The following is a 71899-nucleotide window of genomic DNA, read 5'->3' on the forward strand; positions in this document are numbered from 1 at the left end:
AAGCCATTGAAGCAGCTCCAACATAACGTATATGCCAGGTGAGCCATAAAGAATCTATATAGGGTCATAATAATCATGAAGGTAAAGTGGTGGATGTGAGAGGGATCTACAGTATCAGTGGCACATGGAAGGAATAAAGATGTAACAGGAATTGAGCTCCAGGTCCAAAGAAAAAATGTAGTGGCTATAACTGGGGGTGGTGATAGTGTAAATGTTGGCTGGAAGAATCCAAGCATCAACCGGGGAAATATCTGATATCTGGGTGGTAAAAGTGAATCAGTATTGCTCTCCTTCTACCATCAAGGTCTTAACCTCCAGTTCCTCTAATGGAGTTGCTCAGAGGCCCATGGTTAAAACCCATGAAAAGGTAATTCTATGACTTCCTTGTAAATATGTAATTTGTGGTCTTATGGGCATATAAAAGCATCTAAAAACTACATTCCAATTTGGAAATATATCAATCTTCACATTAATCTCTTTTCCTGACACTGGCTATAAATTAGGAGGAGCTGTACAAGGAAATAGCTGATCAGACAGCAATATTTTACCAATAATAATTTACTATAATTAGGTGCTTGAGATGGAGCACCTAAATTAGAGCTGACTCTGTGTGTTTGTCAGTGCTGGTGGAGTCTGTGGATGCATCTGTGAGGATCTACTCACAGGATTAGCCCCATTGAGATGCTAGATGCTGTTAAGATTGGATGTGCAAGCTTGTGTACATTTACTGTCGCTCTATCCCATTCTTTAATGCACAGCCCCAAGCACCTAAAAAGCAATAGTGCACTTGTTCACTTGTTATTTACAGTGGCGAGCTAATAGCTTTGAGTACAAATCAGGCGTCCTGGATAATGTTGTGTGTGTATGTGTTGCATGTCTGAAGTGCAGGTCTTCACCGTGACATATTTTTAAAGAGAGCAGAGCGGTAGAGTTCATGCACTCCCTTGTTTATATTCCTCAGCCTGACCTGGAGGTTGTTTATGGTTATATAGTGCACAAGTTGTTCTATTCAGTTGGCAGTTGGAACATCTCTGGGGAAAGCCACTGAACTCTACTATTTTAATTTTTTCTACTATTTTAATTATATCCATCTATTTTACAGGAGAGACGTTTCATTAAACATGTCCTATTAAGCCTACATGATAGTTTAGCTAATTAATTCACCTAACGCTACTTGAATGGCACTGCTGTAATGTGTGGGCAGAACCAAAATGTATCATACTAACTTAGGTTAACGTATAGTCAGTCAGTGTCAGTTATTGTAAAGTAGCATACCAGGGTTTGGGCTACTATTTTCATAATGCTTGTAATATGAGTGAGAAGACCATGGCTATGTTCTGTGAAGGTATGCTTGCTACTATGTATCACAGATATGTTCAGAAATGTAGATTTAGTTTTGGTCAACTGCCACATGTTGCCATGGTAACCATATCATATAGGCCTACAGTATATCACCACACTAACAACAATGCATGAATGCAATGCGTCACCCATCGACATACAGCAGCTACATAAACAGAAATAAACCTTTGTGCAGAGGTCCAACTAGGAAGCACACACAAATCAAACAGGTAGCCGACAGCTCAGATTATAGGACATAAATATTACAACAGCAAGTGACATGCATGGCAATCTTAATTCTGCATTGGATGGTATACTGGAGATGCATTTTAATTTCAAGTGTAAGTGTAATCCAGCTAAATCATATCTAGACACAATCTGGATACAAGATACATTAATTAATGTATGCCATGTGTAAATGGGGCCATAGTTGCACACAATGCAACTGGTAACGCCTTATTTAACATATCCCATTAGGTGGATGCTTTTACCCAAAGCACCTTAATTGCATACATTTATAGCATGTCGATACCCTGTGGGAAGTACACATCTACTTGGAAGTGTTAACCCTGGCAGTGTTAGAGGTATTTTGTACTCATTAAGCTATGAAGGACCACAGTCTCTTTGCAAGCAGCTATAACCTTCTCCTAGATATTATATTTTATTTGTTTTTTGGTGTGACTATTATAACTGTTTCTTGGGGTTTTGCCAGCCGGTTTCCCTGGGTAGAGAATGTGGAACAGTTTTATTTGTGTGGCCACTTAGCCGTCCACAGAGGATCATCCACGACAGAACACACTGCATCTGCCTGATGTTATCTACACATGCAGAGAGAAAGTGTGAGAGAGAGAGAGCTACTGATGCATTGCAGATAAACTGCAGATCCTAGTGTAACCCCTCCCTTCTCCTCTCCCATGGCCTCCTTCCCCCCCTCCACCCTTCTTGTTTTTTGTTTTTTTCTTACCGCTTTACATGACATCATCACCGCCTCCCCACCACCCACCAACATCACCCCATACAGCCTGTCACACCCTGCTTTCCTATCCCCCTGAGCTCCTTAACCTTACACTTCTCACCCATCCATCTTAGGAACCACCAGAGCCTTGACCTTCTTTGCAAACTACAGCAGTTTGAAGTCTGTAGCTCCATAATTATCTTACCTTTCATCCCCATAACGAAGGACTAACAAAGGACTCCATCAGTCATGACAACCCTCCTCCCAACAATCTCTTCTGCCTGTGCTGCGTTGATGTTGATACTGATGTATGTTGTCTATTACCTTATGTAATGTGTTTGCACTTGCTGGCTAAATAAACTGTGCGACAAATGTCCTAAAAGAACCAATAAATCTTTAGTATTCATTCATTCATTCATTCATTCATTCATATGAACCTCAGTGTCTAATGATAATGCTTGCCATAATCAATCAACATAGGTCCTACACCAACTTTATGCTTCTCACAGACATTAATTTGACGATGAATTTAAATACAATGAGAGAACAATTACATTTTGCACTTTACATTACATCTCAGGCTCTTAGATGACACTCTTATCAGAGTGAATTGCAATGAGCACAACAGTAGAGTAAGATAAAAATTCCTAGATTGTCAACTTTACAAGCAATATTTCCCAATAGGCAGGATATGATGTAGCTATCCCCTGTGCTATTTGGGGGAGAACCTATGTAGAAACAGTTTGGATGTTAGAGGCAAAAGGGTGAGAGCTGGTATGGCATCGGGGTTATGAAGTGCATAGCTCCCATCACAATGTTGTTTTATTGAATTAGGAACACAACACCTCCAGAAAGCTCAACAGTAAGTTGTGGCGTCCCAGAACCACGAATATCCACAGCTGCTCTCCACACTTAACTATAGGGACTGTAGTCTCTACGCTCCCTCTCAGTCTATTGATTTACAGGTTCAATGTCATGTGTTGTACAGTATATTTTATTCTCACCCCAAGAGATAACCCACTTATAGATTTTCTGGGCCAGTACTGCATCAGCATAGCGCTGAAAACCTTAGGGAGAAACTGCCAATCAATGTATAGCAAAAACTGAACGGGAGCTGAACAAGCAATAATCCAGATCCTCCACTGTCCAGGCACTGCAGCGCACACACATTCACAAACACATGCACACACTGATACAAATGGGGAAAAGTATTTCATGTAAAAAATGTTTATTTTTATTTTGATACTTTGGATATATTTGAACTTTCAGACCAATAAAGCATACTGTAATACAAAAAACCCTGAAGATTTCCACATCAAAAATTACATATTTATTCCAACCATATTTATTCCTTGAAGTTTATCATTCACCAAAATATAGATGATCCAATATTATATCATTTTGTCATTTTGTTAACCAAGGACTTACATTACTTACTATACTTTAAAATGAAGTATAATTTATTTAAATTACGTGTTATCATTTTTCTAATAGTTGATGTCTGCTTTTGGAACATAACTCTTCAAACTGAAAACTCCAAATCACTCAGGTCTAGTGGAGTATCAGGACATTGTTACCAGACTTAGTACCGATGGGGTTTATGTACTAAAGCCTGTGAAGCCTCAGTGACAACCGAGCTGCCTAACTGAGGGGAAAATATGTCCAGATGTAGCAGATGGATTCTAGTGTTGTAGAGGCCAGAAAAACAATAATGTTATCACGGTGAACAAGAGAAGATATGGTGACTGGGAGGGTGGGAGCCAGACAGCGTGATGGAGGGAGAGACAGAGGGGAAGGTGGGGAGGGAGACAGGGAGAAGGACAGAACAAGCCAGAGGAGAGAAAGTATGAGTTGTGAAGAGATGGGAGAGAGAAATAGGATGGTGATAGTAAGAAGGATAATGAGGAAGTAGCAGAGAGGAGGGACAGAAAATGACAAGTTGTCAAGTGATTTTAACTTGTTTCCAGACCTATCAAGCTTTTTTCATTATATTTTTTGTCAAATTATCTCACTGCACTAGCAGATCATTTTACTGTTTTCAATAAATTTCACTTGGTACATGACAATATAACAATCAATCAAAAAAATCATAATAAAACAATGAAGAAAGTCTTGAAACAAGAAACTTTCTCCAAGACAGTTTCACTTTTACCAAATAAATGTCCTGAAACGAGTTACATTATCCTGAAAAAAAGTAAAAATTTGTTGACACCCGTAAAATTGTCTGCCAGTGCAGTAAGATGATTTCACACAAAAAAATCCCTAACATTATGCTTGATAAGTGACATAAGATATGTCAGTTTTTGCAGTGAAGAAAGAAAGAAAGAAAGAAAGAAAGAAAGAAAGAAAGAAAGAAGGAGAAAGAGAGGGAAAGACAAACCCACTGACAAGAGAGCAACAGTGAGACGGAGAGAGACGGGATTGGAGGGTACAGCGGGGCGGTGAGATGACGGCAGAGACGGAGAGGGCAAAGGGGACGGCCGCTCCAGCTGGTGTCTTGAACAACTCGTTAGTTATGGCTGTGTGTGTCAGCGGAGTCTGTCTGGCCATCTGCATCAGCCCATAGCTGTCCTGCACGTCTGTCTCAGCCTGCCCCGGCTGTGGTTCCTCACACACATTCAGTCACATGCACACAAACACACACACACACACACACACACACACACAGGTCAGGCCTAAAAAAACACTGGGCAATGCAGCATATTCCTGCTATCTGAGTATCTTGTAACTCACCTGGTAAACAGAAGGTCTCCATGGGTCTTTGTAGTGTTGAGGAAGAAATGGAAAACGAAGCAACATTCCTTTATGCTCACATGTAACCTTTGACCCATATTTACACCTTAAGTGCCTAAAACTCATGAATACTGAATCTGCTTCACCATTATAAGAATAAACTCTAAAGTAACATTTTTTTCTCACAGAACTGTGAGCTTGGAATGTGCAAATGACCAAATCTCATAGATAATATTAACCAAGTGGCCTTGACAAAATAATAACTTGTCACCTCTTATTATGCATTTCTTTAAAGTGTTACAACTGTGATTACCATTGGTAGTTCAGTCTTGTTCATATGACCTTCTACTTTTTGACCAATAGCTTTATTATATTATATCTGTGTTAACATAATCATGAATATTCAACACTATAAAACTGTTAAAATCATCCAGATTTGGAGTTCCTTGGCTCCCAACCTGCAGATTGAATAAGCCTGTCAAACTGCCACTCTCTTGAGACAGCTACATTAAAAACCCATGTCTTTTCCACTTCAACTAACACCCAGTGATTGCATATGTGTGTGTGTGTGTGTGTGTGTGTGTGTGAACTCCATGTCTGATGTTTAGTGATCACAGTTTAGATGCCACCGGTGACATGGACCATTAATTTTCTGGCCACACACACACACACACACACACACACACACACACACACACACACACAGACAAACACACACACACACACACACACACACACACACACACCCATACATTGTCAGCTTGTGAGGCCCTGACGCAGCAATGGACTGTGCATCGTCAGTGTAAATCTTTATTACGTGTCCGCGTTCTCTGTCCCTTTCGTTCTCAATGTCATTCTTCCTTTCCACTGGGTTATGATATTCTCTCTTCCTCCTCATGAATAAATTATGAACAGGAGTATAACTGGCATCCATGTTAGTTGCATGACACAGCACAGTCTTAATATTAAATGGGAGGAAAGACATACACTCCCAAGGACATTACAAGACCCTATTGGCATGTAGAGACACCTGTAATATTATTATCTGCCCTTGTGTATTTTATTGCCCGTATCTAATTAATGTCCTGAATTTTAACTGCTGCAAACCAATTAACTATCTTATACCATTTAATGGTGTTTTCAGTTCTTTGTAAGCATGTTCTTTTTATTGCACTTATTGCACTTATGATCTTAGCTGTTGCAAATCAATTGAAGAGTTCATTTCCAAACCACTATTTATACCTGAGGTTCATCATTCAATATTTCTAAAATATGGAGGATCATTTTGCGAAACGTGTATAAGGTACCTAATCATTTTTTTAATAGTAGTTGTATGTTTTTTTTTTCTTCAAAAAGTTGGTATGTTATTTCGCAATGAAACATTTGAAGTCCCATCTGAGATTACTAGAAAAACCATGTTGGGCTGAACTGTACAGAAAGTATTGGATTAATGCTGGATCAATTACTGCCCATTATAATTCATTCTATTTTCCGCAAGGCTGCAATTACATTCAGTTGACTTTGTATTATGTATTACATTTTGGTTATATCATTTTCCTCCTTGTTGAATTTTGTTATCCATATATTTTCTTCTCTTCTTTGTATTTTATCATATTTTTCATATGTGCAAGTAACTAAACAAGTATATACATTTTAAACTCTGATTAAATAAACTAGTTATGATGCAGTATGTGTTTGTTCAATAAAAGTGGGCTTGCTTGGACTCCATTCCTTAACATCTTGTACTATTCTACGCCCTATTAGCTCCAGTCATGTGGGGATCAATCACAGCGATATATGTATTGATTATCTGTAGGCTATATCCAACAACCTCATCTCTGCTCCTCCACCGCTCTTCCTCAGGCCTCATGTGAAATGGTCTTAAGATCTTTCTTTGAGCGGATAGTCATGAATCAACTCATGATGTGTGTGTGGGGAGGGGGGTCACTGAAGTAAAACTAATATTACCTCTGCTATGATAGGATGGGATCATATCTTATTATCTCATATGTCTGTATCATCCACATGGGCGTGCTACACCCTGTGAGGAGTCTGCAGAGCGGCCCATTAGTCAGAGCTGGAGGACGTCATTGGAGGAGTTCTGCTGGGCTCCATAGACTTAGAACCTATAGAAAAGGCTGCATAGATAGATAGATAGATAGATAGATAGATAGATAGATAGATAGATAGATAGACAACCAACCGCCACCCAACAATGTATCAACTGAATGAGAGGTCATGCTGTCCTTTTAATGTGTGTGTCAGCATGTACAGTACTGTCAGTGTGTCTCTGCACCAGTGTCGCCTATAAAGAGTCCTGTATACCTTGAATGAGAAATACCCATTCTATATGTTGTAGTTCTGTGGACTGGGCTCTGCAGGTTGCAGGCTGGGGCTGGGACTGGGGCTGGGACTGGGATGGGCTTGGCTGCTCCTCGCCTCGTTGCTAGAGAGCCTGTTTCTGCTGCAGTGCCACTTGAAAGCACTCCAAGCCTTCTGCAGTGCGCTGGAGCCCAGAACTGAAGTTGAATGATTCCCCTGTTTTACCCCCCCCCCCCCCCCCCACCCCCCTCCACACACACACACACACCTCCCACCCCACTCCACCCTTTACATCACACCACCAACGCCCGCCTAGGGCATCCAAAAGCACCTTGAGGTTGTGAGTGAATAGCCCTATGTACCTGCAGGAAAATTTACACGTCTGAAATCCTGCAGGCAGCAGGAGGGCAGAGAGAGAGAGAGAGACTATCGCTGGCACCGGTCAAGGGCATTGTAAAGTCAGCAAGCAAGGAGACTGTGGTTGCGGCTGCGAGACACAAGTGTAATCATTTAAGATACATTTTAGTGCTTAAAACAGGCAGACACATGCACGCACACATACACATACACCAACAGGAGGAGAGAGTCATTGTGATGCTCCCTCTGTCTCCCTCTCTCTCTCTCTCTCTCTCTCTCTCTCTCTCTCTCTCTCTCTCTCTCGCTGCCTCTCTCTCTCTCCCTCTCTCTCTCTCCCCCCTCTCCCTCTTTCTCTCTGTCTGCCTCTCTGTCCCTGGAGCAATCTAAAATTGGCCATGCTTGATGCATTAGCCCCGCTTGGCTAACTGTTGCAGTGGAAAAACAATGAGGGAGACAACGCAATACAGACAGGTGATTAATGGCAAATGTCTAATTCAGTCTTGGAAAGAGAAATAACTTATTTTTTCCTGTCATGCCTGAGTTATAACGAGGGCTTTCAAAAGGTGACTGGCACCTCAGGATCCGTTCTGAGATATTCAATTAAATTCTTATTGATTTACATTTTGCAGGAAATTACATTTCAGGGCACAAAAATAGCCTCTCAACTGGCACAAATAATCACCAGAATCAGATTCAGAATCATTTGATTCAACAAATGCAATAAACATACAGGAATTTATCTTGGTCAATCACTATGTGCATTGAGGCAGCAGGACACACAGTATGGCTGCAGCTGTAGAGGTGGGTAATGATGACTTTCACAGAATTAAGCAATACCTATATTTGGCAGAATGGATCCCAAAATAACACTTTGGAAGACGTTTTTGGTGCATTACCTGCAACAGCTGCGTGTAACCATTTTGCATTGACCTGTGTGACCTGAGATTAGAGTGAAGCATCAAGATTGATAGGAGATCAATAGCCTCTCGGTGGGGCCTAGCCAACCAGACTGGTAGGCCACACTGCATCTTAAGTCTTCAGGGGAAACATCTCAGTAAAGGGATGGATGACATGTCAACGCACAAATCCCATGTGGCCTTGCACCAGGCACAATGAAAAGACTATACATATAGCCACACAGATGCTCCTCCTCAAAGAAAGTGTGTGTGCGTGTGTGTGTGGTGTACAAATGCTACCACTATACGCAGTAATATATAATCCACACCTTTTTTTTTAATATGCATGTATCAAAGTGTAAATGAGAAGTGGTAGTGCTCTCATATGCAGAATTCAACACTTTCCCTCTTATAAGAGATTATAACAGAAACGGTGGTCAAGTCTCAGTGTATTAGCACTCTGCAGGTTAAAAACATAATTACTCTCTTCATAAACATGGCTGATTATTAGTTTTCAGGATGGGTAAACTAGTTAATTTCGCATTGAAAAGATTAGCTCCTAAATGTTGAAATTCTGCAGAATTTTGTTAGACCCTTAACATTTGAACCTTATTGGGTGTCAATAAAACCTTTAATATTTCACCTTTATTGGGTGTCAATAACCAAATCTAAAAGGCACAAAGGACTAAAATGACTTCAGTTTCTTGACATGCAGTATATAGCACACTGTGCAGTGAGATGTTGAATCCACCAGCCCGAAGGACATCTTTCTTCATTAGCTTCTAGTGGGAGAGAGACAAAATAATAAGATGCATTTCTGAGACAAAGATCACTCCTCGCTCAAAGGCACCTTCTCTGTCTGAGGGCTCAGAGATAAATGAATGGGAGAGCAGATTTCTATTCCAAAACAATAAACATTTAACATTCCATATATCTAAAATATAGAGCATCCATCTATAAAAATGTTTTGCTATCAATCATTTTGTAAGAGTACTAGGTGTTACATTTATCAAACGGTGGATTCATCATCATTCATTCATTCATTTTGTAACTTTTGTAAATTCAGTTGCTAAGTGCTTCCTCAAGATCACCAAACCCCCAAATGATCCAGTGAGGACACCAGTGAAAACTCCCATAAATACTGAGTCACAATAAAAAGCCTTTGGGCTGATCGGGTTGTTTTAAAAAAGTATATAAGGATACTTATAGGATACTTATACTGCTGGATACTGGCTTATCCAGTATTTAAAAAATACTTGATATAAAATGAGGAAAAGGCTAGTTTGCTATTTATACAGCACACATACACACACACACACACACACACACATTTGCGAGGAGCTAGCTATTTTCACTGCAAACATAATTTCTTTTTTCATCTATGTGTAGAGTGGCTGATAATAGAAATTAAAAATGAATGTCTCAAATTCTAAAGAAAAAACTAAAAGGAAGAGGAAGAGTTTCTCCACTTTTTTTTCTCCACTGTGAGATATATTCTACCTTATTACAATACTGTATGCATTTACTGCCCTGAGACAGTAACTAACATTGGAAATAGTTGGGCGTGTCTTTATCTGCAATGACAGCAAAGGAGTTGTGAGACTACAATGCATTTTGTAGGCCTAATCAATACTCTACTTCTCTGGAGCTAAAATAAGGCCAACAGTCGTTGCCACTAGGCTGAATTGGCTTATATATGGGGACTAAACACAAAACGAGCTGTGGGTCACTTGGGGTAATCCCTTTGATTTGAGGGATATTTTAAACAAATACAGGAAACTGTGATCGTGTTCAAGTTCTTACATTCATAGCTCACTAAAATAAACTGTGAAGAAACTTCTGTCATTTTGTCGCACAGCATGAAGAGTTTTGGAACCGGCTGACTTGTTCACTGGTCGCTGTCCGTGGTCCAGAGGAGAGAAGCCGGCAGGGTGCAGGCTGCATGGTGGCGCGCTGTCCGTGGTCCTGAAACGGATGGCTAAGGATGAATGAGAAGAGAAAGAAATAAGTCATGTTGAATTTAAGTTAAGGTTGATTAATAATGTCCATCATGTCAAATTAATACTTTTATTTATACATTCGTTCATTTATAATCTGATGTATTTTGTACATCATCCAACGTTTCCTTGTCACTGCATGTGAGATATTTGCTGTCCTCCTACCATGTGTGTAAGTTATTCATATCTCTGCACCAATCTCACCAAAACAAATCTCCACATTTTTATTGAAAAAACTGTTTATGGTTTTTATTTTGATTTTCATTCTAATGTTTAGCGTGTTTCAATCTACCTGGATACAACAGTCCATAAAGTTTAAACATGAGCCTAATGACACACTGAGTAGCTATGGGCTGTCTGGCCAAGATGTAAACTCTGTAACATGCTGTAATGAAAATTACACCTTTTATTTGATTTATTTAGTTTTTTTGTTTTTTTTTTTCTGTCAGAGTCCATTTTGCCTTTAAACCGGCCACCCACGTAGCTCCTCCAGCCCACGTGGTTTGCGTTGAACGGGACAACGGACCATTGGCAGAGCGCCTGAGGGGAATGCGCCCTCCCCTCCCTTCGATCAATGGGCCAGCAAAACTGCTTCTACTTGCCTTGTTAGCGATAGAGCCTCAGATATATAAAGGACAGGCAGTCGAGTCTCAGTCGCCGTGAGAGCCATACACCCCACACCTGCACACATCACACACATAACACACACACTCACATACACTCACACACTCGCCACACGCCTCCACCTCCCGCACCGTCCCCCTCCATTTACACGCACACCCGTCAGTAGTCTGACCGGATGAGTTACCCGGTGGACACGATAGGGAGCCCCTTTAGGAGAGTCATGGATGGTAGAACGACCAGCTACGGCTACAGCCGCTCCAGCGGCACCCCCTCCAGCGGCTTCCGCTCTCAGTCCTGGTCCAGGGCAAGCCCCGGCTCCACGATGACCACATCCTACAAGAGGAGCGTGAATGTGCCCGTCTCCCGAGCCTACAGCTCCACGGTGCTCAGCTCCGCCGACAGCGTTGATTATAATCAAACCTCCATCCTGAACGGAGACTACAAGCGCTCCAACGAGAAAGAGCAACTCCAAGGGCTCAACGACCGCTTTGCCGGTTACATTGACAAGGTGCACTACCTAGAGCAGCAGAACAAGCAGATCGAGTCGGAGATCCAGGCACTGCGGCAGAAGCAGGTGTCGCGGTCCCAGCTGGGCGACCTCTATGACCAGGAGCTGCAGGAGCTGCGCTCCATGCTGGAGCAAATCCACCATGACAAGGCGCAGATTCAGCTCGATACCGACCACATCGAGGAGGATATCCAGCGGCTTAGGGACCGCTTTGACGAGGAAGCCCGCATCCGGGAGGAGACAGAGGCCATAATCCGTGTCCTGAAGAAGGACATGAGCGACTCGGAGTTGGTGAAGTCTGAGTTGGAGAAGAAAGTTCAGTCACTACAGGATGAAATTGCCTTCATCCGCAACAACCATGAGGAGGAGGTGAGCGACCTCATCGCCCAAGTTCAGGAGTCTCAGGTGACCATGGAGAGGAAAGACTTCCAGAAGACAGACATCACCGAGGCTCTCCGGGAGATCCGCTCAGAGCTGGAGGGTCACTCCAACCAGAACCTGCAGCAGGTGGAAAACTGGTTCATGTGCCGCTATGCCAAGCTCACCGAGGCTGCGGAGCAGAACAAGGACGCCATCAAGTCCGCCCGTGATGAGATATCCGACTACCGTCGCCAGCTGCAGTCCAAGACAGTGGAGTTGGAGTCCGTCCGCGGGACAAGGGACTCGCTGGAGAGGCAGCTGAATGACATCGAGGACCGCCACAACAGCGACCTGGCCAGTCTGCAGGTAGGAAAACAGCTCTGAAACAGCCATACAAACGGGTCTAATTGTGAATCTTAACTTTTTATCCCGTGCGTAAAGAGTTATAAACATATCGTCTGAGTAGATTACTTTATACAGTAGTTTTGTCTTCTTCAAGTTACAAAGTAGAATAACGTGGGCTTGTGTTGTAATCACAATAAAATATTCTGCAGTTGCAGTTGAGTTGCTTCATATTGTCATTTTTTGTATATTTAGCGACAAAGCATGTCTCATTTGATGGACTAAATAAAATAGCAAACCTGCATAATGGCAGTAACACGAAAAAAAAAATCCTATATCTGGGATGCAGGCCTGTGTTAAAACAATTTCTGCTGCGTAATGATGTGTATGTGCGCATTACTGGGCTTACAAATATTACTCAGTGCTGACATCTTTCGGCCAGAGTGACTTGTAGCGTTACAAGCTTGTGAGATTTAGAAAAGTCAGGAAATAGTTAAAGGAAAACGCTGCAGCAGACTATTCTCTCTCTCTCTCCCTCCCTCTCTCTTTCTCTCTCTCTCTCTCTGTTTCTTGCTGAGTCAGAGGCACGGGTCGATGCCTTCATTGGCTCCGTCCTTGCATCACACCACTGAGATTTAGTGGGTGTCTATTGAAGAGGTGTGGGGGCTGCCCTTGAAACAGCAGCATTCACCATCTCTAGAATACTGTATTGCGTCAGAATATATTAGAGCAACAGACCACGGCCCTGTGCAGCAGCACAGAGTTTTGATAAATGAAGGATAAGTGAACATGGATTATTTTTCATTCTTATTCAGTAGTTCAAATGAGAATACAATGTTTTGGCAGTCACTGCAAAATTGTTGCTATGAGACTACCTATAATCTATCAAGTGAGACATACAGTATAATTACTTCACAGAGGGCAATATATTGACTTTGAAGATGCCCTCATTGTGAACCAGAAAAAGAAAATGTAACTTTAGCCTGGCCCTTATACTTAATAACCCTTCCTTTTCATCTTGCAGTATTCCCCTGTTCACTATCTTGTCTCTGCTTGGTGTTTCCTCAGGAGACGATTCACCAGCTGGATAATGAGCTCAAGAGCACCAAGTGGGAGATGGCACGCCATCTGCGCGAGTACCAGGACCTGCTCAATGTCAAGATGGCCTTGGACATTGAGATTGCTGCATACAGGTATACTGAGACTGTGCACTATGCAGCTGCCTTTCTAAAATGGATGCTTATTCCACTGTTTTAACTGTGTTTATGAGATTGAATTATATGAATCTGACCAGACTTATACTTAACATTTCAAACACAGTTTAGAGCAAACTTTTACAGTCTTGACAAAACTTATTCTCTACAAAACATTGAATTCAATATAGCAGGAGTAAAATTGAAATGTGTAATTTGTGCATTTGTTGTCCCACCAGGAAACTCCTAGAGGGAGAGGAAACCCACTTCAGCACTTTCCCTTATCGCCAGGCCGTCACCTCCTCCAAGATCTCCAAGTCTAAATCAGACACTCCCAAGCTGAAGGTGCAGCACAAGTTTGTGGAGGAGATCATTGAGGAGACAAGGGTGGAGGATGAGAAAACTGACATGGATGAGGCCCTGGCAGAGATAGCACAAGAGCTGTCCGCCAAACTAGGAGAGGGAGGGGATGAGGGAGAGGATGAGGGAGAGGAAGAAGAGGGAGTAGAGGGTGGAGAGGGAGATGATGCAGAGGGTGAGGGCGAAGAGGGCGAGGGAGAGGAGGAGGAAGCCGTATCCGCCACTGAAGCCAAAGTTAGCTCTAGTGCACCTGCTGAGGAAGAGGAGGAAGATGAAAAGGGGGGCGATGAGGAAGAAGAGGGAGAGGGAGAAGGTGGTGAGGAAGGAGAAAAAGAAGAAGAAGGTGAGGGAGAGGGAGAGGATGAGGGAGACAAGGGGGATGACGCAGAGGGAGGCGATGAGGGAGAAGGAGAAGAGGGAGGAGAGGATGTGGAGGAAGTTGAGGAAACAGTATTATGCTCCAAAGCCCCAGAGTCCAAGGCCTCTCCTGACAAAGAGAAGGCAGGAGATAAAGAGGGCAGCGGAGGAGAAGAGGAGGCAGCAGAGGAAGAGGGTGATGAAAAGGAGGGTGGCGATCAGGATGAAGATGCGAGTAGTGACAAAGGATCCAAAAGTGGAGATGAGAAAGAGGATGACGGAAAAGAGGAAGCTGACAAAGGCAAAAAGGTAGAGAGCGAAATAGATGAGAAGAAGGCAAAAGATGAGAAAGCGGAGGACAAATCAGACAAGGATAAGGCAGCTGTAGCCAAGACCGAGGCTCCCAAAACAGAAGCCCCCAAGGGTGAAGCTGCAAAGCCTGAGGCCAAGAAGGAAGAAGAGCCTGCTAAGACAGAGCCCTCAAAACCTGAGTCCCCAAAATCTGAATCCCCAAAGCCTGGATCCCCCAAGTCTGAATCGCCTAAGCCCGAGTCGCCTAAATCTGAATCTCCCAAGCCTGCATCGCCTAAGTCTGAGTCCCCCAAGGCGGGCTCCCCTAAGTCTGAATCCCCAAAACCTAGCTCCCCAAAAGCTGAGTCTCCCAAGTCAGAATCCCCAAAACCAGAATCCCCAAAAGCTGAGTCCCCAAAGACCGAGACCGCCAAACCCGAGGCTCCTAAGACAGACGCTCCTAAGGCTGCTGAAGAGAAATCAGAGAAAAAGAGTGACTCAGCAGAAGACAAAAAGGTGGAGAAGAAAGACGTCGCCATGAATGGGGACATAGAGAAGAGCGCTCCAGAAGACAAAGGAACGAAGGACGAGGGGGAGAAGGAGGCCGACGTGATCGCTAATGGCGTAGATGAGAGCCCCGTCAAGGAAGATGGCAGCCAGAAAGTGGTGATCACCAAGACAGTGGAGACCATCACCACCGGAGAAGACGGAGCCAAGCATGTCACCAAATCTGTCACCGTCACCGAAACAGTGAAGGAGGTGGATGAGGTGCTGCAGGAGAAGATGGTCTCCTCCAAGAAGACAGAGAAGCACTCTACCCAGTCCATCAAGCAGGTGACCGAGACCGAGTGAGCGGTCTCCAATCAGCTGATCCCGCGGCGGAGAGGGACCAGAGCGGAGGACACGACAAGCAATCAACCCAGAACTAACATAACAAAGAAATCATACAGCTAGAGCGATGTAATAAAGATAACCACTCTCAAACATACAAAACAAAGCATAGAGAGAAGCCAAAACAATGCGAACTAAAAATGCTACAAATGTCAAAAATGCATGTTGAGTGAAAGCTTTAAATGGGCTTCGCTGCAGATGCGGTCAGGAGCAAGCGAGTGAGACATTCTGTTCTCTTTTCTTTCTTTCTGCAGTTCACGGGTGAGCTCACGGGAGCGCAGAGGGGTCGGGAGGGAGGGAGGGGGGTGATCTCTGCATGCTAGCTCAGGGGAGGGGAGTACCTTCCTCTCTTATCTGTATGTATGTATGGAAGGGATACACTGTGTGCACAGAGTAAATGTGTAATAGGAATATATGTAATGTGGGTGGGTGGGAGACTGAGAGAAATATTGTTGAAGTTATATGAGGTTTTTTGAGTTAAAGAGAAAGTGGGGGAGGGCAGGTCAGAGGGTCCTCTACACAGACGCGTGCTCTACTGAAGTAGCCTTACTTGATATGTGAAGATACCAACTGAGCCAAAAAGAAACTAACAAATACACAACATACAGTGAAGAAAGAGAAAGGCAATGATGTGATGAACTCATGACCATATACATTCAGTACCTGAGCAACTAAAGCTTAATGAACCTGAAGAAACTCCTAGCCTTAAACATGCTTTTTATCAGTGTCTATTATGTTTACTTAACGAGTGCAATCGAAAAAAAAAACTGTAAATGCGCAGATACATACATTCTTGTATGCATAGGATGGACTTGAATTTAAATACAGAACATACATGAGGTGCTACTGTTTGCAATCCCATGACTTTACTCATCATGAACGATTTCCCAGCAGCATTTGCTCAATAAATGTCATACTGAGAAAAAACTATCGTCTTGTGTCATTTCATGATATTATTCTAATTAGAGGAAATTAAGGTATACTTAGAGGTATATTAGTGATACACACAATTGCACATATCTACTTACATATCTACAACCATTACAATGAAGAAACAATTTTTAAGTAGTTACCTATAGTTGAATCTATTACAGCTTTGCAGACAGGAGCTTTAGAAATAAATGTCTGTGCTTGTTACAATTCCACTAGATTTAGACAGTAATTCTATATTATATTCACATTCCTATGATGAAACTCTTGCCAGAGTTCCCTTCATTGATATTTATGTGGAGAATAACTGTAAACTAATATATATCAAATAATATTTTAACACACAAAAACTACAAAAGAATACATAAATCCAGTGGTGGAAAGAGTGTACAATATCCTACTCAAGTAGAAGTAATGTTACTTTGCTGATCTACTTAAGTAAAAGTAAAATGTAGCTCATTTAAAATGTACTCCGAGTTACATGTTGTTATGTGTGATTTTTCCCATGCAATTCTAAAAGGACGAGAAGACAGTGTTTAACTAGATTCTTTTAATTCGAAAAACTTGGAAATTACAAAATAAAGTGCACAAACAAAGTAAAGCCAGATTACTCTTCTCTTCTTTGCTGACTGATTGTTCACTGTGAATGGCTCCACAATTTGCAAATTTACATTGGTCCAGTTTCCGTTGTTTATGGAGAGCCACAAAATCTGTGCTCTGTAATGGATGTAATTTAAAATGTAGCTAAATACAATACTTCAGTAAAAATCTACTTAGGTAAAAGTATAATTACGGACTTTAAAAAATACTTGAAAAAGTACAATTACACAAAAAAGCTACTCAATTACAGTAATCTTCTTCTTTGCAGTGCATTGCACACTTTCCAGAGGAAGCTCTAATGGCTAGATGAATACACACAGTACCCTTGCTACAGAGAGTGATGATTAATATTCAAAAGCAGGTTATATCTACATTTTGCAAAGTAATCATTACTTTTAACTTGAATAGCTCTTAAATATAGAGGATCCAGTCAGGTGCCTGTAAAACTCATTTTGTCAGCCGATGACATAACTGACCTAAAGTAATATAATTTAAAAGGTTCCAGGATTTGTTTTAATATCTTGCCATTAATCATTTATGACTATGTGTCACTTTTTTAGTGGATATCTCATTTTGGAGCAACTACTGTGGTAAGATTTGACTGACCATGTTGAAAGGTTACAAGATCCATTTCTTGGCTTATCTTTTAATATTCTGCCCTCAGAGTGAATGAGCTCTTTCAGCTCAGGATTCACATCATGTACTGCTGAAGAAGCCAACTAATTTGCCAAGAGCCGTAAAATATGTGCCGTTGTTTTTCAGTGTGTCAAAAGCAACATAAATCCAGAGACTGATGGCAGATGTTATTGCTCAGAGGCTGGATACGAGGTAATAACACTGCAATCAGTGTTGAAAGTTCTTTATAATCCGTTTTCCAAACCCACCAGTGCTGTGAACTGCATACCTGATGGAGGGAGGCTGCCGCTGCAAACTGTCCAAGGTTAACGTCCTCTCAAGGTAGAATCACAGCAGGGGAGCTGTCAGGTGCCGTCACTGTGAGGGGATGATATGACTGTGTGTGTGTGTGTGTGTGTGTGGTGCCCTGGATGCTACATCAAAGGACGGATTATAGATGTTGTACATATAAAATAGAACTTAAACAATCCGAAGACGTACCATCGATCGTCTTCAAACTAGTAATTTATTTTGGTTCTTCAATAAAAAGAGACCACAGCAATAAACAGAAAAAATATTTGGAAAAAAATATACCACTGCTCCCTGCACCCATACAAAACACACACACACACACACACACACACACATTTTTTTTTTACATTTTACAAATTCAATCTGTTGCCTTAAGGATTGCCTCGTCTTGTGTATTCCTAATAAAGTCACTTTCCCAGAGCTACAAATGTCATAACTCCACTTTATATATATATATATATATATATATATATATATATAGTATTTTACATATAGATGGAATAATAGAAAAAAGCACAAGATGACCTTTTATCACAGTTTCAGGGGAATCATTAGCCAACTTCCCTTATAGTTGTTCAATTAAAAAGGTTTTGCATGTGCTTACTGTATGCATGCTTGTGGTTGTGTGCATATGTGTGCATATTTGTGTGTCCATGTGATTGCCTGTCTGCCTCTATGTCTCCAGTCTGTGCATGTCAAACTTGTGCAACAGGTTGGTGGTTATGGGAGGCAGGCTTCCTATTAGTCAAAGGGCTGCTGGTTTCATTTCCAGTACCAATTTTATGGTAGAAATCAACCACACCTGGAGTATCTTGAGGCTCGCTGGGCTAAGGTCCCTTCTCCCTCTCTTTCATCCTTCATGTCGCTCTCCAGTGAAAGGTAACATTGAGTCGAAATCATTATTTATTGATATTTCTTTTCATTTATGTTTTTGACTTGCACACAGTAATGATGCGTTGGTGAGCAGATGAAAACGAAGCTTTTAAGAGGCATTTGGCCCTCCGCCAGAATTCATAACTATATATGATAATTAATAATTTGAAAGTTGACCGTATTCCTTGGGTCATTTCATCACTAGTGATATAGCACTAGTGCTAGTAAACATAGTGGTTTGGCCTCATTGTATCTATTGACGTGTCTTGAGCAATGATTAATGTTTTGTCTCTTTTTCTTTGCATTGATTTACTTTCAGATCATGTGACTTCTGATCTATTGATATATATATATATACGTAAGCGGAAGTGTTTACACCGATATCACCCGATGAAGATCTGACTGATCGAAATGTTGTCAATTAAAAGCAGATAAATGCAGGGTAGTGTGCAGGCTTTTCCTTCTTTCTAACATAAAGTCGAAAAGACATCAAATAAAAACTTAAGATAGCCTAATAATAAAGATATCAAGTGAATCTATAAATTGTTGTGTACACTAGGGCCTACAGCGAAGAGATAAGATACACCGTGATTACTAGGATAGGTTAATGATTAGGGAAGCAAGGTTGTGACCATCCCCAGACCATCTGGGAAACGTGTGTGGAGTTAAGTGAATGAGATGTACTCACCCCTCTCAACAACTGCTGCTGAGGTGCCTTTAAACAAGGCTGTTATCCCCCAACAGCTGCAGTGGATCTGCTCATCAGCCAGCAGTAGACGACTGTGGTAAACTGCTTTCAGGTGTGAGTGAGTGTGATTACACATGCAAGTACTCACCCAGGCTCGTACTCTAAATTTGAATGTGTTAAATAAGGGTTAAAGTTATGCAAGACCTTGTTTATTCTTTATCTTACTCAAATTCAATGACACATTTGGCGTTTAACGGTGTTTATTTAACCACCCAAAACCCACACACTCATAGTTTTGCATACAACCAATTACACATACATACACATAAGGAAGTGCATAACCAGACTTTTATGGACAACTTTGAATATTGGCAAGCAGTTAACCTTGATTTGTTGCAGTAATTGACTCTACCGGACTGTTTTTATTGAGCACCATGTTAATAAGCCGACTTGAGAGGATAACGTAGATGCTTCTACTGTTCATCAAGCTGAGGTTGGTACGTGGACAGTCTTGACTGAAAGTTGCTGTGGCTACCGGCTTACTTCTTACCCTTTGTTTCATCTTTCTTCTTCTCTTCTGCGGGTGTGTCGCTCTTCTTCTCAGGCTTGGCTGCCTTTCCTTCATCTTTCTCCTCTTTGGCGTCAGCTTTATCTTTTTTCTCTGCAGCTTTGTCATCTGTCTTCTCGTCGGCTTTGTCGTCCTTGTCATCGGATTTGTCTTCTTTCTTTGCATCGACTTTATCTTCTTGTTTCTCTTCACTCTTTGCTTCCTCTTCCTTCTCCTCTTTCTCTTCGTCTTTTGCACCCTCATCTTTGTCATCAGATCCTTCTGTTTTGTCTCCCTCTTCTGCCTCTTCCTTGCCCTCGGCCTCCTCTCCCTCTCCTTTGTCCTTCTCTTTCTCTCCCTCATCTTCAGCTGTTTCCGCAGCCTCTTCCTTAGCCTCATCCTCATCACCACCTGTATCAAAAGAGGAAAGTGTGAATTTTATTAGTGTAAAATGTTATCTGAATGATTGCAGCTTCCTTGAACAAATAAAGAATATGGTCAAAAAAGAAAGATGTGCTAACCTTCTTCTCCTTCCTTAGCCTCCTCTCCATCTTCCTTCTCTTCCTCAGCCCCCTCCACCTTCTCTTCTCCCTCTTCCTCCTCCTTCTCCTCCTCTTCCTCCTTTTTCTCCTCAGTCTCTTCTCCTGCCTCCTCCTCCTTCTCCTCCTCTTCCTTGTGTACTTCCTCCTCTTCCGCAGGCGGACTGGCCTCTGCTTGCTGGGCCTGGCTGGCAGAGATGACCTCTTCAGTGGTGCTGAAGGAGCTGAGCAGACGTGATGTCATCAAATAGGAGGAGCCAGAGCCCAGGCTGGAGAAGACGGGCCGGGCGAAGGAGGGTGCTGACAATGTGTGGCTGTACAGAGCAGACACGCCCCCGGCCACTCCCACGCTGAAGCGAGACTCCTCCCCTTCCAGAAGCTTCCTGGACAAGAAGACGTGGGAAAGATGGATCAGTAACTCACCTGAAATCAAGTTTTCCATTCAGCAGAAACTGTGAGGTAAAATAATCATTGATTTAGTCTCAACACTCTGGTGTCTGAGACAAAATGAGGGAAATATGCATTTATTCTTTGAACCCAAAATAGAAGTGGCAAACTGGGCCAAGTCTAGCTGTTTTTTTTATATTTAGATTTTGTAAGTGCCAGTATCCCCTGTTTTCCATGGCTTTTCATGCATTTTCCACATTTGATAATGGATAGTTACCAATAAATAATAACCATAATTCATAGTTTTTTTGTTTTTTTTTGCCATTTACATTGTAGGTATATCCACATAAAAGCGTTGTATGTGAGAAATACTTGAGCTTGGTACAAATTTTATAATGCATTGTGACTAACATACATGTCTGTTTACAAATATTTTCAACTTACAAAAACTTTTAAAATAACTTCTAAATATATCTTAAATCCATGTTTAGCTGCCACAGGAGACAAAACATTCAAAAAAGGACAAAACATTTCTAACTGTATCTGGGCTTCAAACACCATTTTATCATGCTAATACTAACACTAATAAGTACTATGAGTATTTTTTTACAATGCCAATGTCTCTCAACAAAAGCCAACATATTCTAGTTCTCTTAATCCTTCATTCTTGCCTCTCACCTGTATGCAGCAATCTCAATGTCCAAAGCCATCTTGACATTGAGAAGGTCCTGGTACTCCTTCAGGTAGCGGGCCATTTCCTGTTTGGTGCCCCTCAGTTCATTCTCCAGCTCCCCGATGGTGTCCTAAATAGTAGGCATGATCAAGTGTCATTTATAAATAACAACAGGTAATTTACTTAATGAAATCAAGACACATTGTTGTATGGACATGTAACATGCAACATGATGGAATGAAATGCCTTATTGATACAGTTTGAAATATAAATTCTGTTTCTATAAACCAAAAATATGTGAAAGAGTAATTATAATGTAGTACACCTGCATTACCACTACTGACCTGCATGGTGGCGATCTCAGCGCTCTGCTTCTCATCCATCTCATGCAGTTGTTTCTCCAGGGACTCATTGAGGCCTCTGCATGCGTCGATCTCCAGCAGGCGGGCCTGCAGCTGGCGACGGTACTCTCCCGCTTCATCCTTGGAGCTCCTCACGGCGTCGGTGTGCTGGGCCACGCTCTCAGTCAGGGAGCCCACTTTCCCTCTGAACCACTCTTCAGCAGACTGCATGTTCCTGGCTGCCAGCCTCTCGTACTGGGACCGGATATCCCTCAGAGCCCCAGACAGGTCCGGTGTGGCGGTCTCAGACTCTACCGCCACCTGGGCCCCCAGGTGGGCCTGGGCCTGAAGCTCGGCCACCTCACCCTCATGGATCCTCTTGAGGAAGGCCAGCTCCTCCAGCAGGGTTTCCACGCTCTTCTCCAGCTCAGCCCTGGCTAAGGCGGCCTGGTCAGATGCACGGCGAGCCTCCATCAGCCTGCCCTCGGCTTCCTCGCGAGCCAGCACTTCTTCCTCATAGCGGGCCTGCAGGGCGCTCAGGGTTTGTTCCAGCCGCTCTCTCTGGCCCAGGGCTGACTGCTGCTCTGCCCTTGCCTCATCCACAGCTGCCCTCAGGGCCCGGGCCTCTTGCTCGTACAGCGCCCGCAGGCGGGACGGCTCACTGTGCCTCTGCCTCAGCAGTAGGAGTTCTGCCTCCAGGGCACGGTTCTGCTGCTCCAGCTCCCGCACTCGCTCAATGAAGCCAGCAAAGCGATCGTTGAGGTCCTGCAGCTGGGCGCGCTCCTGGGTGCGTACGGTGCGGAATTCAGAGCTGATCTGGGCCGCCTGGCTGAGCTCCAGCTCCAGGGAGGAGGCTGGCGAGGAGGAGGAGAGCAGCACCCGGCCGGGAGAGGAGTACTGCAGACGGCTGGAGGAAAGTGGGGAAGCATGGGAAGAGTAGACAGAGTGGGACCTCCCTCTGGTCACCACCACACGGGGGGCAGCCTCTACATACCAGCGGCGGTATGAGGAGGCGCCGTAATAGGGGTCATAGCCGATGCTACTCATGGCTCAGTGTTGGGAGGATAGGCTGCTCTCCCTCTCCTCTCTGTGTGTGTGTGAAGTTGTGTGAAGGGCTCAGGTTTAAGCCTGGACTGCTTGCTGCTGCAGTGGCTCTGGCTTTTATAGCAGGATGGTGAGCTCTGACGCAAGCGCTTTCCCCAAACTCTGACAATGCAGGATCGATAGGCTTACACCGCAATGGCAAGGGATGAGAGGGAGAGAGAATAAATGGGGAGGTGTATGAGAGCGAAACGGTGAGTGTGGGGTACAGAGAGAGAGGGAGGAGAAAAGGCAGGAAGAGATTGCAAAATTAGGTGGTAGGATGCTGCATGTTTCTGTTTGTCTTGTTCTGTGTTTGGCATGGACAAATACATTCAACTTCAAATTTCTTTATAAAACATTTTTAACAAAACGTCTTCATCACAGTGTTTTGCGGTGCAACAAAGGACATGAACAAGACAACAAACACATCACAAATTAAAAAAAAACAATGACCACAACACTACCAACTCTAATAGTGAGAAAACTTCCTGTGGAGATCTAGATAGATCAGGTGGAAGGGGAAGGGGGGCTCAAGTAAGAGGATTTACATTTTATGACTAAAACTGATTTGAATGCAGGCTGTGCCATCCTCACTGCAGGAGAAGGGAGGGATGTCCTGATTTCACAGTAGATACAGACACACACACACACTTACAGAGCTGAACTGTGACACAGCATCTCCCCTTCTGGCAGAGAATAGAACTACAGCCACGACCTCAAAAGACCTGCAATGATAAATGCCCTCAAAAACAAAAGGTAAGGTCGTATGTTGGGGAGGTCCATCGTCCTTCTGTCGTCTGCATGATGCGAGATTTACTTCACCTTACCTGGCTGAGGGAAAGAAAACTGGGACAGTCCTCACCAGTTCACTCTATTGATAGATAGATAGATAGATCATTATGTCTAATGTGGAATATGTGGAACAATACACTTCGGGAAAGTAAGCAATTCAAGCAAGAGTTCATGATGATCACTCATCAAAACATGGACAGTTCATAATATTGTACCTTTTAACAACTAGTCCAAAAAAAATATGTCCTTTATTTTTATGGAATAAAGATTTTTATCAGTGCAGGCAATGAGTATTTGTGCAGAGCTGTCTTACCTTTTTTGCATTGTCACATTGTCCTGATAACTCCCTACCAAGAGAAACGGTCTTCCCTTCTTTCATCGGCAGCACAAACACCATGACAGGTCAATTACACTCAGTTGCTGACTTGCATTTTGTTTTCCTGTGTGACCGCAGTGTGTGTGCATCTGTGCAGGCGTGTAATTGCTCAGCGAATGTCTGTATCTTGTCTTTCATCATGTATTTGTGCTCTAGAATGACTCTGAAATCCCATGCATAAAGGAACTGTAATGCAGTGCTTCGCAGTAATATCTTTGTTGTGTTTGTGTATGTGTGTATGTGTGTGTGTGCGTGCGTGTGTGCTGCTTCCATGGTGTGCATGTTCCTATAGTTTGCTTATGCAGCAAAGGGCCCCAATACTCACAGACAGTCCTGTGCCCAAACAGAAGGGAGGCAGGCAGAGGGAGGTGGGAGACTTCAGTGAGAGCTGGGATTCTGCTGCAGGCTGAGTCATCCTAACTGTTGTGCACACACAAACCCCCTGTGTATTCTTTTCCCTGACAGCGGTCTGACAATCTGGAGCGCCAGGCCGATTTCTGGTAGGCAAGAGACTCTGTGGAACCGGACTGAGGCAGAGAGAGCAGCCCACTGGCTTTCCAAAACTCAACCGAACAAGTGAAAACTAACTTAGTGCTACTTTCAAGCTCACCATCTGTTTTGTCTGAAGCTGACCAATGTAACAGCTTAAAGTATCAAACCCAAGTATGTAAATTGTACATTCACAATTTCCAGTAATTCCCAACATGTAGGCTAAGCTGATGACAGTGTGTCACACAAACGACAAAATTCAAGAAGACCCAACACACACACACACACACACACACACACACACACACACACACACACACACACACCTACACACACACACACACACACACACACACACACACACAGCCTTTCCATTGAATGTCTTGCCACAGTTATTTCAAGGCCTCCCACAGAACCGCAAAAAAAGCAATAAAAACTGAAGTGCCATTTCACAGAGGACATGCACAGTCATCAACCCTGACAGTTACATGGCAGCAGGGGTTAAATTGGGATTTGTGATGTAGGGAAGCACAGACTCACTGGGGGTGGCACATGCAGCAGCAGCAGTGGTGGGGCTCAATATTGTGTTTCTAAAACATAATTCTTATCCAGGCTTTAATCATCTCTTTTGGAAGTAAAAATATTAAGCCTTATTCTGATTAAATACAATAATTATAGGTCCCATTTCATTTATTTTGTCATTCACATCACAAAGTTTCAATATACAGTAATGAGTATCTTTGCTCTGAAAGAGTTCAGTGTGGTTATAGCCAGGTAAAAGGCTTCAGTCATTCATTTACAGTCTTTCAGCTGTAATATAGTCCATACAGTCTTAGTTGGCGTTAGCTGGCTTGACTGAAAAATACTTGAATTAATGATAATGACTGTGGTCGCTGGCTAGCAAATAGCATTCACTCACATCTCAATATTGTTCTAGAATAACTTGTTTAATTGGAATATAAGAAAGAAAGAAAGAAGAAAGAAAGAAAGAAAGACAGAATGCCATGACATGATGCCTTTGTTCCTGTTCACATTCACATCAGCTGCTGTCGCAGAGAGCTTGATATCTCCCTAACACGGATGAGAAACAGTTTCATTCTATTCTCAAATCTTCCTGTTGATGAGTTTAACTTTATGCAGTTATGCACGGTCCATTCTCAATCTATCATTCCCCAAAATGCCCTTCAAATTGGCAAAAATACCACACATTCACATTCAATTCAAATCTGTGACCCCTTGTACCTGATGAGTCTATCACTCCCAGATTGAATCAATATGAGAATATCTCAGGGACTAGGAACAGTTATGTCACTGCAAATTCCACTGCACTCGCAAATGACAATAGCAAATATTGTTATTTAGATGGGGACAAAAAATAAAAATAGCACTGTCTGAATTTACAGCCTAGCAGTCCAGCTCATTTTCTCAACACATCTGCAGTAGGCTCACTTCCTTAAATTGTTGGCTGGCTGATGTTCCACCCAGAAACCACCTATGGCTTTCGATTCATGGACAAATGGACGATGTTCTGTAGCAGACTGGGTCTACTTAAGAGAGATGACATAAAACATCCATCGAAGAATGTGTTGCCTGTGAGATCCCAGGGTGCCAATAACACTACAGATCTCATTTAGTTCCACTCTAGTTCATTTGTGTTCTTTTCTTTGTCAGATGAGATGAGATAAAGTGTCTGTCCCATGACTTCTTATCAGGAAAGAAACATCCCACAGACCTTCTGCCTAAACAATTTGATCAGTGTCAGCAGAGTGACAGTGAGTGGGGAGGACCCAGGATTGGGAGTGTCTTGAAATTCCAGTGGGTGGGGAGTTTCTGTCCAAAACAGAGAGTACAAGCCAGAGAGTGAGTTTTGAAAGTCAGGAACCTCAGCACCTGGCAAAGTTATCATTGAGTCACTGGTATTGATCAACAACCCTATCAAATAACCTGATGAAGATCCACCGTGCAAAACGTTGTCTGATTTTGCAAAAAAAGTACATTAAGAGACTAAGGTGTGTGGGCTCCGTTAATGTGCGTATAACTACTCTTTCACGCACTATAAATCATACTCATTGCAACTTTAAATGCAATAAAACTTGATGACAAAAAAGAACTTGAAACATGAATCTTAGACGTCAAAAGATGGATGACAAAAACTTTATTCTCTCCACTGCAGACAAAACTGAAATGCTCATTTTAGGCAATACACAGCTTACTTCAGTGGCTGTACATTTACCCCAAAGGAATCTATAAAATCTGCTGCCATTATTTTTGATCCAGACATCTGCTTTATCAATCATATCAAGGCTTTTCAATAATCCAATCCGGACAGAGTGCCTGGGTTTTACTTCTGAAGGCTCACCAGCACATTTTTCTTAAGTCAATGTTTGTTGTTGATCTACTCACCTGTACCCCAAAGAGCACCTGTCACAACACCAGAGACCCAAAGCAATGCTTAATTTGCTTTTTTTTTTTTTTTTTTTTAAATATGTGGAGCATATTTTCACCTTAGTAATTACTCCATGACATTTCCCCTCCTTTACTGACCACAATGGCTGATGCATGCTTTTGTTTCTTTGTTTCCTGAATTGATTACTACAAAGCAATACACTCCAGTTGTCCCAGTTCCACACAGAAATGTCCAACTTATTCAGTACTCAGCAGCCAGTATACTCATGAGAATACTAAAGCATGATCACATTACCCTGGTCTTATAGTCTTTCTTCAATGGCTCCCTGTAAATTCACATATTGATTATTATGTCCTCCTCCTAACTTTCAAAGCATTACATGACTTGCCTCACGACATATCACTGATTAAATTACTCCTTATGAGCCTTTACAAAGTTTCTGCACACAGGATGCAGGACTCATTCTGCATACTCAAATAACACAGCAACAAAAGAGAAAAACTAATTCATATTCAATCAGCTAAACAAGAGAAGAGAGATCTCCATGTTGTACTTCTGGACCTGGAAATGCATTTGGCTCAGTGCCAAACAACCTTCTGGACTATATTACTACGCATAATTTGGGTTCATGACTCGACTGATGTGGCCATTGACCATTGTATTGGATATTGTATGAGATACCCCTAACAAAGGTAGAAAAGTTAAGGGGATGATAACTCGTATGTTGGGAAATGGCTAACCCTACTAATGCCACTTTGTCTTAACAGCACTGTATGGAAAGAATATGAAGTACCTCTCTCCAGCCTCACAGAGCAATTAAAAACTGGAGCTGGTGTTGAGTGGTAATTTGTCACAATGCAAACTACTACTGCTTTGTTTTGGCTTTAAAACTAAATGTTTTGCGATGCCAATCGCTCACTTGTAGCGCTGTCTCTGAGCAGTTGAGTGGGGCAATGGGTTCAGGCCAGACAGTGAGTTTCTGAAAGCCAGAAATCTCAGTGCCTGGTGAGTCATTGGTATTTATCAACAACCTTATTAAACCCCCTAACTGAAATCAGTTAAAGGCATACTGAGTAGGATTTTGCTGCTTGTGGCTTGTAAACACAACTTTCAAAGTTGACCCCTCCCTGCGGTTGCCAGATCAGTAAAAACCAGTAAAAAAGTACAGCGAGGTTCCAAAACAAGAGTGAATCTGTTGGCTTTTACCCATTGGAGAGTATTTAAGGAGAGGATGGGGATGAAGAGTGACACGGAGTTGGCCTGTTTTCTGTTGGAAAGGTAGGTGCCGGTTAGCTTAGCTATCAGCTTTTCTACTACAACGAAGCTACGCTAACGGTAGCTAGCTGCCAGCTCACGACACACACTAGCTCTGACCAGTTGCTCTGTATTAGAGTTCGGATCGCTACCGAGGCTTTTAGGTATAAAAGGATTCAGCAGTGGTTTTGGTTGCAGACGGACACACCCACTGCCAAAAGGTTGACGCCCAGAAACGTCCCGCACATTCAGAAATAAGAAAATCCAGGCTCTCTGCAGACACAGACACTGTCACAGACTACCAATGGGCCGTAAGTCATGACTGAGTATTCTTTGGATGAGTTTATGCTATTTCAAGGGGGAAAATCCTGCTCAGTATGCCTTTAATATTGGTTTGATATTGGATTAGACTTTTGACTGATCCTTCTCTGTGTTATGTCCCGGCCCAATAGATAGATAGATAGATAGATAGATAGATAGCAATAATGGAAGGAGGCAATTTGGAATACTAATACTACAGGCTTTGGTGAAATCTCACTGTCCCTGTGCAGTTTTGTTTGTATATTTTTATGCTCGCTAACAAAACTTAGTTTTGGCACAGGGAAAGTAATGTATAGGCACCAAAGGTATTTTTTGCCAACCTGCTTTCCACAATCTTTTCACTCATTTCTGTAAATAGACCACTGTTGTATCTGACATTGGCTGGGCTGTACATCTTCCAGGTGGTTGCACCGTCAGATGGACCTTTAAAAGCCAGTCTGTGAATGTCAGCACTATGCGTTTTGCTTTTGACAAGATTATTATGGAGGCTGGATGGGATAAATATGTAGTTGCACAGAGGGATGCTTTAAAACAGAAACTGGAGGAAAATGTCACGAGTAAATTCTCAGTACTCAGTAGATGCTCTTAAGTCAACTCATAGTGATGAAACCTTCCAGAGTATAAATGAGGAAGCAGTCCAGACAGTGGGGGGAAGTCAGCAAACCAAAACTACCAAGTCAGTCCAAGACCCGCCCGCCTTTTCTCCGTCGGCACTCAGCAACAATAAAATCAAACACCAGTTGAACCAGACGGTGCTGTGCGCTCTATTCCCTTGCATCATTAATTGAGTATCTTAATAATCATTTAACTATAGGGCTAAAAGGACAGGCTAAATGCAATGAGACAGAGACTATTAGGTGCCATTGATTGTTCGATCAAATAATAAGCCCCAAATAAAACAGTGTAGTTGAATTGAGTTTTTTTTCTGGGCATGGCAACAGATGTTTTTTTTCTAGGAAACTTTTTGCACAGTCCAGTGGGCTGTGTAGACAGATGAGCTGCATTAAAAGTAGTATAGATAAAATCAAATGGACAAAAATCTGTTTTAGTCTTATCTTCCTTTACAACATACTGCCAGTACCTTATGGCCCATAGGACTGTGACTTTGCATTTGGCCCAGCAAATGTTTTTTATGACAGCCTTTAGATCAAGTTAGATCAAGTTGTCTGTAGTAGGCAAATATATTATATTATCAACATGGTTTAGATTTTGCATATCGGTGTATTATTATTATTATTATTTTATTTTATTTATTAGCACAATTAAAAGACATACATATACAAAAAACTGTATAGAAAACAAGAGTGCAGGAGGGGCTGAAAAAACCCAGAATGGATTTACAGTGTTAACCCCCCAACTGTTGTCATTAGCACATTTGATTGATTATCAGATGAGGTAAGTGCTTGAATATGGTAGATGTTGTCTTTATTTACTGTTTCTTCAATAGATAGATACAGGCTAGTCATTGGTGAAAAATTTCATTAGATTTGCATATAAAATCACTGTTTGGGTTTGACTGTTTGAGTTCAGTTGGCTCCTTTGGATTGTATTGGAGAGCAGTACTTCTTGCAAACTGAGGGGTACCATAGCGCAGAGATTTATTAATTTTTGATCAGGATTGATCGGCATGATGGAAAAAACTTGGAAAGTAAGGCCCAGGCGGAAAATAGCCTGGATTATCTTCCAGTATCTTTCTGGTATTGCAAAACGCTGCAGCCAGATTTCTAACCAAGACTAGGAGACGGAACATATCACCCCCATTATAGCTTCCCTGCACTGGCTTCCTGTTAACTTCAGCATTGATTTTAAGATCTTACTGTTGGTTTTCAAGGCTCAACAAGATCTACGGTGTAGCCTAAGATCCTCAGGCAGCACCGTCAGGCAGTGAGCCGGCTTTCACAGTCAGAGCCGATGCTTTGTAACGGCCCGTTTGAGGAACTCAGACTCCGGGGTCTGTGTCATCTTTTAAATCCCTGCTTAAAACCTTCTTATACAGAAAAACCTTTTTAGAATTGCTTTATTTTACTCATTTATTGTGTTTTTTATTGCTCTTATTTATTTTCTGTTGTTTTGGCTCTGCTTTTATTCTGTTTTTTTATTATCTGTTTTCCTTCCTTGTCTCTGTGAGGCACTTTGTAACTTAGTTTTGAAAAGTGCTATAAAAATAAAGTTATTAGTGGCCGGTTGCAGCTCTGCCGCCAATCCCTACTGTATTTATATGTTATTATGACTGTGATTATTATTGCTATTATAGTCCAGTCACCATAGAACCAGAATAGCCCAGCCACCACTAAGCACATCTAGTCTTGTTTTTACTGCAGCACCAGCCTTGTGGGTTCTTACTCTCTACAATGCAATAACCACACCCCATTTGGTGAGCATATGATGCAGGTTGGCATCACGCCTGGAGTTCCATTAATATTGCATTTTAGGGCTATTGTATTTCTCTTTTTTCTATATATGGTTCATAATTTGATTGGGAGGGGTGGGGGACATTGACTTTGCCTTTAAGGCTCAGCTTTGGCTCTATGAGTTACTTTTCATGCTTAATCAGCACTTTCACTGTACTGTTCCCAGGGTTAAAATAGATGGAGGAGTCAGTTTCAATACATTGGTGTATCCCTTCATCTGGCATACTGCAGAATACTGTATATGTTGACTTAGTAACTTCCTACTCTCTATTTAGGGTGGAAGGATAGAAATTTCTCAACAGGATATCCTAAGACTCAGAATCAATATTGACGAAAGTATGATGAAAATACAGGAATATGTTTTGATGTGATGTTATGTATGTACATTTATATATCTCTAATTTTCCCATGAAAATATAGCACCTTTTATGTCAAAAATCACAAGGCTTGTCCAGTATTTAACTCAGACACAGCATCTGGCAGAGCAGGACATAACATTATGTTCCTGTATGGAGTCTATGATTGAATTCATACAGGACAATGAGAGAGAGAGTGAAAGAAAGAAAGCCTGTGTTTGTGCATCTTTGTGCTTACCTCTGATATGGTGTGATATGGTATGTTGCATGTTGCATTTTTTAACTCTTAGAAATAAATGGTATCAGAGCAACTCCTAGAGGTGATGAAATGAAATGACACTTTTTTTAAAAGTCAGTGGCTGTTTTAGCATTAATTTTAATTATTATTTTTTCTTTTTAGCCATTATGAGCCAGCTAGCAGGGACCACTTGGCTCTTGACTTGTAAATATTTAAGAGAAATATTTTTATTAACTAGCTTTTATGTACTTCCTGTTGTATTTGACTGTTTTCTTCTCCTTTAAACAGTTTGTATTTCATATCTTCCATTGTATAAACTATTATTAATATTAGTAGTAGTAGTTGTAGCATCATTAGTAGTATTAGTATATGCATGGACATGTGCATGCACATGTGAATGCAAGAGTGTGCAAGATTACTGCATTCTACCCTCGTTGGAATTCAGTTGTATTTTGGCAACATACATGTTGCCCAAGGGTTTTCCTCCTCAGTGTTGAAACAGAATGGCTCTCTATGTGCCACATTTTCTGTATTGTTCCATAGTACAAATCCCCTATAACCTAAACATACAATGTAGCCACATTGTAAATTTCTTTCTCTGGTATAATATCTCTGTTAGTGATGAAGCTGTTCATCTCAGAGAGTGGAGCGCCTCTCTGCAGCTAACTCTGATATTAACACTTTTATTCCACAGCTCTCAGTTTAAAAGTCATGTTGCTATTTTGGCTCAATCCCTGACCTCTGCCCTTCCCAGCTAGGACATGTCCCACTGGCCCATCAGAGGTCTGTTCCCATTGGCTAGGCCTGGATGTCCCTCAGAGGATGAAGGCTCCTCACAGGTGGAAAATCAAGGGCGGCTGTCTGCTACGCATACCCACATTCCCGGCTGCTATAAAAAGAGCGTGGCATGTCGGCTTGGGGCTCACTGTTGGTCAGCAAGTGAGTGTGCACAACAAGGAAGGGCTGTGCCTCCTGTGTTTGGTTTGAAGGTGAACTTTAGTAAGAACACTGTAAACATGGCTGCCGTCCATCGTTTGGTTATTGTTCGCCACGGTGAGAGTGCCTGGAACCAAGAGAACCGCTTCTGCGGCTGGTTCGACGCTGACCTCAGTGAGAAGGGTCTGGAGGAGGCCAAGCGTGGCGCCCTGGCCATCAAGGAGGCCGGCATGAAGTTTGATGTGTGCTACACCTCTGTGCTGAAGCGTGCCGTCAAGACCCTGTGGACCATCATGGAGGGCACAGACCAGATGTGGTTGCCCGTTATCCGTACCTGGCGCCTGAACGAGCGCCACTACGGAGGCCTCACTGGCCTCAACAAGGCTGAGACGGCTGAAAAGCACGGTGAGGAGCAGGTCAAGATCTGGCGTCGCTCCTTCGACATCCCCCCTCCCCCCATGGACAAGGACCACGCTTACCACAAAATCATCAGTGAGGTGAGAAAACTGAAACCAAGGGAGGAGATATCTTAACTAAGTTAGAATAAGAAATACATGAATGTGAGATCACGTTTCTCTTCATCTCTGAATCTTAACAGAATAAAAAAAGTACAACAAATTTACGAAATTACAACAAATCTTGCATCTTGCAAAAATTGTTTAAATAGCCTATGTCATAAAAGAAACAGTCACTTGAGAATTGATCATTCATTGATCATAATAACTTAATAACTTCATTTTGAAATTCATTTTGAATTAACATTTATATTTATTGTGCAGCTCCCATTTCAAAGATCACAGCAGAGTGTCGCTGCCTATCAGTTGCTCAGTAGCCTTAACAGTCTGTTACATAACACAAATGCTGCTGTTGTGGTAATAAACTCTCCTCCACTGTTCCATACTACCACCAGTCTAGGCGCTACAAGGGCCTGAAGGCTGGTGAGCTGCCCACATGTGAATCACTGAAGGACACCATTGCCCGTGCCCTGCCATTCTGGAATGATGTCATCGCTCCTGAGATCAAAGCTGGAAAGAACGTCATCATCGCTGCCCATGGCAACAGTCTCCGTGGCATCGTCAAGCACTTAGAGGGTGAGCATTATAGTTTGCAGATGGACACAGATAAAAGAGACAAAAAGGGACAAAGGACAGAGAAAGACAGGAGCGTACAGTACAGGGGCTACACTGACATATTGGACTCAGATTATGAGGTGCATGTTCTTGGAGAAATGACAGAGCACTGAAGCTGAAAGGTCAGAGGTCATGTTTCGTGAGACACACGTATCCTATATTCTGCACCTGTGATAGCTAGAGGTGAATGATGGCACACATTATGAGATCTAATACAAATCTAATCCATGCCCACAGAGAGGTTAGTACTGAAATTCTAGCAAATCAAGTATGCAAAACATTTTGGTTTAAAAATTGCTGTTTAATTATGGTGGCATAAAAGCTGTTAGCCTGTTAGCCTAGTCAGACAGTCAGACACTTATCATCACACACAGACACAGAAACACACACACACACACACACTCCTGGATTACAGTGTCTAAAAATAGCGGGATCTCTCGCACCAGAGCTCAGAGACAGGGGAAAAGGCCATGAGCTTGGTTCCCATTACAGGCACGACCTTTCTGTAGAAAGGTTGTACATTTTGAAGGAGTGGCAGGACATGGATCAGGGAGTGATACAGGCAAATGTCACGGTTAAGAATGGCAGATTTCATGGGTAAGGATTACTAAAAGAAGCAACTCAAGCTTCTTATAGTAAGAATAAGAATAATCAACACCTTTCGTAACAAAATTACAAAGTGCTCTGAACAGAGCAACTTTATTTACAATCAGAGGCATATCATCCCTCAAAGGCAGAAGTTTTGGTCATTCTTTTGTAGATATCTTTTGTCTATAACTGATGATAAACATGAATGAAAGCTAACTTAAAAGTAATTAATACTAATTAATTTGTAGATCAAAACATATTTCAGCTGCAAATTTACATAAGCCATTATACAACTATAAGTTCAGAAACTTTTTTCAGTTTTCTTTCTTTTAAGACCATTGTTATGCCTGCCTGCCTAGCTGAGCTCCAGACAGTTTCATTGTATAGTTTCATATTGTATCCTTGACATCTCACCTGCTCTATCTGACTTTCCTACCTGTTTGTTGGCCTGCCTGTCTGTCTGTTGCTCTCCGTGTCTAACTGCTTGGTCTGCCTATTTTTCCAGGTATGTCTGATGCCGCCATCATGGAGCTGAACCTGCCCACAGGAATCCCAATTGTGTACGAGCTGGACGCAAACCTGAAGCCAGTGAAGCCCATGGCTTTCCTGGGCGACGAGGAAACCGTAAAGAAGGCCATGGAGGCCGTGGCTGCCCAAGGCAAAGCGAAGAAGTAAGCCTTCCCTGCAGGCTCCATGAGGAAGCAGAAAAAGAGACTGTTCCCCTTCATCCCCAAACACCTTCATCCTCTCCTCCCATCCATCTATCCATCCTCCCACCCACCTTCACCTGAAGTCCATTCCAACCTGGGGGACATGATGACGCTCCCATTGGAGACGGCCCATTTGCAGCTCCTGTTTGATAAAGGACAGACACTGTCAATAACGCTTTCCCTGTATGGAATGGAGGGAATGACCTGTCAATCAAAGCAGAGGACGTAGCCCCACCTTTTGTCCTCTCACCCAAGCACCCACACACTATCGTGGAGAAGCTCGGCCCATTTTGAGGGCCCCACCACTCTGACACAACCAATAAAGAAACCATGTTTTTGTGTAGGCCTATGTTTGTTTTTATTTTCCCTCTTTATCTTCTCACTTCTATCCCCCCTCTTATATATTTTCCACTTTTCCTTTCTTCATATTGCACTGTCATCCTTATCTCTTCCTCCTATTCCTCCTCTATCTCTCATTTGTAATTCAGTGGTTTCAGCACAGTGTAAAGGTGCTGTGAAATCTAATCCAAAGGGCAGAGAGGAGGAGGGGAAAGACAGAGAGAAACACAGACAGAGAGAGAGAGAGAGAGAGAGAGAGAGAGAGAGAGAGAGAGCGAGAGAGAGAGAGAGAGAGAGAGAGAGCGAGAGAGAGAGAGAGAGAGAGAGAGAGAGAGAGAGAGAGAGAGAGAAGGCAATGGGTTCATCCTGGCAGCATTCCCATGGTGCAGGAGAGGCTTGTCTGAGTCTGTCTCTCTCTTCCACTACAGACAGGATACACTGAGAAAAACATAGGGTGACAGTCACTTTAAGCAGTTGCCCTGCATTTCCAAAGGACAAGCACAGAGCAAGAGTGTGTGTGTGTGTGTGTGTGTCTTTGTGTGTGTGGTTAGGATGGTGTAACAGTAACAGCCAAACTACTACCTTGTGTTCATAGTTTTGTCATAACAGTGGATCAAAGGGCCCTAAAAGGTATTGCCTTTTTGTCAAACACAAACAAAATTATAAGTCTTTTAATAGTGGCATGCTTGAGCTTGAAGCAAGGCTTTTGTACACTCTTTAAAAAGGTTGTGTATTTTTAGCCACGCGACAGCAGGGGCTCTATGGATGGTATTGTCGGTCGGTCGGTTGGTCGCTCTGTTCACCACTTTATGGGTCACATGGCCCGCAATGAGTTAGACTGCAGACTCTCAAACGGGAGACCTGAGTTCCATTCCCGGCAGAGACTTCCACAAAATTCAACATCGCAGGGCTGTTAGACTCTTAGTCTTGTTAACACATCTATGCGTCTTCTTTGGGACAACACACACTTGTGTTACTTTTCAACACAACATACATTAATGACAATACAGTTTAACACAGCGTGTTATTATTAACATATCTTGTATTGAAAAGTAACACAAGTGTGTGTTGTTCCAAAGAAGACACACAGATGTGTTAAAAATGACACTGGCAGGGATGCTTATCAAAAAGCAAGGGTCTTTGACGTGTATTTGACGTTGCATGGTGAAATAAGACACACAGGTGTTCATTTTCCCAGCTGTTCCTACTGGTTATAAACAATATTGTTGTTGGGTCATGCATCGTTCTCACAATGAATCTTGGGGTTTCCAATTGGTTCTCATCAGCCAAACCTCCAGGATCTTTATCCGTTCTCCGTCTTCAGCGTTCATTTGTTTTGGAATCATACTTCAGCTAAACCAAAAATGGAACTAACATTTCAGTGCGTAAACACAGATTCCTTTAACCAATTTAATGCTTGGACTGGAATTATACTAATATGCCATCTGTAAAACATAAGTCTGAGTATAGGTGAGGTTGTAAGCCTTCATTAACAAACAGATTGAAATCAGGAGTGTCTGCTTGTATTATTATGGACTTCACTGCACTTGTCATTAATGTTTTCAAGAGCACAGCACATTAACTGATCTCTCAAGTAGCCATAGGCCCAGAAATGCATTATGTTTCCAGTCTGCCCTTTATTGAGTAACATAATGTCTGGGTTTCAGCACCATCTTCTGGTGGATAATGCAGATGCACATGCTCCTGATTTTCTTAAAACAAACTCCAAAGAGCAATCTGTTTTAGTTAAAGGATTTGAGTATTAACTCAGTCACTCAACTGGTCAATGAGTTGAACAGTTTTTCTATGTTTTGGCTGCTATGATTTTAATTATAAGTGTAAATACAGATCACACTCAGGAAACAGTTAAATTGTCATGTCTTTTTATTCTTCATCAAACAAGCATGACATAATGGCAGCCATATGTTTCGGCTCCTGCCTTTTACAAACATTTTTACTGTCCCAGAGTGCAATCTGTATTTACACTTACTTGATCTGTGCCTGTTGTGATCTAGCACCAGGTATAAACTGAAAGAAGTTAAGAAAAAGTGGGTGAGCACATTGGCCCTGATGATTTTAATTATGAAAATGAGATCCATAGGAAAATAACAGTTAGTCCTTATAGGCTTCATTATACAGGACGTTATTTAGTTTTTTCCAACAGACAGAAACTTCCCTAGTGATGAAAACATCACAGAAGCTCCTCTTACATTTTAAACAGTTCTGTACATTTTATACACCAAGTACTGCAGCAAATATGTACATTAACATTTTAACCATATCAAGTTTGCAAATGATTGTCATTCTTACCATCTGTCAAAGTTGTCAGCCTTGTTTGTTTACTTTGTTTTTGTACTGATGAGCAGCTTTAGTGCACTATATTACAATAACGACTCCCTGTCTCATCTAATCAACCAGTGTTTGTATTGTGTGTTCTATTGTGTGTTTACTGTTAACACTGCCTGCAAGCCAAATGTCGCTCATGGGATTAAGAAGGTGAATGAAGGCGAATACATGAACTCCACCAATGCCGTTTGTGCAATCACACAAATTAGTCTCCTTTGATTACAATACACTTTATTTCCAACATTTACATCACAGTACATGGAACACAGACCAAGAAAATGGCAGCAAGCACCGACGCTTTCGCTTAGGCAGTCAAAGAGGCACGTGCAGTAGAGGATTTGTCGTAATTCAGTGCCAGCAGGCTCTGGACAAGGTAAAATACCATCTTCTCCATTACTCCACTCCTGGGAGGAGTGAGGGAGCAGATCCGCCACCACTCCATAAATCGGACGTAGCGTTTTTTTTCATAGGACAGCTGCCAGCTTTGATAGGCGGACCTTGACCAGGATGTTTGGTGCATTTAATGTTCAAACAGGACAAGGTTCAGGGCCACTGAGCTCAGTCATGGTTTTAAGTCTGAGGGGTTTTGTCCAGCAGCAGTTTTAGCAGCGGTGGAACTCTTGAATAGGTTGAAGAAGCTCGGGAGAGGCATTACCCTGTGTGTGTTTTTCATGTAGAGGACTGCGTTCTTGGTATCTGCTTTGCCCGTGTCTACATACTCTGCAGCACTGGTTAAATTTTTTTCTATGCTGTTCATCAACTCCCCCTGGTAGAAGACACAAGTATTTATTTAATCAATTAGCAGTACGGATAAAGCAAGAATATTGATCAATTTGTGAATAATTTTAATTTCACCTGCTAAGTGCTCTATAAATTATGGTTACAAGAAATTACAAGTGGGTGAAGATAACAGAAACATCTTATGAGCAAGAAAAAAAACAAAAAGAAGAAGAAAACAATGTTTCAACCCACACCTCCCTACAGAATATTCATTTATTTTTATGGCCTTAAAAAAAAAAGAAAAGATGTGCAAGAGAGGCAGCCATTTTACCTGGGTCTCCACAAGCATGGCGATGTCAGCAAACATCTCGTGCAGCTCTCTGATGCTCGACTCCAGACGGACTATGTCCTGATGACGGGACTCGATCTCATTCAGGGCCTGGCGTGGAATCTGAGTGCCTGAGATGATCTGTGTAAAGAAATGTGTACCGTCATCTACGTGGCCACACAGCACATGCAAAAACATAAATTGTAACTGCTTTTCTGAGTGGCCAATAAAATAGTAAATGTCCACTGACAAAGACTATTTGCGTAAAGCTGATAATATTCTCAGTGACCCATCCCATATACTGTACGGTGCCTTTGAACGGCTGCCCAGAATGCAAAACAGTGCATAAGAAGGCAACCTTTGTTCCCGAGGCCATCAGGCTCTCTTCCCTCTGACAGTAACTGACATGGACAATGCTCTAATGCCTAGCTTTTTAATTGCCCCTTGGGGATACATTAAGTTTTATTGAATTGAATAGTTATGGTTTGTGACTCAAAAGAAAAAGTAGAAAATTCCGACTAACATCAGATGTGAAGATGGCAGGACTGTCACTGTGAAGCATCTCCTCCAACTCTTCATCTGTAGGCACTTTATCCACTGAAAGAGAGACAAAACAAACGAGATAAAAAGATTTTTCCTGTCTTGATGTGCAGGTTAGTCGCACTGTGACTGCCATCTCAAAAAGATGATTTTTCAACATCAGTGGGCACACTTAACATGGATTACGGTATCTGGGGTCAGGTAACCTAACTTCCAGGGTAACCATAATTACAATGGAAGCACAATTACTTCCTAAGTGTAGTAATTGATTGCATTATTACTTTTGTATCATTTGCAAAAGAGGCAATCACATCTGCAACCACATTTTCACACTGACATGTAAGACTTGGAGCATTAGATTCTCTAAACTGCAATCAGTTAAGTTATTTGCATAGTTGGAACCATGTCCTGTGTGTAGTCTGCAGGGAGATAGGCCAGACAAGTAAAACGCCTCAGGGAATAGGATAGAGAAGCCTAAAAAGTTTGGGAACCAATGGCCTAAATTAGTTGTTAGCTTAAGAATTTTTTGACCTTGGACTGATCAGTAAAGAAAGGCAGAGAATAAAGAAAATCCTACACTCATCCCATTTGTAGTATGGACAGCACACCAGCAAGAGGGGCCGTTTATAGTTCCCCACTGACCTAGCAGGCAGGGGACTTGCAAAGGAGAATTTTAAATGGTGCAATAGCTGTAAATCTCTCTCTGTCCTGAATTCCAGTGTTAGCAGCCAGTGTGTTTTTATCCACTAATAAAGTCTTCCACTGTTAGGAGTGTCAGAAGCTAAGGCCTCTTTTGTTTGATTCTCCATTTAATTCCATGCGGGAAGTTTTTCTGTGGTTATATTTTTGGACATCATTACAAAAGGAAAAAATGCCAAAAGCCAGTTGATCATATTTCTCCTAGGTCAAGGAAAGATGTCCATTTATTTGAGTAGAATACACAAGGTGAATCAGGCCAATATCAGGGTGTAGTTGAAGTGATTAAGAGTCTTGTTAATGGTAGGATAAAAGTGGATTTTGCCTCCTACAACGACATAAGATATCTTGACATTTGCTTATAAAATCAGTTCATCAGGATGAGTACCATTTTGCTTAAGTGTAGGGCCGATTAGACAGATGGCCAACAGCAGGTGTTTTTCCTGTGTGTTTTTCTTGGCACCTGTTGTGGTATGGTCTTCAACTTTGTGCTTGCCTTATGTTTTTTGAGAGGAAATTGGCCATGACTGTGTACACTCCTTTATTGGGTCAACAAAGGCATGTCAAGCGTCTTTATCTTCAAAAACTCCATTGAAGGTAAAGGTGGTATCTATTACTAAAAGCATGTTCAGTGTTAATTCAAAACTGCTAAATAGCCCTAACATTAGTTTGTTAAAAAAAAAAAAAAAAAAGGGAGAACGAGTGACATTACAGTGTGTGGCAAGAGTAATACACCTGGTAACATGGAATCAAGTATAGGGATGGGGCAGAGGAGAAAGTAGTCATTTGTTACACTCCTAGTGACTGAGAAAAGCAATAATATTCCTGACTGAGTAACATGATACCCACCCAACACTGCCCGCCTCTGACTATCTGAGCAGCCATTACCATAGAAACGCCTACACAGGTGTCTCCTGTTGCATTCCGAGCTCATGTTTACTTGCTAGTAAGGAGTAGGCAGGGCTTCCCTCCTCAATAAAACACTACAACTGGTATGAAAAGATCCAGGTGTGTGATATAAAGGCCATTTACCTGACACTGCCCAGAGTGGGAAGAGTGTGTGTGTGTGTGTGTGTGTGTGTGTGTGTTTTGGTTGTTTGTTTTCGCCGACTCACCGATTTCTAGCTGCCTCTGAATTTGTGCTTTGCACCTCTCTCTGAAGGAGATTTGTGCGTTGTAGTAGCCCCTCAAGACTTCCATAAACCACCGAGTCAGGTGTGAGTGCTAGTGGAAAGTGGTGAACAGATTGGAGAATTCAGAGCAGACTGGAAATTAAAAGATTAAAAGGAATCGTAGTAGGAGTAATGATCTGGTCAGATGCATAAAGATCGAGGCCTCTTTGAAATACCTTTTTTGGCTTTCCTGGCTCATCCCACACAGCCACATGCCGTCATTTCTGATCGTTTCCAAACTGGAAAGGGAAGGTTGTTGTTTGGAGGATTTGGACTTTGAGCTGAAAAGGTAATAAACCCAGAGTCCACCATCTTTATGCACCTGGCTCATTACAGCAAATAAATCATGTAATGCCAGACCTGGTTCTTCTGGATACGCTGGTTCACGGAGGCACTGTTGCTGTTCTCATCTAGAGGCAAGCTCGCCTGCATGGCTGAAAGAAAACACACAAGGATGACATCGCAAGATCACAAACACAGGACCCAAGTTAGGCCTTTAATAAGCACTCACAGACAGCCTCCACTATTATGCACATGCCGGCACGGGAAGCTTATTGGACAAATACAGTCTGCTGCATAATGTCGCCATCTTTTCTCTATTGCTAGTAGTGGGGGAGGTTAATGTTATTCCAGGACAGTGTGTTTACTTATCGCCAGCAGGTGAGTGCAATAGCTTTCCATTTCCATGCATTTGCAAGTCAAATCATAAGTCATGAACTACGCAGTCCCACCATTTCAGGAAGTACGATGAACTGACAGTCTGCACAGTTCCCCCTCATTGTCTCAAACTGTACTGGTGCAGAGCCACATTTCAAAAAAGGGACTCTTGCATACTAAAAACTGTTCCATCTGTTCTAGTCACATCTCTACTGTCTGACAAATAAATACCTACAAGAGCAAATTGTGCAAGGTTTCAGAGATAATATCTGCACCTACATTTCAACTTGGCCCAGACGAAGTGGACATTTTTCTTGATTTCATTGTTCAGCTTCTCCAGCTCATCTTTTTTTCCTGAGAATAAGATTAAAAAGTCAGTTAATGGTAGCAAACACACAATCGCAATAGACCAATGGTCAGAGGTGATGTCAGTAGACTGTTTGCTTTTGTATGGCTCTCATACAGCCAATTCAGAGTCCATTACATTGTGAACTGTTGTAAGGTGGTGAAGCCACCTGACTGACTGAAGCGGTTATGCCTAATTTAGACCAAGAGGTTTAGTCACCACTGTCCATCACTCCAGAGTCACGCCCAAGGCATCATATTTCATGCAAAATTCATTTCATTGGTTGAAGTGGTTTTTCAACATTTGTGCTCGGACATTTTTGCAACTATATTTTGCAACTATGATCCAGATACTGCCACCAAATAAAATGCATATTCACAGAATTACTGCCTAATAATTTGTGTCCTCTGCTTCTACTGTCTGCATTATACCCATGTTTATCACCTGTTAGGGCAGTCTGGTGATTATCAAAGTATAAGTATTACATTTACAGATTTGTCTGCATTTATATAGGTTTAATGAGTTTGATATACTTTGATTATGGCAGCTTTATCAATATCCTGTGTATTATTTCACTACCACATGTCCCTGTTTGACCAGCCCAATTGAAGTAAATTTAGCAATGGGATTCAGAGAATGTTTACATATCACCATACATGTTGCTGTAAGTCACTGTCTGCTGACAAGAATTAATTGTTTTTTAAATAACTAAGTAATTGCATATAAATTGTAATTAGTGTTTTATATTTCTAAACTGGATTGATAAAATGAATATGCATAAGTGCGGGGCTCTTCTCATACCAATACATTTTAGAATGAATGTGGTAGTAAAAATTGAATTTGGAGCCTAGGCTTTGTTGTACATTATTTTAGTAGCCTATATTAAAAACAAAGAAGCCTACTGCAGGGTGTGCAAGTCAAAAAGAGTGCACTGCATAATACTGGTGACTAGTATGCTGGCTGGCACTTAGAGTATACTTACCACCTCTTCCCTTACGACTACATCACTGGTATGAGTTTTAAGTATTGACTTGAATGCATACTGAAGCAGCTGATGTGACAACTACAGATAACCAGGGCAGCAAAAACTTAAATTAGTTCATGGCGGCTGTGCCACTCAAAGAGTCCACTTTTATCCACGACGAAGATCTCCATAAGCAAAACGTCTGACAATTAACTGAATGTGCGGAGAAGACTGACTGGTCTCTACTTACTCTGCTGTGGGTTTGGAGCAGAGAGGATGGCGCCATGTCTCCTCACCACCGCCTCCGCTTGAGAGGAGATTGTTTCAATGAGGCCTCTCACCTCTGCCACCTACACACGCACAGAGCACAAGTTAGACAATGTTGGGAAGCCACACAAGACCAAAACACACACACACACACACACACGTAACATTTACCGTTTTGAAAAGTTCCTCAATGTTAACGTTGCTCTTCACTGGAACAGTCACATCGTCCATACTGCTGCTGCTGTTAGGAAAAGAGGGAATTAATAGGCCTACACGACTTTAAAAATGCTTGCCAATTGCTCAAGAAAGCCCCCGACTGTTAGCACAGACAATCATATTGAACGTGTATACACTTTCACACAGGCTCTGACTGCAGTAGATGACGGGTGGCTGGATTAGCTCATCTTTACCGCTCTAAGAAAACGGTGAAATAACGAGTCCTCCATAAAATCAATATACAGTATTTAGCTCCCAAAACCTGTTGCCAAGTTTGTGTTTAATGCGCTACTCACGGCTGCCGCGCGATCCGTTTGATCTCATCAACATAAAAGTAACAAACTGAGTCAGGTCCTCATAACTTGCTTTCGCTATTCACTGAAAGTGCTCACCTGTCGCGGGCACGCGGGCGCGCCTCCGTCAAAAACGGTAAACAATGGGAGACACGCCTTTTTGGCGGGGGGACACTGTGGATAGCCTGTTGAATGCACTGTAGGCTATGTCATTGCATTTAACCTAATGGTAGGCTACATAGAGCAAATACAACATAAATGCAATGTAGAGACAATGGGGGCATTGTGTGTGTTAGAAATAGTTGAGTTTAGTTAGACTTCTGCCCTTGTGTACTCCTGTCTGTGTTAGTGTTCATGTGTTTTGTACAGACCCTATGTAACTCTGTGTGTAGACCCTCTGTGCTTTCCCAATAAATGTACTTGGTAACCTGAAAAGAGAGTTTTCTCACTCTCACGTGACTGCAACGCCACAATACAAGTAGCCTATCACAGCAAAACAAAAGAGCAGACATAGGAAATTGACAGGTTCTAAAAAATACCCCAAAGGGAAGGCTGTAAAGCCATCTTATATTTGTGATAAGTTATCTAAAGTTGGCGCATGGTGTTATGTTATCCTATAAGAGATTACACATGCAGCAACAGATCACAGTCTCTACATCACTGATCTTTGGTTAGTTTCACCTGCTTGTCTACAGTTTAGTTCAGACATCACTCACAGCTATACCCCAACTGACCATAAGATGATTTTGATTAATCATGAAGGGACTAAGACAAGTGGAAAGGTATTTGTGGTTATTAAATTGTTAATAAATTGTTAGATTAAATTCTTAGAGGGTGATTTTTTTAATTGAACAAGTAAGTGACATTAAGTGAGATTTTTTTTATTTAGTGCGAGAAATATAGCAATTAAAGCAAAACAAGAATAGGGCCTTAATTAAAGAAAGGAGTGGAAGAGTTGAACCTTTTGTTTAAGAAGAGTAATCTATCTGCAGAGGATGCAATTAAGTTAAATAGGCTGAAATTAAATATTGATCAATTGTATCGGGATGGCAAAGGGTGCATTTATAAGATCTGGTGCCAAATGGCTGGAGGAGTGTGAAAAACACACCAGCTACTTTTTTGCCTTGGAGAAAAGGAATTATAAATGAAAGAAGATTTCAGCCATCAAAATTAATAATACAATATGTAAAGACCTCCTTGTCATCTCAAAATATATCACAGGCTATGCGAACCAATACAATTCACGGTTTAATGACAAAACGTGTTTTGAATTCTTAGGCTCTGTTGTGAAGTTCAATCCATCTATGTCTGATGGTTTCGAGGCTTTCTGTGAAGAGGAATTGTCAGAGTTCATTCATGGTATGAAAAGTGATAAATCACCTGGAATAGATGGTCTATCAGTAGAATTTTATCTGAGGTTCTGGGACATTACAGAAAACCCATTATACGAAATATTTAAGGAGTGTATTCATAGTAATGAAATGAGTTCAACAATGAAACAAGGCTTAATTACTTTACTCCCTAAACCGGATAAGGATTTGCTCTAGGACATTGGCGCCCGATAAGTTTTGCTCTCATTTATGCCAAGAGACTTAAGTTGGGCCTCAGCCAAAATATGAATGAAACCAAAACGTGTTTCATGTCCAATAGTCAGTTCTATTATACCATGGATACTAGACCTTCTAGACTTTTCACATCCTATTAATTCAGATGTCTTTATCTTATTCTTGGACTTTTACAAAGCATTTGATACCACTGAACAGCAGTTTCTATTTGAAGCGTTATTCGATTTTGGGAAAAACGTTATCAGTATTATCATGTTAATAGCTCGGTGAGTCTGTATCCATATAATACAGGTAAGAGATTTTCTCTGCTAGCTGAGAAACTGTAATCTCCCTACCAAAGATAGTTAGTAATTAGAGCAGTCCTCAGACATAATCATGAACATCCATGGTTTTATATTCACCAGTCTCTGTCATCTCACCTTTGTATCCATGTCGCAGGTCCCGCATCACTAGTTCGAAGAGGAATTGTGAAGAGGATGAGTTTTAGACCATCTCTAACATTCTGCAGGGCAAGTTAGATTGCCTTGATGTGAACTCCCTGGTCAAACTTGACCCCTCCTCCTGTAACATACATGTTTACCCATGGGTATCAGGATATGGGTATAAACTTGATATGTTGATCACCGGGGCACAGAGCCAAAGGGCAGAGGGCAATAATCAACTGTGCCTTAAAAACATTGTGCTGTACATTATAACAAGAAGAGAATATCTCCCACTCTCCCACTACAGTGCCTGTTAAGGTAAACCTAGGCTGATCCTTCATCTAAACCTGTTAGTTTAAAAATACTTTTAGGTTTAGATACAGGATCAGCCTAGATTTTCCTTAACAAGCACTGTAGTGTTGTCAGGGAGGCTTTGTGCCAAATGTTCCCCATCCCCAAAAGATGTGAAAAATGATGTGAAAATGCATCTGTTTTATATTTTTCTTTAAAATGCTTTTTTTGTTAGAATTGAAAAATAAATTTAGTTTGAAATGTAGTTACCATTGAGTGGGCCTTACCGGAACCAGCAGTGCTAGTCTTGCTTTCACTTTAGCTGATTGTTTCTACCACAAGAGAGAGCTGTTGTAACAAAAATGTTGTTGCTGTTTAAGGTTTGAAATTATGTTTGCATTAAGTCATCATTAATAAATACACAATAGATTTTGTGTTCAATTGTCCTTCATGAATCAGTTTTTCTGCTAAAAATAAGATATTTGCTAAACTTAAAAAATAAATGTAATATCAAAACATAAACCAATAAACAAGAGATTTGTATTTGATATGAACAGTCAGTTGTGACTACAGATGAACAGCTGTGGAAGGACCCAGTCCTGAGGTGGATGTTTTTGTTGCTGTGATAGTATCTGATCTTCTCACTGCACCGTCATTTTTAAACAGTTTCTGTATAGAGTCCTCTTCTGTCTCTTCATGGCGGTGGAGCTGAGGCTCTGCTTTGAGACCTGGAGGGATCACCCCATCTGCCACCCCAGCACTGAGAGGTCCCAGACCTGCAGAGGGAGAAATGAGTAGATTTGATTGAGAGACCCAGACTGGCCTTTTGACACGAGCGGCACAGTGAAAATCTTCTGTATGCAATCAAGTGACAGTTTCATAAATAATGCAGTGAATTCAGGCTGTTATTAGACAGCTCTGTTTCTTAATGCATGGCACAATGGGCAGAATGTTCTCCATCACTTTACCAGGAGCCATGAGCAAGATTGGCCACAGAATGTAGTTTTATGTGGAGATTTTCCGGTTGAACAAAATGTCTCTCAGATCCGCCTTGTGCTTACAATTATCAGGGTGTGGCAGGATGTTTGCTCACTCACTGACATGGTGTTTGAATCTGTCAACAAGAATCTGCTTAAAGACAGGCTTTCATTTCTCCAGCTCATGTCTTATCATGTCTGTACAAAAATGCATGTACAAAATTACACCAAATATAAAGTGATATAGTATATATAGTAAAGTGACCAGTTAAATGTTTTTGAAACAATGTACTAGGCAGAGTTATGTATTATTATTTTGCGAGTTAAATGAAACTAGTATTTCATATGCCATCAATATTTAATGAACTTTTATAATCTTTTGATGCATTGTCAATTTGTTGCAAAGTAAGCTTTGCCATAACTTTTGCTTATCTACCTTGCTACTAGAGATAGCTTCAACATTAGAAGCTAAAGTTGGCCACTGCATTTTGCTTTTCTCTTCCCCAAAATATGATTAAGGTTATCAGCACCTGGGTCAGCACTTCAATCTAATCTCATTGTGACAGACTCAGGTTTTGTGAGAGACAGATTTGGAATAATATGACTTTTGAGTAACCAATATGCAGTTGGAAATTAAAATATACAATTTCAACAGATGAGACCACAGAACTTGAATAGATAGAATGGTCTTTCCCATTCAAATCAACGTTCCTGGATGGTCAGAGCGGCAACAATTTTTATATGTACATTTGGGCTAGCTTCCATATGAACCAATTTACAGCAAGTTGCTGAGGTGAGAGGTTTTGCAGCAAGCAATGTTTTCCACTGCAAAAGTTCATGCCACCACTAGGTGGTGGTCTTTTAAGATGCTGCTGTCTTTTTAAATAGGTCAAAAGTTTTGACATCTGTGCAGTTAGTAGAAATGTTTATAGTTGAGTTAATCTGTTTCAGCCGATGTCCGTTAGCTGTTCTTCTCCACTAAAGGTAGGCTTAGCTATGTTAGTTTATATCATTTAAGTAGTAGGCTAAAGTAGTTGAAGCTTACCAGCTAGATTTGCTAATATCCTGGTTTTGACGAAAAGAGCTAGTGAGAGAAGCACAATCTTTGATAATGCTACGTTAACCTCGTCGCTAACGTCAACATTGAGTTTTGACAATTTGCTAAGCACTCGTACAGCTGACACATCTGCGTAGTTGTGCAGCAAGTGTGACACACTTTACGGCCTGAACGTCCGGATTTACGTTGTCACCATAATAACTAACCCTTAAAATGCCATAGTCGCCATTTTATGGTGTACCAGCTGGAAGGACCGTTTTATCCATTCAAGTTCTGTGGATGAGACTTAGCAGATTCCAGTGAGGCTCCTGGTATCCATGGGCGGATTCTTGTAAGAAATCTGTAAGAGAATGTTCATGAATGGACCAGCCTGTGCCATGATGGTCATAGTTGGAGCATTTCTTAAAGTTTAACATTTTTAAAGAAAACACTTTAAAACGTATCTCAGTCACAAGGTCCCCCAGTGAGCACAGCCATGGGGACAATATAGTCTTTGTGTAAAGCGTAATATTGATTTGATAGAAGGCAGACTACAAGGTTGTTGTAGCCATTGTAACCCTTTAGCAAAAAAGGCAGAAGAGAAGTCAGGGAAAACTAACAGGGAATCTCATAGGCTTACACAAGGCCATGATGAAGTTTCATAAAACTTTTAGAATTAGATATCCATACTAAAACAAATATAAATGTCTTAATTTTGTTTCTTCAGCCAATCAGTTATAATTATAGACAACATTATATGCAAGTATTATCCACTAATTACCTGTACACATTCTCATAGTGTCCCTGGACATGGGCGTATGTCTTAACACCTGCAGTGTCTTGCATGGGTAATTCTGTTGTTTTTGGCCAGCATCAGGTCCAGGCAATAATGAGAAGCTAATTACTAATTAGCAATCCGCCTGTGCACTATTCCAGGCATCAGCCATGCTAAAGCTAAAACAGGTGAGCTTATTCCATTCAATTTTATTTATTTATTTATTTTTAATCTGAATCAGCTACTGGGCCAAATTGGCCAAGGACAGTATTTGTGTCCCAGCTTCTACACCCATGCCAATATGCCTCCGTAAGATACCAGTGGTGGAGCTTAAGGTTTTGTAACATGCCTTGTAACACAGTTGAAGAGGTTTGTCAGACCCTCTTGTAGAAACAACAGACCACATCATGTGGGTGTGAGACTGGGAAAGGACTCACTGCAAAAGGTAGTTGTAGCTCTTGCTGCAATGAATCAAACTATCATAAGCTTATCCACTCCCAGAAAATAATTACGCAATGCTTTCTTAGCCCTAAACATTTTCTGAATTTCGTACACTTAAACCTAAAATTAAAGTCATTATAATTCTGATTTTGACTGAGCAAGCTATGTTTACACATGATTTGTTGTTGTAACACCATGACACCTCACATCATACTGAACATGGAAGATGATGGAGATAGTGAATGATGTTTAGCATACACACATTTTTTCACATGGCTGTATTCCCCATTGAAATATATGTCATCTGCAGCTGCATCCGATTTTGGTGAGTAGTTTATATTCTGGTTTTCATGGTGCCAAATAACCCCCGTGTTAAAATTAAGTGGAATATTCCTGTTTATTGAATTGAATTATTGTCACGCCAGGGGAGCGGTTGTGTGTGGTCGGTGGCAATGGTATTGATGAAGTGAACATCTGAAATTCCACACCAGACAAAATATCTGACAGATGCTTTAATTCAAAATACCCAACCTTACCATGAGTGTATTTTAGCCCCAGTAGGAATCCAACCCCTAAACCTGGCAGTGTTGATGCTATGCTCTACCAGCGGAGCTATACAGAACCACGCTGTTTATTACTGATAGTTTTCAGTGTAAATCAATAATGCATGCTTGCTGGCAGGCTCAGCCATGCCTAGCAGTGGATTTGCAGACTGGCACACCTATAGTAGTCAGGCAGCTGGTGGTCTGGCTACATCTGTGATGATGAGTCCCAGGTGAAGCAGCAGCAGGACACCAGGTGGGGAAAAGTCCAGTTTTCATATGTGTCAGAGTAAAATTCAGCATAATGCTTGTCAAAACAGAGATGTCTAGAATAAATTACATATGTGCTGTAAGTATCAGTGAGGCCTGTTAACTATTAACTGGCATTGAAGTTAAGTCATAGACTATAATAGGGTATAAGTGCATAGGATTATGTTCAAGGGAATGCGATAGTGGATGTGGAAATCAATATAGGCAGGTTGTAAAGTAACCACTTAAATAAATTCCCAGTGTTTACATTATCCTTCAAAACAGGCCCCCATAAGGGGTTGAATGTTTTTATACTTATTCTTGAATATTGGATATTTTTAATGAAACTGGGTACTTAGATTTATTTACTTTTTACCATAGTAATGGTGTTTTGTAGCTTTAGGTTGGTCCTGATTTTGACATTTTACATTCTCTCTGACTCTGTCTCTGCCCTGCTTTTCTCTCTCTCCCCCTCTCTTTCTTACATACACACACAGACACGCAAAAGCACACATAATAATATATCCATACACCTCTGCAGCTGTTACTTCTGGCACCTGCCACCTCCTACCTCCAGACATTTTCAAATGAGCAATTTCATCATCTATTAAAATGCCATTATAAGAAATGTAGAGCGATGTTGTCCATGACAGGAGTTTATTGGAGAGTAAATGCAAGCCCCCACATATGGAACACCTAATTAACCGGTAAGAATTTCAGAGTTCTGCAGGAATAGAAGTTTACGCCCAATGCAATTCAATTTAATAGTGTTTTAGCTGTCAAGATTAAAAGTGGGATCTCATATAGCTTTGCGTTGCTCAGTGAGTGGAGCATGGCAGTAACACTGCCGGGGTTAGAGGCTTGATTCCCACTGAGGCGTTTCATGCTAAAAGATGTATGCACTTGTGGTACTGTAAGGTGCTTTGGAAACCAGGAACACCCTGGAAGACAGCCAGAGAATCTCATAGTTAGACAAAACAAGCTGCAGCATGTTGTTAGGCAAGGTTGCTCTGGCACGATTACCATCAAGGCTTTTAAAAGGAGAATTCCACCCTCAGATACTCTCACAGATAAATATAATCTGTTTTGTTCAGAGCATTCCAGGACGTGTTTTTTTTACTTTACTTTTTTATTCTATCCACTTTCCCTCAACCTGCCTCATGTACTTCTGCTTCAGTTAGTGATTTCCTACATTTCCCAGAATTACTTTTGTCATTTCCCAGAGAACTCACCTGAACTTGTTGCTTCCGGCCATTGGTTTTACATGCTGATGGAGAGAGCAATAATGATAGTGATAGCGATCGTAACAGCAAGAGAGCGAGTTTCCACTTGAGAAAAAGTGAGAGTCGTGCCCCCTACTCTAAACACAACACCCAGCTGCATTGCATTACAGTTTACTGAGGCTACTGTCAGCGGATAAATCGGTATCTCTGCCTCTTTTACAATGGATTTCCCCCTTTATGATTGTTGAATGTCGGTGCAGAATGGTGAGTCTAGAACTGACACCAAAACTTACCTTTGGGAGTCCTTCAGAGGAGCTGAAGTGTGTGTTTTGTGAGTTAAATTACAGTGGGGTGCAAAAGAAGACAGATCATTGACACATGCAGGAAATTGAGGCAAACACAAACGCACACAAACACACACACACACACGCAAACATGAAGCCTAGGTTTGTTCCGGACACGTAAAATGTAAAAATAACAATGACCTTATTTTAACCCCAAATAAGTACCTCTTCTTCAGGCCTGCTACATCAGTTTTTACAGATGGACAGGGTGATACCCATAGCTGTGACTCCTCTCCACCTATTCTACCTCTCAAATGTGAGAATGAAGTCTTCTCAAGATTCATCTCCCCTCACCTCAAGACCTCTTGAATCAATGTTTCCCTCTCTGAATATAAAGCACTGGGAAACTGCTGCTCATTCATCCAAGATCAATTTTAATTCAGAGACTGTGAAAAAACCCACTGAGCAGAAAAAAATGGAAAATAAGATTTAGAAGTTCCGTCAAAATCAACAAAAAATGTAGGGGTTCCTTCAGGAGCCTCAGATACAATAAGGTTATTGTACTAACCAACTATCCAACAAATATTTGAGTACAATGAGTTGAAACACAGAGTGATTACTCATTTCCTGCTATATTGTATATTGACTGCATTACAACGTAAGGCCTCAGGTCTCTGTATTCACTCCATCAGAATGTAAAGATGTCTGTGTGAAAATGAATCAAGCTAGCTGGCTCTATACAGTCAAATCTACCCTGAGATGCTGTGTAAAGAAAAACAAATCAGTAAAATGTTATGTTGGCCTGAGTCTCTCAGAAAATGCTGGAGGGCAAATCAATAGCCTTGATGTTTATCTACCTGTCAGACACCGGCCTATTGAGACAGCAATTGAGATGAATCCTGCTTTTTATTTCATTCGTACTCTCTCTAGATAATAGAGAACTAGCACAAAGTGCCCTTCGGGCGCTTCTAACTTTTCCCCCTAACTCGCCCCTGACCTCTTCCCCCTGATCCTTCCGGCCTAGTGCCGGTGTTCGGGCGGACGGTTCCTCCGGCTTGTGGGTTCGCCTCTATGGCGCGGAGGGCATGCGTGCAGGGCGTCCTCCACATTCCTCCGTCGCCGACCTGCCAGTAGTGAGACCGATCCCCGTCTGCCCCAGTAGTCCTACCATGGAGCCCGTCGCGGGGTCCCTCACCCTCCCCGGTGCTGGACGCCTTCCCCGCGTGTAGCTGCGGCAGGCTTTCCTGGCAAACACGTTGTTTCTCTTACCCTCTACCGAGCCCGCCCCTGGGCTCACCACGGCCGTTTCTTCGGGGAAAACCCAAGCGATGCGTCGGACCCCCCTATTACTAAGCCTCGCTCCGCCGCCCCTGGTAGCCATTGGCCCAGGTCCACGGCGGGGCCCAGATGCGCGGTCTGTGCGGGTGTCGGAACGCACCGTCCCGGCGGCCAAAGGGAAGAGGCTACCTAGTTGATCATGCCAGTAGCATATGCTTGTGTCAAAGATTAAGCCATGCAAGTCTAAGTACGCACGGCCGGTACAGTGAAACTGCGAATGGCTCATTAAATCAGTTATGGTTCCTTTGATCGCTCTAACGTTAATGTTACTTGGATAACTGTGGCAATTCTAGAGCTCCCTCTCCCTCCCTCCATCCACTCACACACAATGTTGCTAGCTAACTTGTGTGTAAATGTTAGGCTATGTTAGCAAGGTGAAAACATTATGTTCTTACATTTAAATTTTGTCCCGGTTGGGGTTCAGAATTCTTACCTGACTCGTCTGGAGTTTCGCTAGCTCGAGACAATTTCTTGCGCTTGGCCTCGCGATCCGAGAGTGATGGTCGCTTCTTTTTGGGCATTTTAGGACTTTGTTGTTTGTCCTGGCTCGCGCTGACATTCATACATTTGATCTTCAGTCATGTAAACCAATAGGAGCAGAGCTCTCGTATGGGGCGGGCCGTCATTGGTGCTGCTTCGGCAGCGGGGTAAACCAATAGGAGCAAAGCTCCCCTATGGGGGGCGGACCTCCACGAAATAGAACTACGGTACAGTATAGTCAGTGCCTAGGTTAGAAATCTGCAACATTTTTTTTTTTTGGTGCGACCAAACTTATGCCAGACCCCTGAACAGTGTTTTGGCAAATTTTGGAGGCGATTGGAGCAATGGTGTGCCTTGCAACTCCGGACAGACGGACAAACGCGCCGCCAATTATAGTAGTAGGATAGGATAGGATAGGATGGCTGACAATAGCTACTGTATCGCTCCAATACTTGGGTTCTGGGGATTTCAGCCCACTGCTGGAGTAATTGGTCAAATCTCTCAATAGACGTGAAGCTCCAATTAATAAACCTTATTGTGTGAGTGTGGTTTCTGTAAGAGAGGAAAACACAATACAAGGAATTCTTATTGGCTGCTAACATGGATTGACTATGTTGCCTGAGGCAATTTACAGCCATACACAGCAGATACACTAGGTGGCACTCTAACACCACCAATGACACCAGGTGCCCTCACAGAAATTACAAATAGTAGAATGACAACCAAATAGTGCACAACTAACAGCTAACAGTAGCTAAGCCAGTCACTCAGTTACAACGTACAATTCACTATAAATCCAAATACACTGAAAGATAGGCAAAAATTGGCACTTATGGCACATAGTCACTACAACAAGCGGAGCACGTGCACGCATTAAATGACTTAACATAAGAAAATGAGGTTGAATAAAGTAATGTTTTGCACAGCTTGTGCACACATTAGCAACTGAAGCTAGATAGTGCTGACAATTGCAAGTACTAGTTAACATGACCGCAACAGCAGGAGAAATAAAGTGTTCACATTTAGCTGAGGTAATATTATGAACTAATAGCAACAATCATATCAATACATTAACCTACATAAGTATTAAGTACTTACAGTTCGATGGACGCTTTCTTTCTTCTTTATGTTAGTGTAACACCAAAATTCTTCCGACCAGATTTCGGTGTTACACTTGTTCAAAGCGAAAGGTTTAATAAACATAAAGAAAATCTATAGATCGTAAGTGTATTAACCACTAGGACTTGCATATAATACTAAAGAGAGGCATCTTTTCCTGCATCATTTTTTTTTTTTTAACTGATGCAGTCCTTTGTCACCATATAAATTTAGATTGTTCTTATCTGAAGGCCCTTCAGTGTTTTCTATCAAGCATTCTGGCTTCCATAGTTTTATTACCTCTCATAACAAGCTGCCAGCACTGTTTATGTAAATAGCTCATGATTATATTTTTAGCACAAAAGAGCAGAATTTTGCTGTGCTTTCAATTTAGTTTCAGAGGGACAACTAAGAATGGCTATTCTCCATCTGAGCTCACCATCATTAGATGTCTCCATTTCTCTGAAGGTATTGTAGTTCTCCAAATGACAGACAGCAGCCAAACAAGCCTGGAGGACATCCATATTGAAGGAGATGAAGAGGAATGACCTTCCCTGGACTATTTTACATCATAAGGCTACAGACATAAAACTGTGCCTCTCTTGTAGCTTCTTCGTTTGCTCTGCACCATGGGAAATCACATCAGCAGGCGCACATGCTGATAGGCCCACGAAGGTAGTTACCAGACAAACAAGAGGACCTTCAGGAAGAAACAAAGTGTGACCTGCCCACAATTTTACATCTGCTACAGAAGGCTACAGACTGAAGACTGCGTTGCTTTCTTTTAGCTACCTTGTTTTCTCCACACCATGGAAATCACGTCTACACACTCACATTGTGATAGCCCTAAAGCCAAAGCTGCCAGAGGTCTAACCTGCTCTGCACCCAAAGCTACAGTATGACAACTGTGTTACTCTCTTTTGGCAACCTTGTTTCCTTCTCACCATACAAATGAAAATTAAGCAAACTGTGAGTAATGATAGCAATGGAATAGATATTTTGTTTGCCATACATAACATAACATGTAGTAGCATGCATATTTTGTAGATATGTAGTTTGCACTGCATATTTATTTTATTACTGTAAAGAAAACATTTGACAGACCTACTAATAGCTACAATGTTAAAAACATGACTAATTACACCAACAGACAACAAAAGTCCATCCAGACAGGTCGATCTAAGCATGGATATATCTGTTGGGATTATAAAAACAGTGGACAATGAGCAAATATTTAGCTCCTTTTGAAAACAGTCTCCTTTGCAAATCAATTAAAAATGAAGGGAGGATTTGAGCACTAAACCACAGTGTGACAGGACGGGGAATAAAACCTCAGAGGACATCCTGGCCTTAAATCTCACTAGAACAGCAACTATCTTTGACTATGAAATATTCTGCTCTAATTGGACAATTGGCAGCCTCAAATAAGAGCCACTACCTATTTGCCAAGTGGACAGCCTCATACCCACATAAGCTTAGCCACATAGCATGATTGATCCTTTTTGACAGCTGGGTCTTATTGAAACTGCTGGCATTAAGCACCCTTCCCCACCTTCAGGGTGAGGCAAATGATTGAGACATGAACTGTAGCTCAAGGCTCCTCTGGTATTCAGGACTGAGGCTCGGATGACTGACAATGACAAGGTACAGCTCGAGCAGATGAACCCCATCGGCTCCTGGAAGCATCACTGATCATAACAATGACAGCACTGAAAAGGGAGTAAAAAACTTACACTGGCAGCAGAGAAATGGAGGTTGATGGAAGCCTGAAATTTACAGTGCCACTGGCACATCTAACGTATGGCTATCTTGATTTTCTTTCTCAGGAGGTGATGACGCCAGAAATATTGATTGGAAAGTCAATGAACACAACTGTACAGTACATTATGAAAATCAATAACAGAGAAGAAGTGGTCCTTTGCTTTTTATCAGTAGTTCACAGGGAAAAGATATTCAGATCTGACTAAGAGGGACTTGAAAGATTTAAATGCCAGTGGAAGGATTTGAACACTAGATGGCAGTCTTGTGTGAAGATTTTTGTCTGTTTTGATGTTGAAAGATGCTATTTTCTTCAGTTAGTGTAGCAAAACTGAAGTTTAACCAACACTAATTATTGTAATTGCTATTGTTTACTTTGGTCGGCTATGTGATGCTGATTGAAGCAGAGTTTGCCTCCCTCTAAAACCCCATCAGGCTTTGATTGTCTTCAGGCTTCTGATAACTCCCAGAGCTTTGTGTAGAATGTTAAACATTTTGGATCAATTCAGTATTTGTTTATGTCTGTGTATATGACACTTAAGTAATTGCATCTCTGTGTGCATACGTGTGTGTGTTTTGTGTGTTGCATTTGTGTCTGTGTGTGCGCAAAGAGTATCATGAATTCTAAGTTGTTTTGTCTTGTTAAATCTTAGGATGCCATGCTCTGAATGCCACATGAGCTCTATGTGTGTGTGTGTGTGTGTGTGTGTGTGATAGGCAGGGAGCAAAACAGCAGTATGAGGTGCCATATAGGACATATTTCAAACTTTACCTTGCTCATACAAGCATTTAACCGCGCGCACACATGAGAAGCCTATTAAAATGTAATGAAACGCTCTAACAAACATTACTGAAACACTCTCGCATACAATATTGATGCATTATACTCCATTACACCACTATACACCACTGAAACTCTCACATATATACTATTGAAGCCCTGAGGTTTTAGAGTGTGCAACCATCACCAACCTGAATACGCTTTACCAGAGTACGGTTGCCAGATGCCCCATTTTTGACCAGACTGTCCGGTTTTCAGATGCGAATGTTAAGTTAGCTGCTTGCTAATAATGTTATTGTAACTAGTTTGATAAGTAGCTTTAATCACACACCCAAGGAAAACATAAGCGAATAATGTTCCAGGTGTCTGCTAATGTAAATCCCTTGAATTTTAAAAAGTCAAAAATGACGTGAATGAACATAAAATTGATCATTATTGATTGATCGTTATCGTAATATATCTTTGTCATTTACGGGATAAGCTCAACCGCAGTGTGTTGCTCCCATCCTGCCTGTGGTCCTGTCAGCGGTGAGACAGGACCCAAAGAACTGACGGCAGACTGTAGGTCCATCTCATCACCTTGCTGTCCCATCATAGGTTCAATATTTTATCACATAAAAAAAAAGAGCAGCATCAAAACCAGCAGACCCGGCAACTGTGTCATTTATATACTGGAACCCAGCAACTCTGTGTGTAGGCTAAGTTGTAGTAACTTATAGCTAACGTCCCTCCTGCCAGGCCAACATTATGAATTGATGTTACAGTACATGTCCTCACATAAACATGAGATTGGCTACACTCAGTTTGTCACAATTTATATTTTTCCCTATGGTTCTGCATTCTGCTGATGCAACTTGTTAATAATGAGTATATGCAAAAAAAAAAATAAGTGGGCATAAGCCCAAACCTCAGTACAATAAGTAACAGCCTTGCCTATACTCTTGACTACACCGCCATTATCTTATGAGAGCAGAGTAGCACAGGCTTGGTGCAAAGTGGGAATTCAAAGTGTGAAGTTTCCCACTTCAGAGTTGTCTTGAATGCAGATGATGATTAATCAGACTTAGGGGGCGGACCAAAACAAGTTGATGACAGTTTGTGCTGATTAGGAAAAGCAGAAATAAATAGAGAAATATATACATAAATAAATGAAGAAATGCATGTAAAAATACATATGAAAATAAATAATTTAATATAAAAAAAAAATAATAATAATAATATATATATATATACATATATATAAATAAATATATATATATTAAAAGAAATAAAGAAATATATACAGAACTAAATAAACAAATGAATATAAAAATTAATTAAAAAAATAAATGTGGAAAAAATAAATTCTGATTCATACCATATTATATTTCTATATTAACTTCCAGATTTATCAATGTTTTTCTGTATATATTTTCAAATTGTTTTTATTTCTCTTTACACTTCCACATTTATTAATTTATTAATTAATTAATGTATTTATTTATAATTGTGGCACTCAGTCTTCCATACAGACTTGCATGTCCTCAGAATGTGGGACTTTCTTGCTGAGAAGCGACAGTGCCTAACAAGCTACAGAGTTATTCAATATTCTAGAACCCTCCAGAATCATGTTTACAAACCACGGAGTTACCCAATGTTCCAGAACATTGGGTAATGTTAACGTAATGTTAATGAGTCATGTTAACAAGCAACAGTTATCCAGTGTTATGTTAACAAGCTACAAAGTTATATCTTTATAACCCTTTAAAATTATATTAACAAGCTAAGGAGCCCTTCAGTGTTCCAGAACACATGAGAATCATAATGGTCTCAGTTCAATCTGAAAGTACTGATAAAACTTTTAATATGCCTTCCTTTTAAAGTGCGAGAGGTTTGACAATGGAAACTGTAATAGCACATCAGCACAGCAGTCCTGGAGGGATTACGGTGCCTGACGAACACAACAAAGATTTGATTTGCTTCTGCTTTTTATTGGCACTCAACTGGATACATTTCATTAGAAAGGAAATTACTTACGAGTCAAAATATTAGTGATGGTGTCGCATGAATCTTTGCCCCTGTTCCAGTCAACAAATCCAAATGATTTCTAATTTAGGTCTAAATCAGCATAAACAAACAAAAAAAAAAGTTAAATAGTATGTTCCTGAAAATTCATTGTTACAATTGAACCATTTATATTATGCGGATTACTATGCACAGAGCATAGAGTTTAGCCTTCCAGTGTGGGATAAATATTCAGCATTTCTCATCTCTGCTGCTTCTCTTGGCTGAATGTCTGTGTAAAGGCAAATAGTGCCAAACATATCTACCTACCTATTTTGAGGAGATCCTTCTTATATCTGGGGATTTGTAGCAAATCACTTGTGCCTGGTGTTATCATATTTAGAAACAAAATGAACAAATGTTAAACAGAAAATTATTTATGCGGTTGGCTAAAGAAATGTGCTTCCTTTCAATAAAGATATTTGGATAAAAAAAGCTGGTATAGAACAATTTCCAACAATACCCAGCCCAAGAATGTATTTCATCTGACCATCTGCCCATTTATTTATCTATCTTAATGTTATTCTCTCCTTTTTCTCTGTCGTTTGCTTCTGTGCACAGGCTTCTGTTTTGCTCTGCAGTTCCGTGTGTCTTTGATTGACAAGGCTTGTATTTGTTTGTGCCCGTGTCTTCAACCTTCTGCGTGCCCATCAGTGCTCTTTTTAATTTTGTTGGATGTTTTGTTCACTGATTCTTCTCTGTCTTCCTCAAGGCCTGTGTTTTCTTTCTCAGTCTTGAGGATATTTCGATGTGTTTCCCTAAAATGCGTGCTGTAGTGGGGTCATGTAATCCTCGCCTGGAGCTTTGATAATCCCATTTTCCTCACATATACATTGGCTTAAATAGCAGTCTAATTATAAAGCAAAACTTTCTGTTTATATATGCTTTAATAAAAAACTTTTGTTTCTCTTTTCAGGGAAAAAGTATTAAAAAAGCTGTATTAGTTACTGAAAATGTTATATCTTGTCCCCAAGTCTCATGAAGAAAAGAAGAAAACTCAATAATACTTAAAGGTCCAGTGATAATATTCAGTGCAATATTTGTAACAAGGGATGGAAAAATAACATTATAACAGGATTTCTCTCTCCCCTCTCTCTTGCTCACTCTGTCTTCCCTCCTCGAGTGATCATGTTGGTCATATTTATTCTCCTTTTGTGTCATCTCCCAATACTGCATCATTATCATCTCTCTGTTTAATCATTACTGATTGTCCTCTCACCTGTCTCCCATCTTTTATTCATTTTGCCCTGAGCAAAATAAGAGAGGCAAGGAAAGGACAGAAACAGAAAATGGACAAAGAGAATTGATGTTGGGGAGAAAGAGACAGAGGGCCACAAGAGGCTGGATTTCACTGCCTCATCTCACTGAAATGTTTCCCTGTTCCCACCCACCTGTGGCAGTGTGCACACCTCACAGTTCTTGTGGTTCTTGTGCTTTTGTCATTCTTCACCACACATGCCCCCTTGATAAATGGTAAGGGCAGGAAGGAGGGTAAGTGAAGATAAAGTATAATAGAGCCTATGATTAAGGACATGTTCATTTGTATTCTATTCATTCAAACATGCAGCTGTTATGGAGGAGATACTTTATTTAACAACCTCTACTTTGGTATGTATCAGGAGATAGCCACAACCTAGTGAAAAGTTTGGAAGAAATTTGGAAAAAAAAAAAGTTTTTTTAATCAAAAAATATTCATAGGCCTAAAAGGCAACCACTGGAATACAAATATTAGGCATTGCAGATCGTGCTTATTGATGAGAGCTAGAACTTTATTTTTAGACCACTGGAAGAAGCAACAGATGAGGACTACCTTAGACAGTCTATCTCCCTTAACAGAAAGAGCCATACTATCTTTGCTTAATGGCCTGAAGCTGTTCACCAGGCTAACAGCAAAAGACAACATCCTAATTAAAGCTACTAGTAGAATTTGAAACTTGATGACTTTGGCGACCCCCTGAGTCCCTTAGTGGTAGCGTTTTACGCCAGCTGTCGCAAAGTTGACTCACCACTTGCCCGCCCTCTTACAGACTGAGTAGAGAGAGGACAAGTATGTATACAGAAGAGCTGACATGAAACTGTCATAATGCAAAAAGAATGATGGAACTGGAATGAACTTGTGTAAGAAGGAGTAGAAGAGAAGATGTGTTCATCTATTCAGGTCAGTCAGTTGATCAGTCAGTCAGACGGTGGTCTCTCTCCTCATGTTAAAAGATGCTCACTGTGATCAGAATCATAATCAGAAACTTTTATTTGCCAAGTAACAACTAACAAAAAATATTTCTTGCCGGCAAATATTGTAACTAGATTGAGCAAGCAGAGCTGTGTAACAAGTTTTGAATTTATTAAGTTTGTCCAATGCTAACAAAATGGCGGTCTGTCACCTGTATTAAGTCAGCTAACCTACCAGAGCGCAATAGTAGAGTGGATGTCTTCTTCTTCTTTATATATTTGCCTACGAAATAAAGTGAAGCAGTCCTCTTCCTGTTTTGAATGAGGCCCCTCCTTTGTGCCATAAGTCAATCCTATACAGTTTGCAGTGAATCGCAGGATACACAGAACACACAGAAAGCAAATAAACAATTTTAACGGTGCTGGTCTCATTTTTCTAGAGCCATTATACTATGCTATCAAAATTAAGTTGAGAATGATATATTGAGATAAATATTCATTGGGGCTTTAAGTACTGTACCTTCTCCATCCTATTAACCTTGGTATATGGATTAAAAAAGTTTTGCATTCGTTGATGCTGTAGATTACCATGCTAATTTTTGTTTTGTTTATTGTATTGTTTTGTTTTTTTGCTGCACTGTTGTATGTATTGAACAGGCCCCTAAAGGCAAGGTTTAAACATCAGAGCAACAGGAAATCAGACTTCAAAGCGAGCAAGATCAGGCTTAGGCCTGTCAATACCAAGTCTTGATCCAAGCATTCAACCCAGATGCTTAAATGAGGTGGCAGCACATGTACACACACACGATTGTAAACTTACGCATAAACACACACACACAGACACACACACACACAACTGCATGCACTTAATTATTGTTTATTATATTTCCTATAGTGAGTGTCATCAGTGTCCACAGCGAGAGTTGATTCACATTTGGAAACAAATTCTAATGCAGTACTCAAGGCTATAAACTGGCAGTTTTGATTGCATTCTTCTAATGGACATTCAAATGATGCTGTCAAGTACTGTCTGGCTGTGGCATTTATGTAACCATTTTATTTGGTTTAATGATCTATGAATAAGCACCATGCTTTATCATCTATTTCACCCAGAGTGTCTTTGAGACTGAATGACATGAAATAATATGATGATAGAACCAGCACATGCAGACAGCTGTCTGGGACAGAGGAAAAAACAATTGTGTGAACCACAAAATTCTGCACAAAGCATCATCATTTCATTATAAGTGTGGCAATGAAGGTGAATGAATATGGTGACAGTAGCTCAGACTTAACACAGACCTAATTTTTGTCCAGATACCATCTCTGTCAGACATAATCAGATAATGAATTGATATAACATCACCACTTTATTCCAGTAAAATGAAACACAGATTTTCTCACAGGTATAATTGAAAATGGATTATCTTCAAGGTATCGAGGTCTTGAAGGACCTCTTTGAAGGGGACAGAATAATATCATTTGAGTAACTCAGGTTGAAGTATAACTTACCCTGAACACATTTTTTAGGTACTTAGAAATTAGACATTTTATTCAAAATCAAGCTGGACAAAGCTCCTGCCCATGTTTGATGGGAAATATGAATGGGGTGCCTTCTTCATTCCTTTTGAGAGAATGGCTCAGCGTCAGGGTTTGACCAGCGCTGCGAAGGTGGACAGGCTACGTGAACGTCTGAGAGGGCCCACCATTCGCTTTGCTTGCTCTTTGCCAGAACATGTGAGGGAGGACTATGTTGTCCTCATTGAGCAACTTACTCAACGTTATGGCCGGACGGATAAGTCATTAATTGAAGCTACTCCAGCTAGTTTTTCTCACTTCCACCAACCCAGACTTTCAGGACGTGATGGTGGATTTGCTGTTATAGGGTTTTAAATCTTCTCCTATATCCCAGGGATCCTTTCATTCTTTTGAGCACTTGAGTTATAAGATCAATGGCACTGCACCTCTGCTCTATGTCTTGGTTTACCGCCCCTGTAAGCCGAATGTTTAGGGGGGCGGTATTCTAGAATTCTAGAATTTTTTGAATTGTTATCATTGATTATACCTATCGGTGACAGTTATGTGTCTTAAATCTCAATGTGTTAATTCTCGAGGACTTTAATGTTCATGTGTGTTGCCCCTCCCACCCTCTTACCACAGACTTAAATGTCATCGACTCTGTAGTTCTGCCTGTGAAAGAGACTGCACATACCAAAGGGTATACTCTTGATTTGGTTCTCTTTCATGGTCTTACTCCAACAAACTTATTGGCTGAATTTAATGGTGAATCTGATCAGAAATCTGCGATGTTTGATGTCTTCTTATGTCCCCCCCCCATCGCTCTTGCATCTTTTCATCCATATCTCACATCAGATTCACTGAAGCTTTTACTGCAGCCGTCTCAGCTATTCTCAGACAGCAGAAGGCAGGGAGGGACTCAAGACATCTTTCTCATACTGATGATTTTCTAATTTCATTCACTCTGCATGTCAGTCCATTCTCAATTGTCCACAAGGGCTCTCAAGAGGGAATGCAGACAGGCCAAACACTGATGGAAATCTTCTAAACTACAACATCTTAAAGGCCAACTGGGCTGATTATCAAAAGGCTGTAAAGGATGCCAAGTTTTTCTCTGACCTCATTCTGAAAAATTCTTGTAACTCCACAGTTCTCTATCATGCCATTGATAATGTTATCAATCTTCCCCTTGGTAATTTTATGGCCATGCCTCAGGAATGTGAGAATTTTTTAAACTTTTTTATTGGCAAGGTTGACAATATCAGGAGTAAGATCTCCCCCACTGACTTTGTTTACCCTCCTCCGTCTCATAAATGCCACTCACTTTGCAGTGTTGAGCCAATCTCTCCCACTAATCTGGCAGCGATTGTATCAAAGATGAAGTGCACATCCTGTCAAATCGATGTCATACCCACTAAGTTTCTCCAGGAAATAATAGACTCAGTTAGCCCAACTATGGCAACTATCATCAGTTGTTCCTTATCTACTGGCTCTGTCCCTAAAATGTTTAAGCAAGCTCTGATTGAACCGCTTCTCAAAACAACACTTCTCCAAGGTCTTCGAAAAAGTGGTCTCTGCCCTGCTGATCTCATAAATCAGTGTCATATTTTTGAGAAATTCCAATCTGGCTTCAGAGCACACCATCGCACTGAATCTGCCCTAATTAAAGTCTCCAATGGCATTTTGCTAGCAGCTGGCGATGGCTTATGCTCGGGCCTTTTACCACCAGATCTAAGTGATTTGATACAGTAGACCATTCCATCCTCATTGACCAGCTGAGAAATTGGGTCAGCACCTCGGACACAGCCCTCCGTTGCTTTACTTTCTACCTCTCAGATAGAACCTTTTTAGGCTACATCATAAATGTCTCATCATCAACTTGTTCCTCTCACCTGTGGGCACCCCAGGGTTCAATATTGGTTTTTTTCTACATAATACTCCCTCTGGGTAAAATCATTCATAAGCACAATATTTCATTCCATTGCTATGCCGACGACACACAGCTCTATCTCCCGTTAATGCCTTGTGATCCTAGAAGAATGAATAGGCTCAAAGACTGCCCTGCAGGCTGGATAGCTGCAAGGCACTGGATGTGTTTTAATAATTTTTTGGGTTCAACTGTTGGAGATTACACTGACCCTGTATGCATGTGTTCGTCAGCAGTGCTCCCGGCTTGTTCTCTGAGCGAGAACAAGCCGTTGACTAGAGCAACACCAGACTCTCTGAATCGCTCAACCACATCTGAAGAGTGGGCGGGACGCGATTCAGGAGTCTGGAACCAGGCTACGTCATGATGGCAATAGGAAAATAAGGCTCAGGTTGAGAACAACCTGATTTATTCTTTAAACTGCCAGACCCAGTTAACATGATGCCCTTGCATTAGCTGGGTGGGGTTGGAAAAAGAAACTGCTGCCCTTGCTAAAGTTTCTGGGGTGGGGGCCTCCCCGAGAAATGTTTTTGTTCACTATATGCATTTTCCTGTTTTTTTTGTTGTTTTTTTTACATTATTTGGCATGACTCGCGACACCTCCAGTATTGAAGATCTTTTTAGGGATCCAAGTAATTTTACTGCAGGAACCCAATTTCTGATGGTGTTATCATTATTTACCATCAAAAACAAATTAGGCCATATGATTAATACTCGGATATATCTGAAATGTATATCCAAGTGTTATTCAGATATATCTCAAAATTGTAAAGATTAGCATATTGACGAGCCAAGCAATTTCACCTTTCTGTTGCTCATGCACGTTTTTACTGCACACTACATCGAATCCCTAGATGAAACTGCTGCATATAGTATTCCTGCAGTTTTATTGTGACCCTGTATACAGAAGTTATTCTCAATTTTGCACCATCTAACAAAAGGCTACATCACCCTTAAATCCCATATTTGCTCCAAGACTGGATCATTGTATAGCTGCTTTAATTTTTATAATTTGAAGAAAAAATTCCATCACACTTAGCACTAACAGCTGCATACATAAAATAAACACAAATACGTCTGTAGTGCAGTGTCCTGTCTGACATTTTCTGCACTATGATGGATTTGAGTTTGGTTGGAATGGCTACTCTCTGCTGTTTCCCTGACTTACACTCCCCGAATCTCTTGCTGTCCTTCCTATGACATTGATAGAATGGTCAACATTACCACAAAAATGGCTGATCCTCCTGCCTCCAGGCCTGTTAGAATAGAGCAATGCTTCCATTCATAAATTGCAGGATTGATGGCTGTCTATAGGTAACTTTTTAAATACCATTGCAACATATTTAGCAAATGTTACAATCATCATACTTCAATCAAACGCGATAGCTATTCCTTCATTCTCCTTGCCATGCAACAAACTTTAGACAGGTGTTAGTCATTTTAGTTACAAAGATGGATAATGTGTTAGCTAGCCAGTTCAGAAAATTGCCAGTGATAATAACAATGACAAGTCTGTCTGTCTACAAGTTAAATTCACCTGAACACATCATTTTATCACTCACATTGGGTTGAAAATAAGACTGAATGTCTAGTTTCCTCTTGACATTTTCACAACACAGTTTGGCAGCTCCACGGCTCAGATTAACTGTCTGCACTCTGTACCTGTCATTTGATTGTGTGTTTGTTTAACGTTGCCCGGTTTCCCAGCTGGGTGGTGTTTTCCGTTTTTAAGCACTTTTAAGCACAAAAATCTCTCATTGCTGAAGTGGAATTATATACTTTTTTACTCACACCTTCTTTCAGTCTCTCTCTGCCTACCTGTGTGTGCTATGTACAATGCAACTTTTAATAGGCTTGGTGAAGTGCAGGACTGAATTACTGTAAGAGGAATGAACTCATGTCATATATCACCAGGGGAAACACAGAACTTCTAACGGAGTCTAAGCACTCTTTACACATTGGGCATGGTCATGACTTCCAATATTCATGTTTCAATGTTCAGTAATGACTGAGGAATTGCTAGGAAAAAACACATGAAATCACATTTTCCCTCATAACATGCAACTAAATTTGCATGTGATGGTTTAATTGGGCCTAAAGCTTAGCAAAATCTCTTTTTTTTTCACCCGAAGTGGATAACAAGGCTCTGGCTGAAGGACTTTGGGGGGTTTTCAGTGCAGTCTATCATCGCATCACTACTCCTGTCACCGTGGTGATGGGAATTTGGGCCTTGTTGGGCCCAGATGCCATGCCTCGTCTATGACATCATCACTGTGCTCCCTCTGGAAGTGTTTTCTCTCTGTGCTTCAGTCAACCGGAGATGATGGGATCTGTCCTTCCTCTCCTCTCTTCTCTCTCCATCACTGGACCCAATGGCAGCGGTGGGGTTGTGTGTATGAGAAAAGAAGGGGTGTTCATGCATGCAGCACTGGTATCTGTGTGTGTGTGTGTGTATGTGTGTGTGTACTCATCCTTGTGTGGGTCTATGTGCCTCTGTATATCTGCAAATCTGTGTGTGAGTGTGCTTCTGCTTGCATGTGTACATACATTTGCATGTGGCTCTGCACGTCAGTAAGCTTGTGTGTGTGTGTGCATGCATGAGAGAGAGAGAGAGAGAGAGAGAGAGAGCCATCCATCCATCCATCCATCCATCCATCCATCCATCCATTGCCTCAAACTCTAGCCAAGGTTGAGGACCTGAACAATAGAGTGCTGACGATAGTAAGACATAATGCATGGCATTTGAATTAACAAGACACTGATTTGTTGACTTGTCTGCAAGAGATAGGATTGTTTCTAAAGGACCATGTATTCACCCCATAAAATCGGGATGACCTTAAGCCAGACTTGTGTGTTCAGTGTGCATCATTATCAATCACTAATTTGCTAAATGTGGATATCATATAATCAGTGATACTCGCATTAGCTGCCAAGTCATATAATCATACTGAACACTGCATTTTGCAGTATTCTTGTTTCAGAAAAATCAATCAATCATGGTGCCCAAGGTTAATTTCTTTTCAGTCTCAATGTGACACACTAATGGATATTGTCAATCATACTGTTTGCTTACTCAGATATATACCACTGTCCTAGATTCAAAGTAAGTTGCACCGCGCAATTGAGTTATAAACGGACAATAGAGTGAAAGAATTAAATAAGCCCCACTTATTTTTTTAAGAGCATTCTCTCACTTTAAATAGTCCATTTTACGGCATGGTAACTCTGGTTCTGATGGAGGTTACATATTAGGCCTCAGAATAATTAAGAATATTTAAAAAGGTAAAGAAACAAGTAAAAGAAAAAATTTCTCAAGTGAATATAGGCAGCATTGTGCAATAACAGTCCTGAGCTCAGACATGTGGAGATGTTATTCTTTATAAATGCCTAAGAGCTCTTTATAAATGCCTCATACTGTGACATGCCTCTATTCAACATCATCTGGGATTTGGGGAGTAGGGAATACAATGCACACACATAATTATGTATGGAATTTTCTTTATCTGCTTATTCCGTTTCAGGATCACAGAGGGATGGAGCCTCTCCCAGAATGCATTAAGGCAGAGAAACACCCTGGACAGGCCACCAGTCCATCACAGGGCTAACACAGAAAGACAATCACACACACATATTCATACCTATGGCCGATTTAGAGTCTCCAATCCACCTGACCTGCGTGTCTTTGGGCTGTGGTAGGAAAGGACCCGGAAAGAGAGAGGAAGAAGATGAGAGAAGTAGAAAAGTAGACAACAGGCGCTGTTGACGGTCTTTCCCTCACTATTTACATGTGTTGCAGTGTCTGCTAATGCCTGTTTACTTTGCTGTATGTATGCTGTATACACCAACTCATCAAGGCAAATTACTAGTACATGTAAATGCACCTGCAGGCTGAACTGATTAGTGTGCTTGTTTCAGCAGTCTCACACAGAGTAATTATTTAGTTTTAACTGCATGGGGTACCACATCAAGGCAATTCAGATAGTGGACTAAGTTGTCAATCACAGAGAAGTATACTAAATATGAAATACTTTTAAACACTCTCCTGTGATGGTCTGACTAAAACAAACCACAAAAGTATTTGCAATTACAATTTTACATAGGCTTGCTATAAAAACACCCTATTCATTAAAAGCTTGTTTCTTGCCAGAGCCAAGGAAAACATACTAAGAACTGTAGCTGCAGAGGAACACAGGGGAGTGTGAGAGACTTTGTTAGTAATGACATTTATCAGCTACATACTGCTCAGCTGCTGTATTTACAGCAGCTGAGCATTTATTAATTTATATCTGATTATTTACATTCCCTCAATAGCAGAGATATAAAGGATATAGGGGATACTGTCATTCTAGAGTTGGATAAATGAATTCAAATTTAGTGTGAGCATTTGCCTACCAACTCCTCTTCTCCTGCTTTCACCCTGTCTCATATGTTTTGTTCTGAGAGCAAGTAGGTGGATAGAGAAGGGAAGGGAAGAACAGAGAAGAGAAACTTTTATTTTTTTGTATTTTACATAAATTACTCTGAAGGCAATTTGCAAGAGACACAATATGGAGTCCTCTAGAACTCATGTGGGAATTTAACAGCGCAGCAACTCATGAATCGCCACCACGTCCATTCACATGACAAGCAGACTGAAGGGACGGCAACAAAACATGTCTGCCAACATTCAGCAAATCTGTTCATGTTAGGGAGAGAGCAGGAAAAACAAAATGATGCTGGGCCCTTGTCAATTCACTTAATGATGATAAACAAACAAAAAAAAATGGCAGCCTGTCTTCCATCAATGTAGCGGAATCAGACAGCCATCTATGAAGAGTGATGCAGTCTGCCTGGTCTCTGTCTCCCTGCTACTCTTCTGCTCAGTTATTTATTACCTCGTCAGTGAGGAGGAAAGTGTGTGTGTGTGTGTGTATGTATATGTTTGCATTTCAACAGATGCAATTACAGATCAAGTCTTTAAGGCTGTAACACGATAGGATTGTTTTACACACCTTGTTTGATGTTCCCATGACACACTCTAGACAGGAGATTTGAAGCGTCAACACCACAGTGTTGACATTTGTCCCTCAGTGATACTACTGGAGGATTTTTCATTTTGTGTTAATCAATGCTCAATGAAATTATCTAGATTAAAGAATAACATGAGCTCAACTTTCAGTAAAGGAACATTTTGGGAGAATATTTTCAAATTGATAAGGCAGTATTTGGGACAACAGTAGTTAAAAGTTTATAGAAACCTGCTTGTGACCAGGAGGTTGCTGGTTTGATTCTCTAGATTGTGGATGGCAATGTCTGGACAGGAAATTTTACCCAGAGAAAGTTGACTGAGTATGCTTTCTCTTTTTCAGCAAAACCCTGCTTCACATTCACACGGTTCTGTGCATTCACATCTGGGAGCCGCCTTGTACAACCACAGTCTTCTACTGTTGGCCATTTATTCATTTTGACAGCAGACTTTCCCAACCAGCAACCTTTCAGTCACAAGCCTGCTTCTCTAGGCTACAGCTGCACCCAATGAACAGATAACGCTCTTCTCTCCCACATCAACTACTGTCAAGGCACTTTTGAGCAAGGACCATAACCCCCCAACTGCTCAGTGGGACTGCTCAATGACCAGCAGGAGAAGATTGTGGTTGTCCCGGGCAATTCAAAGATGGGAACGTGACCAACTGTATGAATGTGAAGCAGGGTGTTACTAAAAAAGAGCATACATACTCAGCACACCTTCCCTGGATAAATAAAGCTTAAACAAGCTGTCTTATATACTCAGTGTGACTATGACATTTTAGTAATTCATTTTAGTAATTCAGATCAAAACAAACCACCAAATATCTGTCAAATTAAAATCCATAGTAAAAAATGATCTGGGGGGTAGAGGGAAGAAAAAAAATGCAATATGGGTGAAATGTCTTTTTAACAATTTCTGCGAGGCACCACTAGCGGGTATGTTGCCAATTTTAAGATACTGTCTGAACTCTAGTTGCTTCCTGACTCATACACAAAAACTTCATGACACAGAGAAGGATAGGCTGGAGCTGATAAACACATCACATACAATATACTGCATAGCGTATGGATAATCTCTCTCATTTGCTTTTTCTTTTCAATTTTCTCTCATTCTTTCTTGTTCCTCCACCCCTCCATGCACATACGCCCTTCCCCATCCCCACCCTTCTTTTATTTGCTTAATTATTTTGGTGCTCTAGTTTTACTTCATTTCACTGCCTTACATCTGCAATCTGCATGGGAAAAAAATACAAAGAGATAGACAGACAGATATTGATGGAGAGAGGCGGGACACAAGAGAGAGAAAGGGAGGGAAGGGAAGAGGCAGAGAGAGTAAGTGAAAAGGCGAATCCATGAAATAGAGTTCGCACTCACACTGTGATTATGCTCCCCTAGAATAACAACAGGGTGGACTGGATCACTATTGTCATTGCTTATATTCTCATGCTTCCTGCAGAGCTGATGAAGGTGGGCAGTCTGCTCCAAGCAGAGAGCCAGCCAGGCCAATCACAGGGATACAAAGGAAGCCTGCTATCACAATCAGAATCACTCAGTCACTGAGGATAATACATTTACAGGAAGTTGTCAGTGGCATTGATGCAGAGACCTATGCCAACTCCCAAAGTCAATACATACTGACACATATGATACAAGCATTTATTTTTTTTAAAAGCAGAAAAGAGAGAGGACATGTCATAGCATGTCCCAATCACAGCTTCAGTATTGGAGAAGGTTTTGTGCTATAAAAATTTGATCAGAAAACCTTGCCAGCCAAAGTGGCAGTTACCATTCATTTATTCATTCATGGTCTTTATCTGCTTTTTCCAATTCAGACAGACACTCACACTCCCATTCATACCTATGGGCAATTTAAAGTCTCTAGTCCACTTGACTTGCATGTCTTTGGACTGTGCAAGGAAACTGGAGCACGTGAGAAAACACATGCAAACTCCACTCAAGAAAGGGCTG

General features: G+C 41.2%; 4 protein-coding genes across 5 annotated transcripts; 2 read left to right on the forward strand and 2 right to left on the reverse strand.

Moving 5' to 3' along the window:
• The first annotated feature begins 11400 nt into the window (after window positions 1-11400).
• Window positions 11401-15488, forward strand: nefma (neurofilament medium chain a). The gene is made up of 3 exons (XM_071913856.2): window positions 11401-12459; window positions 13504-13628; window positions 13868-15488. The coding sequence occupies exons 1-3, from the start codon at window positions 11401-11403 to the stop codon at window positions 15486-15488; spliced, it is 2805 nt and encodes a 934-aa protein (XP_071769957.2).
• A 4402-nt stretch (window positions 15489-19890) lies between these two features.
• nefla (neurofilament light chain a) lies at window positions 19891-23079 on the reverse strand. Its single transcript, XM_071913857.2, has 4 exons — window positions 22036-23079; window positions 21697-21821; window positions 20614-21014; window positions 19891-20455 (listed from the first exon to the last, which is right to left on the reverse strand). Exons 1-4 carry the CDS (start codon window positions 23077-23079, stop codon window positions 20085-20087), a joined length of 1941 nt encoding a protein of 646 aa, XP_071769958.2. The 3' UTR covers window positions 19891-20084.
• A 9619-nt stretch (window positions 23080-32698) lies between these two features.
• Window positions 32699-35466, forward strand: pgam2 (phosphoglycerate mutase 2 (muscle)). Its single transcript, XM_071913849.2, has 3 exons — window positions 32699-33192; window positions 33606-33786; window positions 34919-35466. Exons 1-3 carry the CDS (start codon window positions 32776-32778, stop codon window positions 35086-35088), a joined length of 768 nt encoding a protein of 255 aa, XP_071769950.1. The 5' UTR covers window positions 32699-32775; the 3' UTR covers window positions 35089-35466.
• A 2556-nt stretch (window positions 35467-38022) lies between these two features.
• On the reverse strand, window positions 38023-44102 carry LOC139923130 (syntaxin-2-like). 2 transcript variants are annotated; one of them, XM_071913851.2, is made up of 9 exons: window positions 44011-44102; window positions 43670-43739; window positions 43482-43581; window positions 42201-42275; window positions 41625-41698; window positions 41208-41316; window positions 39380-39453; window positions 38860-38997; window positions 38023-38574 (listed from the first exon to the last, which is right to left on the reverse strand). In XM_071913851.2, exons 2-9 carry the CDS (start codon window positions 43727-43729, stop codon window positions 38371-38373), a joined length of 834 nt encoding a protein of 277 aa, XP_071769952.2. In that variant the 5' UTR covers window positions 43730-43739; window positions 44011-44102; the 3' UTR covers window positions 38023-38370. The 2 variants fall into 2 exon arrangements, with proteins under 2 accessions (XP_071769952.2, XP_071769953.2); XM_071913852.2 differs by having other exon boundaries at window positions 43670-43736; window positions 44011-44079.
• Window positions 44103-71899: the final 27797 nt, after the last annotated feature.

This window comes from Centroberyx gerrardi, chromosome 2, assembly GCF_048128805.1.
Source record: "Centroberyx gerrardi isolate f3 chromosome 2, fCenGer3.hap1.cur.20231027, whole genome shotgun sequence".
In the NCBI taxonomy this organism is placed as follows: domain Eukaryota; kingdom Metazoa; phylum Chordata; class Actinopteri; order Beryciformes; family Berycidae; genus Centroberyx; species Centroberyx gerrardi.

What these genes read in the sequence shown, in the direction of transcription:
- nefma (XM_071913856.2), top strand. Translation starts at nt 11,401, where the DNA reads ATGAGTTACCCGGTGGACACGATAGGGAGCCCCTTTAGGAGAGTCATG. An exon ending in GCGACCTGGCCAGTCTGCAG is followed by an intron (nt 12,460 to 13,503) that starts GTAGGAAAACAG and finishes GTGTTTCCTCAG; the next exon opens with GAGACGATTCACCAGCTGGA. An exon ending in ATTGAGATTGCTGCATACAG is followed by an intron (nt 13,629 to 13,867) that starts GTATACTGAGAC and finishes TTGTCCCACCAG; the next exon opens with GAAACTCCTAGAGGGAGAGG.
- nefla (XM_071913857.2), bottom strand. Translation starts at nt 23,079, where the DNA reads ATGAGTAGCATCGGCTATGACCCCTATTACGGCGCCTCCTCATACCGC. An exon ending in ATTGAGATTGCTGCATACAG is followed by an intron (nt 21,015 to 21,696) that starts GTGAGAGGCAAG and finishes CTTCTTGTCCAG; the next exon opens with GAAGCTTCTGGAAGGGGAGG. An exon ending in GGCTAAGGAAGGAGAAGAAG is followed by an intron (nt 20,456 to 20,613) that starts GTTAGCACATCT and finishes AAACAGCTGAAG; the next exon opens with ATGAGGGAGAGAAAGAGAAG.
- pgam2 (XM_071913849.2), top strand. Translation starts at nt 32,776, where the DNA reads ATGGCTGCCGTCCATCGTTTGGTTATTGTTCGCCACGGTGAGAGTGCC. An exon ending in ACCACAAAATCATCAGTGAG is followed by an intron (nt 33,193 to 33,605) that starts GTGAGAAAACTG and finishes TACTACCACCAG; the next exon opens with TCTAGGCGCTACAAGGGCCT. An exon ending in CATCGTCAAGCACTTAGAGG is followed by an intron (nt 33,787 to 34,918) that starts GTGAGCATTATA and finishes CTATTTTTCCAG; the next exon opens with GTATGTCTGATGCCGCCATC.
- LOC139923130 (XM_071913851.2), bottom strand. Translation starts at nt 43,729, where the DNA reads ATGGACGATGTGACTGTTCCAGTGAAGAGCAACGTTAACATTGAGGAA. An exon ending in CGTCTGGGCCAAGTTGAAAT is followed by an intron (nt 41,699 to 42,200) that starts GTAGGTGCAGAT and finishes GTTTTCTTTCAG; the next exon opens with CCATGCAGGCGAGCTTGCCT. An exon ending in AGCGTATCCAGAAGAACCAG is followed by an intron (nt 41,317 to 41,624) that starts GTCTGGCATTAC and finishes ACTTTCCACTAG; the next exon opens with CACTCACACCTGACTCGGTG.